This window comes from Lupinus angustifolius, chromosome LG13, assembly GCF_001865875.1.
Source record: "Lupinus angustifolius cultivar Tanjil chromosome LG13, LupAngTanjil_v1.0, whole genome shotgun sequence".
Lineage (NCBI taxonomy): Eukaryota > Viridiplantae > Streptophyta > Magnoliopsida > Fabales > Fabaceae > Lupinus > Lupinus angustifolius.
Window position 1 is genome coordinate 15,629,451 of NC_032021.1, and position 70,071 is coordinate 15,699,521.

At 30.8% G+C, this 70,071-nt stretch overlaps 3 protein-coding genes across 3 annotated transcripts; 1 reads left to right on the top strand and 2 right to left on the bottom strand.

The window, feature by feature from the left end:
- On the bottom strand, positions 6,925 to 9,379 carry LOC109363452 (cytochrome b561 and DOMON domain-containing protein At3g25290-like). The gene is made up of 3 exons (XM_019609715.1): positions 8,668 to 9,379; positions 7,581 to 7,835; positions 6,925 to 7,396 (listed from the first exon to the last, which is right to left on the bottom strand). The coding sequence occupies exons 1-3, from the start codon at positions 9,289 to 9,291 to the stop codon at positions 7,082 to 7,084; spliced, it is 1,194 nt and encodes a 397-aa protein (XP_019465260.1). The 5' UTR covers positions 9,292 to 9,379; the 3' UTR covers positions 6,925 to 7,081.
- On the bottom strand, positions 25,518 to 28,942 carry LOC109325999 (U-box domain-containing protein 9-like). Its single transcript, XM_019558658.1, has 2 exons — positions 28,368 to 28,942; positions 25,518 to 26,884 (listed from the first exon to the last, which is right to left on the bottom strand). The coding sequence occupies exons 1-2, from the start codon at positions 28,680 to 28,682 to the stop codon at positions 25,793 to 25,795; spliced, it is 1,407 nt and encodes a 468-aa protein (XP_019414203.1). The 5' UTR covers positions 28,683 to 28,942; the 3' UTR covers positions 25,518 to 25,792.
- On the top strand, positions 39,839 to 56,617 carry LOC109325645 (probable mitochondrial-processing peptidase subunit beta, mitochondrial). The gene is made up of 10 exons (XM_019558125.1): positions 39,839 to 39,846; positions 51,195 to 51,841; positions 53,158 to 53,322; positions 53,446 to 53,583; positions 53,668 to 53,819; positions 53,913 to 54,021; positions 54,413 to 54,511; positions 55,493 to 55,558; positions 56,069 to 56,176; positions 56,292 to 56,617. Exons 2-10 carry the CDS (start codon positions 51,197 to 51,199, stop codon positions 56,376 to 56,378), a joined length of 1,569 nt encoding a protein of 522 aa, XP_019413670.1. The 5' UTR covers positions 39,839 to 39,846; positions 51,195 to 51,196; the 3' UTR covers positions 56,379 to 56,617.

The window sequence follows — 70,071 nt, forward strand, 5'->3', positions numbered from 1 at the left end:
GTTCAAACACTTTCCAAAACCCCTTCCATTTCCATTTCCAATCATGAACCCGTATTCTCTTATTCCAAATACACAAAGCGTCCAAATGAAAACGGTGATCCTTCGAGTCCAAAACGGACCAAGATTGAAGGATCAGATTCAAAGCCTCCCTTTCACCATTTTTAGAGCTTTGATGATGAACTTATCATATTGAATGGCATGCACGATTTCATTCTGAAATTGGCCCTCGTCCTCATAAGTCTAGTAATGATTTTCATAATTTCATTAAGAAATCGCTGCATGTGGAAGCTTCAAGTACTCAGTTGAAGGAGAAGGTTCGCAAGTTGAAGTTGAAGTTCTTGAAGAATGGTAAGACACCTTCTTTCTCTAATGCTCATGATTCTGAAATATTTGAATTGTCAAAAAAGATTTAGGGCAATACAGAAGGTGGACACTCACATGGAACATTAGAAAAAGCAGAGTCTGATGAAACTATAGAAGGAAAACATGTGAAAATAGTGGATGTGGGGAAAGATGTTGAGATTGAAAATGATGAAAAAGAGAACAAAGAAAGCGTTAAGTATTATACTTTTAAAGGAATGAATAACAAAGCTTTAATATTTTCTAGAAGGATGTGGTAAATATTTTGACACCCGTAAGCTTATTTTACTTACAAAGAGTCCAAAATGGACCAAGATTGAAGGATCAGATTCAAAGCCTGCATTTCACCGTTTTTTGGAGCTTTGATGGTGAACTTATCATATTAAAAGGCATGCACGATTTCATTTCTGAAAATGGCCCTCATCCTCATAAGTCTAGTAATGATTTTCATAATTTCATTAAGAAATCGTTGCATGTGGAAGCTTCAAGTACTCAGTTGAAGGAGAAGGTTCCCAAGTTGAAGTTGAAGTTCTTGAAGAATGGTGAGACACTTTCTTTCTCTAATGCTCATGATTCTGGAATATTTGAATTGTCAAAAAAGATTTGGGGCAATACAGAAGGTGGACACTCACATGAAACATTAGAAAAAGCAGAGTCTGGTGAAACTAAAGAAGGAAAACATGTGAAAATAGTGGATGTGGGGAAAGATGAAGAGATTGAAAATGACGAAAAAGATAGCAAAACAACTCTGTATCTAATGGAAGTGTTTCAGTTGAATGGGTTCGACAAGGATGCTAAAAAGGAAGGGATAGAGCTACTTGGAGAATCGGATAGGGTAGAGTTGAAGGTGCTTTGGAAGGAATTTCAAAATGCTGAGTTAGAGCTTTCTGTGAGACGTGCGGAATTAGTTGCTAAACAGGCTCGGTTGATGCTTGAGGCAAGGAAGTCATCAAAGAATTAGGGCTTGTACCCTTTTTACTATTCTGGTGTATGTTTTGGTGCAATGTGATTAGAGCTACTTTAGCTCTATGTTTTGTGTAATCTTTTGGTAATCTTGGGCATGGTTTTTGTGATCTTTTGCTTTGTAAGTTTGTTCATTTGAAATAGTCTTTTGACTTCAAAATTGGCTAGTTTAAGTAATGATGTTATGATTATATTTAATGACTTCAAAATATTATTAATCATTTTTTAACTTTTTTTTGTGGACTCATTTTATTAACTTATGTACAAATGTTTAGTTAGTAAAAAATATATTTTTTTCCCAAAAGACAACTTTTTCACACACAAAAATATGTGAGACCATAGATTACATAAAGCCCACACAACAAAATAAATATCATTATCCAAATGAATATAAAGTATCATTATCCAAAATATATTCCAAAAAATCTCATTATCAAGATCAGTAGTCATGCATGGAATATAAAATATTTTCAGAATAATATCATTAAAACTAACATACATGTAATATAAAGTATCATTTTCATACTAATATAAAGAGTAAAGTACATAACAAATATGACTAAAATGACATTGAGACATAGCATGTAAGCTAAGTAACATGCCATGAGTAAGGTAACATTTGAAGAAAAAACGTTCACTCATGTTATTCGGTAAAAATAATGATACAAATTTATAAAGATCTAAATTTTTACTTATGTTAAAAAAAGTTATTTTTTCATATAACAGAAGATACAATTTAACTTGGCAAAAAATATACTTATTTTCACAAAAAGACAACTTTTTTCCATACAAAAAAAAACCTTCTTTTTTTCATATAACAAAAGTTACAACTTAACCCTAAACCCAAAAAAATATAGTTTTTGTCACAAAAAAGAAGAAGCTATATGAATGTTTTTTTCACACAGAAATAATAGCTTAACCCTAAACCCATAAAAATACAATTTTTTCACAAAAGGTAACTTTTTTCACACAAAAAATACCTTCTTTTTTCCATATGAATGTTTCTATGGTGAGAATAAATGATAACCATCGTTTCTAAAGAAGAAGATAAAAGTCAATTAAAAATGTCATTTTTGTGAGAAAAAACTCAAACGAAATGTTGGAAATCCATTGATTAAATAAAATGTTCAATGATCACTCAGCTAAGCAAAATGGGGGCAATGGTTTCACATCATTCATAAGTATTAGAAAAATGACATCTTTATGGTGGAAACCATGAGTATAACCAAATAAGAGTTTACATTGTGAAAATAAAATGTTCACCATGAGTTTACAATATGATTACCTTCAATGAAAATGAGTATCAAATATTTGTTTTAGAGTAAAAGAAAATAGAAAGACTATGAGAGAAGACTTGTGAATAGTATATATAGAAATGAGAAAAGATATGTGAATAGTATAGATAGAAATGAGAGAAGAGTGGATAAGAAGACAAACAGAGAACTTTTTTGAAGAGAGAAAGATGGAAAGTAAATTATTAATTAAGAGAGAAAGATGAAAAGTACATTATTAAGAGAGAAAGAGCACACTTCCACGTGCCATACATGCAACTAGAGGACAAAGTTTGTCCTTTCATTTCATCTTCGGTTAAAAGCAATTAGATACATTATTTTATTTTAGCTTCAAACAGTAAAAGTTTGTCTTTTCTATAAAATAACACAATATTTTTATGTTTTTTTTAAAACAAAAAAGTATTAGGATTACATATTTACCCATAAATATGTGTGTCAAGAAAGAGGAAACATATTAAAGGGATTACACAAGCCCCTTTAATTAATAGATATAGATAAAGTATCATATGACATGAAGATTACTTATCTCTTATCATTATTAAAATTATAACATGTGTCTTATTGAATTAGTTTTTATAAAAAAAAATATTTCTAAAATTAACAAAATAATATATATATATATATATATATATATATGATGTTTTTGTAATAATGTTAGGGTGAAATATTTATGCATGTAATGATTTATACCTTTATATTATCTATCATTTATCTAGGTAATTTTTTTGAAAAATTAATTATGATTAGATATTAATGATTAATAATGTAGTAGTAATGTATAAAACTTTTACACTATCAGTGCATATAATTTTTCATATAATTTTTTGCTTAATGCCTTAGATATCAGAAGAGTAATTTGGTGGCACATATCTAATTTATGTTCCTTTGATTTGATTGGTATTATGTATATGCAATTTGGGGACTTGTCTTGAATGCACCCTTTAAGTAGAAAGTGCAACTTGCACTTTTGAGTAATTTGAGGAGAGTGTTATAGGTTGACCCGTTACAGTCTAACAGATAATTTGGTATTGAATATTTGTGTAGGGTTGTCCCTAATGAAGTCTGAATAAAATAGATTGAAAAAATAGTTTAAAGAATAAAGGAAAGTTGTGATAAAGAAGTAATAATAAAGGAATATGATTGATTTTTTTGGTAATGATTAATGTTGAAATTCCTGAGAAGTTTGTGGAGATGGTTATCCATGTGATTATCCCTATTGTCACTTTCCTTAACTAAAACTCCACGTAGCGTATTAGGGCTTGTTTGGGAGTTGGATTTTGGAGAGGAAGGAAGGGAAATAGAAGGCTTGAGAGTCACCTCACAAATGTATTTCATGGCTCCCAAGCCTTCTCTTTCCATTCCTTCCCCTCTAAAATTCAACTTCCAAACAAACCCTTAGAGGATATGTATTCGGGTCGGATTTGACCATTGAAAAGATCTCCACATAGCTCATTAGAGCATAGGCTAACAAGATTAGTCGTGTTCTTTTGATTCAGAAATATGCAATATATTTATAAACAAACGAACTACACAAGAAGACAACCATCATTAATGAAAATGCAAGTTCTAATAAAACAATAAATATATTTTCGCCATGAAGTTCTTTAGGGCAATGAAGAGACAAATATTTGAAAGGTGAAATACATCATAAAAACATAAATTTTAGTGTAAATGAGTCTAGAACCACTTATTTAAAAAAAATTACAATTATTCAAAAAATTGCAAAAATAAAATCTAATAGTTATCCGACCATATAGTGAGAGACTGATGGCCAATGGTCATTGTTTCTTCACAATTTTGTACTATTATATTCTATAGTCAAATATAAATCTTACATATTTATCATTGTTTCTTCACAATTTTACGCTATTATATCCTATAAGTGAGTTATAATCCTTCAATTCTTGGATAATCAAAGCCTTGTTATTGAAATCATAGGTTGCCCATCACTGGCACACATCACCTATACATAATTAAATTTTGGTCATCTCTTGAATAAATTTTAAATATATTAATTTTTTAAAATAAAATATCTAATAAACCCTTCTTTTAACCTCTAAACTTGAAAGCATGAAAACAATAGTCTTTTACGTTGAACTGTAAAAAAATCTACTCCGATTAGTGCTTTTATTATACCAATTGAATCATTACAAAGAATCATTTTTTATTGTGCATATGGAAAATCAATGATGGAGAGAAATTAAATCCATTTTATTATTTTAATGACCTTTACCTCTAGAAAGATATTGCAATATCTGATTATCAACATGGAGGTATCATGCATGCAGCACACGATAAAAGGACCAATTTAGAAGCATTCTTTTACAATTTAAAATTGGTATTTTCTAAATTCAATAACCATTTAATAAGTACCTTGAATTTCAAGTATTAAAATAAAGATCTACTCAAACACCACATGCTGTGGGCAAAAGGTCATAATTAGTAAGAAGGATAAAATATTCCAAAAAAAATTGTCTTCATGTCTCAAACAAATTACATTTCATCACGTAATAAAAACAAATTATTTTCCATTTTTATAATTTTTTTAATTACTTGACACTTTTTAATTAGAATGTGACTCAATGAGATACCAAATTATGGGATAGAGTTCCCCTTTCAATAATCAGCATAATTGAGTATCATTCATTCATTCCTACAAAAAAGAATGTGTTTTCTCTCTTTATCTCAAACTCTTTCACCACTTGGATTTCTTTGCTTCTAAAATTGTCTTCAATGTATGTATCTTGTTCTCTCCTTTGAGTGTTTTATTCATCCCAAGACTAAAAAATGAATTTCCATTTGGACCAACATTGAAGTCTATGAACCTAGCACACCTTCATAGTGTTCAATCACATGGGTGCATTGACCAAACAAAAAGAATCAAATGGATGTCATATCCCTCTGGATTTATTTAACTTCAAAAGTGTTTCACAATTTGTTTTAAGATTAAGATTTTCTAAATTGTAAAGTCAAGTTTAAACATTAAAATTGAAATGTAATGTGCAAGAGAAGAGGATTGTAATTGTAAGAAATTCATAGGTAGTGTACATGAAAAGAGTATCATTGAAAAAATATTTGACTACTAATTTAATTATTGGTTAACTAATAACCATTTTCTAAATTATTTTCGAACACACTTCCATTTTCATGCATCACATCACATAATGGGAATCAATAAAATGAAACCATGATTAAAAGAAAAGCAACAAAAGCACAAATTATGAAGTGATAAAAGTATTAGTTGGCTGGAAAGTTGTTAGGAACGTTATAGGCCATTAGGGTACATTCACTTTTGGGGTACTAGATAAATCAAAACACTATATTGATAGTGTAAATATTTTTTACATTGTTCGTACACATATTTTAAACTCAAATCAAAATGTGTTACAATTAAAATAAGGTTTTGGTACATAAGTTAAGCAAAAGTATGACTTTTTATCATTTTGCTAAATAAGTTTTCTCTTAAAATCAGACTAAATATATCTGATTATTCTTGTAAAAAAACATTTGTTATCTCATTAAAAGGAGGGACTCAAGTTATAACATTTCTTATATAAAAATTGTGAAAACAATAAATCTGGACTTTACAACCAATATGTGGAGGGTTACGATTAAAAGTTAATTATTAGTCACATGGATAGTCATATACATGTATCTTTTAATCTTCACCATTTAAATAAGATCCAATAGTCCATATTAAGTATTCTAATTTCTCAAATAGCACATTGCTCTCCAATGAGTCGCTCCGAATGTGAAAACTCATGTGTGACTATATCTGATTAGTTAAGTCAATGGAATTTTGAAATAACTTATTTTAGATATCTAATAACTAAACAACCTTATATAGCAAATTAAATGTAGTAAAAATCAGATAATATCCCATGAAACCACACCATTCTAAATTCTTTATGGGAAATGATTTTCTTATGAAAAACATTTTATATTCTCACTTAGGTACATGCAACAAGCAATTAGTACAACAGAAACAATATTGTTATATCTCGTAATATTCCCTATACTTAAATAAATATTGTGTGGCCTGATTTGACAGCTTAGCCACATGTATTATGAGATAAAAAAATTTTACATTTCCAAAGGTATTCCCTAAGGAATTAATCTCTTTCGAGTTGCGCAGATGTTCTTCTCAATAAGTATCGTTTCCAGTGATCGAACACACTTTTTAGCCTGTCTGAAGATCTATCAGGAGTTTACATCATTTGACATTGTTATTTGTTGCATAGTAACAAAATGCAGAACCAAGTTGGAATTTACACTAATCTAATGACAAAGGGAATGAAAAATATGTACTCATGTATTATGAGATTCTCTGTGAAACCAAGCATTGTACAAAAAAATGTGTATTAAATAGAAAGAAACAAGTGATTGAAGGAAAGAACATATTCAATCAGAAGAGAATGCTATCACAAAATCAGAGTCTGATAAACAAAAAAGATACCACAATGCTATTACATGTTAAATGGGTGTTCCCTGTTATCTCCATTGTGGTTGTGTTCATCATAAGTGTTGTTTGTCTTTTTAGACTTTCTCTTCAAGACAACAATCCATGTTATAACCTCTAACAATACGGCAATTACGCCGAGCGCCGCAATCACTCCAATGTATGCTGTTTTCCATCTCTTTTCGGGCAGCAAGATGTCGAAGCCCTTGAATATATTGATAAGACTCATGATAACTATTGCGTATCCGAAGCTATGGTGATAGATATTCCAGTAAAATCGAAATTTGTGATCCTTTGCTGGCCTTAGGAACAATGCGAAAATCTATAAAATCAAAACAGAGAGGAAGCTTCATCAAAAAAACATACAAGAATCAAATGTTAAATTTCATCTGTAGTTTCTTTCAACAACAGAGAATATACTCTGCATATGTGGTTATATTCTTCTAGCACAAAACTTTCGAATATCGATCGAACTTGTAATTAAAGATAATCAGACAATATTTTACCTGTATAGTGGCAAGTGTAAAGAGAGCGATTCCAATGTTGCGATGAAGACTATATGTAATCCCAGCCGATTGGCTCCCGAGTTTAAGACCAGTTGCCCAGCCAGCAACCCCAATGGCGTAAGCCGATAACTGGCATCCAACATGAAGATAGAACCAAGCTGGATCGGCAGATGGGAATGTCTTCACATACCTTGCTATGATCACTCCAAGGGGAAACAGAACACCCCAACTCACAGCATTTAGTATACCATGAATCTGGTATTTAACAAAAATCATATATTAACATTTTTGTTACAAGATAAATAACAGATCAAGATCTTCCAAATATACTCATTAATTTACCATTACTCCACTAATAAACTACCATTGATTCCATGATTCTAACACAATAGAGGTAGAAGCTTAGTTTGATTTTAACTATCCAATTGCAGTAAAAAAAAATGAAACCAATCTGATTATGATTCACCAAAATCAACAAAACAATTTCCTCAAAACTCAAAAACCCAGATAAACAATAAACCAGTGAGTTGAAAAAACCACAGGCATGCCTCAATTTTTTATTGAAAATGTAATCAAAACAAAACAAGGAATTGAGAAAACAACAAACACCTATTTTCTAAAATCACCAAAACAACCAAAAAGCTATATGTCCACATCATGAAGAGATCTCAGTCCACCTTATAAATTACAAAAGACCAACAAAAAAATAATAATTCAGATCAACAATCAACCTTACCAACAAGGCATTGGTTAATGTAAGGCTCCGCTAGATCCTCAGAAATACCAAAAGGTCAAGGGTTCCATTCATGTAAACAACACTTGGTGAGAGGGGCAGACACGCACCCCAGAGAAAAAATTAGTTATTTATGTATAAGATGAGGAATACTTATGGTAGTACCAAAAAAAATCTCTACAAATTTAATCTCTATAACATTCAGTATCAAAGATGTCCTTAAACTATCCAGATTTGCAGTTCAAAATCCAGACAAATACTGAAAAAACATTAACTTTCTCAGAAAAAAACTATCAGGTTCATAAAAACCAATAATTTAACAACAAAAAACAAAAACAAAAAACATAAACTTACATTCTTGTTCTTGGTTCTGGAATCTACCCCACCACCAATAAAACCTTGTCCTCCACTCAAATTCAATTTCCCCTTAGCATTCAAATTCTCAGATGCAAACCCATGAACATCCAACTTTCCATTAGTAACAGATGGCCCCACCTGCCACACTTGATTCACCTCATTGCCATTCCCTTTTGGAACCTTAAACGTTGCATATATCCTTATCAACCCACCACTTTGTTCTGCACTCAAATCCCATACCTCGTACGACAACTTCCCAGGAACAAGAACCTTATAAGATTTTATGTCAAGGGTCTTGATTTTCACAACACCATCTATGCTATATGCTGCAATGGCTTGTGTACCTGCCATGCCAGTTTCTGTTGGGTTAAGTCCCCATGAAACCCAACCAGAAGGTGGTGGAACTGAAGCTATGAATGCAACTGAGAGAGATGAGTTTGAAGGGTTGTAAGTGTAGTGAATGAATGATTTGAGGTATGGTAGGTCTATGCAGTGTGAATAGAAGGTGTTGGTTTTTGGGATGGTGGGTTTTTGTGTGGTGCATTTTTGGGTTTGGGAAGAGGTTATAGTAATGAAGAGTGTGAGGAGAAGAAAGAAGAGAAGTGAAGGTGGTGGTGCCATTGATGATGATGGAGAAGAAGAAGAAAGAGAGAGAGAGAGAGAGAGAGAGAAAGTGTGTGTTAGAGAGAGAAGGGTGTAAGTTGGTGAAATAAATGCAATGAACATGTAAGCTTTGAATGTAGAAAGTACATATATAAAGAGTTAGACTGAAGAGACAAATAACTTTTTCCTTTGTATTTTAAGGGTAAAAATGTAATATCATTTTAAATAAAAGGAATATGAATGTCAATGTGTGTTGCTGTTCCAAAATAACAATATTTCTATACGGTAAAATTATATTAAATATTAATATATATTTTTATAATTTTTCCCACTTAAATTACACATTTCTTATCATATTTAGGTTTTTATAATAAAGAATAATATCTCTTATCATATTTCTAACCAATTAATCATATCATTCTCATATTTATGGTTATTTATGGAAGCAACATAAATATAATTCATAGAATCAAATATTCTTTTAATGTGGATTAAGTATAACTTTATGCTAGGTCTAAATGATTTATGTTTTGGTACACTTGATTTGACTAAATGTATTTTTTGTTTACAAATATATAAAATTATATTCCATTTCATATCTTTCTTGTTTTAGAATATTGTTTTTGTTTGAGAATAAAATATCTTCTTATATCAGAAGTTTATTTATCTTCTCATATTAGGAGAATAAAATATCTTGTCATGTATACTAATTTGTTTAGTTTTAAAAATATTTTTATAAAAAATGATTAAATATGATATATTTCATGATTTTAGTGGCCGGAAGAAATAAATTATTTTTTTAAGTCAGGTGATACTTTATTTTATTCTTGTTCTTTATTTATTGTTGTTTTATAATGTTAAGTTTTTGTTATTTTCTTTAATTCTACCATTATGTTTACCATTATTATTTAATTCTACCTTTCCTTCGTTTTAATTAATTCATCTTCTAGTCTTTCTCTTCTTGTTTTTTGATATCTTATCATATGAGTAATGAACTAATCTTTTTTTGATATGCAATTGTCTCTCCCAACAAGTGTGACTCACAAGAATTGGACCATTAACCTTTTGATTATGTTTGAGATCTAGCGGCTCTTTACACTACTAGATCAACCCCTTGTTTTATAATTTTTCTATTCTACCCTCAACATATCCCTTTCATATTTTCTTTCTTTATTAATTCTCTACTAATTTGAAACTAATGAAATTATATCTTTTTTCATTCTAAAATCTCATGCATTTATGAACAATTCTACAAGTTGACCATTTTATGATTTTCTTAATTTTAAATATTTTTCATTAGTCTTCTTAGTTAATTATCTATATCTTTATCTTAGTCGCTTTTATTTCTTTGACTTTGTAGTGAGGAAAATGTATTTACATGATAAAGTTCATATTTTTAAAGAGTTGTTAAAACACAATCATGTCAAAAATTATTGACTTATTATCTATGAAAATAATTATTTTGTAAAAAATTCTACCATGTAATGCAATCTCAAATAATAAGAATATAGGTTGATAGAGATAATACTTTTCAATACCACCATGATAATAAAAAGTATAGGAGAGGGTCTATTTCTTTACATGTCAACAATATTCTTAGGGAAAATTAATGGATTAAATTAAAAAAAGTTACAATGGATTATATTTATTAATTATTAAGTTAAATATTAAATATTTTTATTTATGTATTCTGACCCGATATTTGCAGAGAAAGCTGTCAGGGTCATCATTAAGTTTGAATGGCTTAGACAAACTTCTCTCAAACATGATAACTTTAAGCTTCTTTTTTTTTTTGTTACAGTGGAAGCAACTTTAAGCTTCTTTAATATTAAAAATATTTCCTTTACTCTTAGTTTTTCTTATAAAATAATATAATATACATTTTCATTATCTTAAAATTGAATAACTATTATTTTTTAATTGCGACACGGAGATTTTAAAAATTATAATTAAATTTTGAATACTTAAATAATTATATATTTAAGAGTATTTAAATAGTTTATAAAGTTATTAATATATGCCACACATTGGCCATGTCGTATGCTCTTTTCTATTGTTGATTATTATAATTTAATGATGAGCAATTTTAAATCTAGTAAAAAATCTTCTAATTAAATACAATATAAAGAAAATATTAATTTTATTTATATTTCCAATATAATAAGTATTTAATTTTAGTTTAATATGTTATTTAGATTCCAAAAATTCGTATGATATACTCAGCGAAAAAGAATATATTAATTGGGTCAAGATAGTTAAAACTTAAAAGTGAAAAAGTGAGAACTTTATGTCATTTAGTTTATTAAATTTTATATGCAACAAATGATAAATTTATGACCCCGTCACTTTTTCATTTCAGAGAGAAGCTCATATGTTAATCAAATTTATGCTAGTTCAATTGAAAGGAGTTTGAGCATCTTTAGTGTATGATCTAAGGTTTGATTATTAAATATAGTGTCTAATAAAACATTTTGTGTTATGGCTGGAGCCCCACTCATGGAGACCTGGTGGAATTGGGAGAAGTTATCGGCATTATTGTGGGTCAATCTATTGGAGAACTAGGTACTCAACTAACATTAAGAACTTTTCATAGCAGTTGAGTATTTCCAGCGGGTACTGCAGAACATGTGCGAGCCCCTTCTAACGGAAAAATAAAATTCAATGAGGATTTGGTTCATCCTACACTTACACGTTATGGTCATCCCGCTTTTCTATGTTATATAGACTTGTATGTAACTATTGAAAACGATGGTATTATATATAATATCGTCACTATTTCTTAGGGCTATTCTAGATGTACAACACAATTTCGGTAGTACTATTGCATTTCAGTAGTCAGATGTTGAAGTATTTAAGTCTACTATCTTGCATATATTATATTCATAATAATAATCACATACATGAATATGTGTTTTTGTCATAATAATGATGTTCAAGTCAAGCAAGAATGAAACTAGAGCAAATGACAAAGACACATCTGCAGAATGGGCAAACCTCATGGAGATAGAGAGTCATATATTCTCAAGTCCTTTTGATACCTAATATTAAGCTTAAACATTAATCAACCATCATATTTCATTCTATGTAGATATGCTGAAATCAAAATTGTGAGAGTAAATGACACATCTATAGAATGGGCAAACTTCTTGGGAATAGAGAGTCTCATAGTCTCAAGTCCTTTTGATACCTTATACTGATCTTAGACATTTATCTGCCATCACATTTCATTCTATGTAGATATGTTGAAGTCAAAATTGTGAGAGTAAATGGAATTCCATGATATCTAGCTAAAATCATAGTGAAATATTTATTTTATTTATTTATTGTTTTCACTTGATCATATAATAATACTTTTTTTTAAAGAAAGAGTCTACTTTCTTTGTCGACCAACAATATTCTTAAGTAAAATTAAAGGGTTAAAGAGGAAAATATTTAGAATGTATTATATTTATTAAATTCAATATGTGTGCATCAAATTTAAGACTAATTCTCAAGTCAGAATGGTGGATTAGGGCAAGTTCTCTAAAATGTGACAACTTAAAGCTTTTTTATTATCTAACCGCTTAAATATATTTTTTAATTGGTTAGTAGCCAAATTGCACATGTTTTTTTATCAACTAACTATATATATGTGTGTTCGTACGAGTAGCTATGTATTTATTTTATTGTTGAAGTGTGATCCTTAAGAGAAGAACAAAACCCATATCCATAGTCCAAAGAATCATAATGATCCAGAACCAATTCCAAATGTCACTTAGTTGTTTTATTCTTTTTATTCACCTTTCCTCTTTTAGTAGGTTAGTTAGTTATAAGTTGTTAAATTTGTTTTTCTGTTTTTCTTCTTTTAGTAAGTTTGGTTTTGGTTTCTCTATATAGTTTGCTTTTTACCATCCCTTGTAATCATCTTGAAGTATTAATCAATAAACAAGAACAAAAGAGTTTTCCTTTATCTAGCCACAATTTGTTCTTCTCTTTCAAGGCAAAGTTCTTATATTCATAGTTCTATGGAGAGCTTCAGTTTCAATATGGTATCAGAGCACCTCTAAGGTGACTCTGATACACTTCTGTTTCACTACTCTACTATCATTTTGTTAATCGTCTTCATCTTCCTTACTTTCTTCGAGATCGAATATGGCTGGACAAATAATTACACAAAATACTATTCAAGACCCAGGGAGTCCTTACTTTCTTCATCCAAATGAAAATCCAGGTGCAGTCCTCGTTTCAGCCATCCTGAATGGCAGAAACTATCATTCATGGGCTAGAGCCATGACAATGGCCCTCGACACAAAGAACAAATCAAATTTATAAATGACACTTTACCTAAGCCACCACCTCATGATCCTCTTTCCTCTATGTGGAGCAGATGCAACAATTTGGTGGTTTCATGGCTAAACAAATCTATTGATCCATCCATCCTTCCCAGCATTCTTTGGATCGAATCTGCATTTGAAATCTGGAAAGACCTTCGTGAGAGATACCATCAAGGTGACATATTTAGAATCTCACAACTGCTTCGACAAATTTGCACTATAAAGACAAGGAAACCTTTCAATTGGTCCATATTATACACAAATAAAAGGTTTGTGGTAGCAATTAGACAATTTTCGCCCTATTCCCAATTGTTCATGCGAGGTAAGGTGCTTTAGCCCTCTAATAACCATTGTCAAAACATATAGGGAAAATGATTTTGTAATCTGTTTTTAAAATGGATTAAATGAACAATATTCAATAGTGAGATCTCAAATCATGCTAATGGTTCCACTACCAACCATTAATAAAGTTTTCTCTATGGTGTTACAACAAGAAAGACAAAATGATATGCATATTGATGAACCTACAGTTCTTGCCAATGTATACAATGTGGGACATAGAAGCATAGGCGATAATAGAACAAAGGGTAGGGGAGAACATATCCAGGACAATCCATGAGTAGATTACGAAGGTATGGTAGATCTCAAAACTTTGGAAGAAACTCAGGAGGAAGAGGTTCTAAGATATGTACCTACTGCAATAGGACAAGACATACAATAGATGTATGTTACAAAAAACATGGTTTCCCCTAGCCATCCTACTTAACCAAGAACAACAAGAAGAATCCAACTTGACCATGACACTAGCACAACATAAAGCCTACATGTCTCTCCTAGATAATTCTATGAAGCAACAAACTCACAGTGCAAGTTAGATTGTGATTGCAAACAAGGATCCATATGAAAAGAATCTAGTTGCACAAGGTATTAATTGTATTGAACCTATCATTAGGAGAACTGATTGTTGGATCCTTGATTCAGGAGCCACAAATCATGTGTGTTTCTTATTATCTCAGTTCCAAACATTCACCAGAATAAGGCCTATAGCTATTAAGTTACCAAATGGAAACAACCTAACTACTTTTTACTTAGGGACAATGGTGTTCTCATCCATTCTTTGCCTCATTGATGTGCTATATGTTCCTAGCTTCAAATTTAATCTTATATCTATTTCAAAACTTACTAATTCTTTGCCTTGCAAACTAGCTTTCTCATCTGTTGGTTGTTGCATACAGGACCTTCCATCCTTGAAGATGATTGGTGCAGTTAGATTCAAAGCAGGGTTGTATACAATGATCCCACCAAGCAAGGACAATTTCAAGATTAGAGTAACAATTTTTTTCTAGTTACAATGATAATAACCTTTGGCATAATAGACTAAGTCACCTGTCTCATTCTAAGATGATCCATATGCAATATGTTTTCCCTCCTATACAATGTAATAAAATTTATATTCCTTGTGAAACATGTCATTTGGCAAAACAGAAAAGGTTACCCTATCCCAATAGTTTCTTCAAAATCTAAAAATACTTTTGATTTAGTTCATATGGATATTTAGGGTCCCCTGTCCATACTCTCTACCTTTGGGCACAAATATTTCCTTACAATTGTTGATGACCAGTCTAGATTAAATTTGTGAGACAAACCAACTTATTAGGTCCTTTGTCACTTTCATCAACATTCAATTTGACACAAAAATTAAGTCCATAAGGAGTAATAATGGGAAGGAATTCCTTCTCCATCAATTATATGCTAGTTAGGGGATACACCATCAAATATCTTGTGTTGAAACCCCTCAACAAAATGGCATTATTGAGAGGAAACATCAACACTTACTTACTGTTGGGAGAAGCCTTATCTTTTAATCTAATATCCCCCTCTGTTTCTGGAACTATGCCATATCCTATGTCACTCACTTAATCAATAGACAACCTACCAAATACTTAGCAAAGAAATCACCTTATGAGATTATCCAGCAAACTCTGCCTAACATTTCTCACATCAATGTTTTTGGTAGCCTCTGCTATGCCACTACTCTCACATCTCATAGACACAAATTAGATCATAGGTCTAGAAGGTGTGTGTTCTTAGGAATACACATTGGCCCAAATGAGTATATTCTTCTGGATTGCCATTCCAATGAGGTGTTTATATGAAGAAATGTAGAATTATGTGAACACATATTCCATTTCTCTAAGTCCAACCATATAGATCAACATTAGACTTTTCCCTCACAAATCAATCCCCTTCTTCTTAATCCTTTCACCTACCATACTGATGAAAATCCTATTGTGCCTCCCTCCAACAACACTAATGACCTTCGAGATCAAGATACCTCTAGCAATACTAATCTCATCTATGAGAATCCTACCATTCAACATCCATCTACTCATACAATAGAGACCATAACTCATGATTCACCAACTGATCATCTTGTAAGGCACTCACTAAGGATACGCAAACCACCTAAATATCTCCAAGACTGTCACTACACCCTTGCCTATAGTTTAATACCTCTTAACTCTCTTTCCATTAGATACCCTCTTTCCAATCACTCATTTACAATTTCTTATCTCCTGCACACAAACACTATTCTCTTGCCATTTCCATTTCTTTCACTCATACTTATTATAAAGATGTTATTTTACACCAATGTTGGAGTGGTGCTATTAAAACTGAATTACATTACCCTAAAATAGAATAATACATGTATCATTACTGATCTCCCTCCTAACAAAATGGCAATAAGTTGTAAGTGGGTCTTTGAAACCAAACATAAAGCTAATGGTACAATAGAGAGACACAAGGCAAGACTTGTTGCTAAAGGTTTTAGCCAAATAGAAGGAGTAGACTACCTAGACACCTTTAGCCATGTTGTTAAGATGACCACTATTAGAGTTCTACTTTCCTTGGCAGCCACCTATAATTGGCATATGCATCAATTAGATGTTAACATTGTCTTCCTTCATGGTGATCTCAAAGAGATAGTTTACATAAAAATACCTCATGTATTGCATATTAGCAACCCTTCCTCTGTTTGTAGGCTACAAAAATCCTTGTATGGCCTTAAGCAATCTATTAGGCAGTGGCATGAGAAATTAAGTAAAGTCCTCGTCTCCTCAGGATACTAAAACATCAAACCTCTAGTTTCAGTAGCATTTTTGTTTATGTATATGATCTAGTTCTAATAGGAATGACTTATGTGAAATTCACAACACTAAGAAGCTTCTTCATGACAGATTTAGCATCAAAGGTTTAGGCATCCTGAAATTTTTCTTAGGCATGGAAATAGTTAGATTTGTTCATGGCATATCTTTATATCAAAGAAAATATGTCCTTAATCTATTGAGTGAAACTGGAATACTTTGCTGCAAACCTTGTTCCACCCCTATGGAGTACAACAACAAACTTTGCAGCTCCTATGGTTCTACACTACCAGATGTCACCCATTATAGGAGACTGATTGGTAAATTACTCTATCTTACTAACACCAGGCCTGATTTATGTTATGATGTTGGCCACTTAAGTCAGTTCCTCTTTGTCCCTATTGATCAACACAAACAAGAAGCCTATAGGATTCTTAAATATCTCAAAATTCATCATGGGTTGGGTGTTCTTTTCAGTAGTAGCAAAAATACTAGTCTCAAAGGCTATTCTGATTCAGATTGGGGAGCCTGTTTGGACACTAGAAAGTTTGTGATTGGATGGTGTTTCTTTTTGGGAACATCATTTGTTTCCTAGAAAAGCAAGAAACAAAATATTGTATCTAAGTCCTTAGCCGAAGCAGAATATAGGGCATTAGTCATGGCTTCCTATGAAGCTCAGTGGTTGATTTCCTTCCTTAATGATTTAAGAAATTTCTCATTCTTCACATGTGCCTTTATTTGTGATAACAGATCAGCCTTGTATATTGATGCAAATCCTGTTTTTCATGAACGCATGAAACATCTCTACAACTAGCTAACATCTTTACGAAGCCTCTGCCTCCAGCTTCATTTCACTCCTTTATCATCAAGCTTAGCCTACTTAATTTCCACATGCCAGCTTCTGGGGAGCTGTTGAAGTGTGATTCTCAAGATAAGAACAAAGCCCATATCCATAGTCCAAATAATCAAAATAATTCAGAACCAATTCCAAATGTCACTTAGTTGTTTTATTCTTTTTATTCACCTTTCCTCTTTTAGTAGGTTAGTTAGTTATAAGTTGTTAAATCTGTTTTTCCTGATTTCCTTCTTTTAATAAGTTTGGTTCTGGTTTCTCTATATAGTTTGCTTTTTACCATCCATTGTAATCATCTTGAAGTATTAATCAATAAACAAGAACAATATAGTTTTCCTTTATCTAGCCACAGTTTGTTCTTCTCTTTCGAGGCAAAGTTCTTTTGTTCATAGTTCCGTGGAGATCTTCAGTTTCAACATCTATTAAATAGGATAAAAAAATTATGTTGAATCTCATTATTAATAATATTTATATTATTAATGATAAAATTGATGTGTCATTTTTTCTAAGGATCTTGTGAATGTTGTTGGTGGGAGTTGGAGTTACTACTAATAATACAATGAAGAAAAACTAAAACGGGAAAAAGATACTAACCGGTGTCATAAATTAAGTAGACTTCCTCTATTTGGTCTAGGATTACCAACAATTGCTATTGTTAATATTCTCCTTTTACATGCATGAAAGGACCCAATTACTATTGAATCATCTAAATAATATGTGATTTTGTATCCACCCAAGGAGATTGTCAACATGTTAACTCCATTTGCAATTTCATCATCAAAAGCAGCTAGAGCATTTGCATCATTACAATTCTTGTTCCAATCGAATTTCGAACGAATACCGAGTTGATTCAGTTTATTGTCAGCCCTAGGATGCAGTGTCTGGAAACATAAAATAGTGTGATTAATGATGTAGTAGGAGTTTCTAAATCAAACACATTATAAATAGCAAAGATGAGTTTCCAATTTCATTTTACATCGATGACTTAGGCCTATGCATAAAGATTTAACTCGTGGTTCAGATTTTTTTGCATAACAATAGTTGGTGATTCGGAATACCATATTATTGCTTTGGGAGTTCATGCTTATAAAGTGTATCATATTATTGTCCAGAAAGATAAGAGAAAACCTAATCATGTATCATATAACTTTTTCCCCCAAATCTTGACCTATTTGTTGATATATTCCTCAAAAGAGCATTTAGGCATAATGAACACTGAATATAAGCATGAATGTCAAAGAAATGAAAAACAAGCACAAAAGAAAATGAAATACATGAACATTGAAGAAGACAAAGAACAACATCGTTGTGAGCAATCCTAGCCATCAATTTCCCTTACTAGTAGTTTTTCACTTTTAGACACAAAATCAATAAATAATTGGGGAATGATCCACTTACTCCAATCCTAGCCATCAATTTTAGGAAAATTCAATGATTTGAATTAGTGATTAAATCTAAACTATTAGATGTCCATATAATTGACGGCTAAGATGAAAAGTAAGTTTAAAAAACTTACTCTTGAAATAACCGTAAATCCTCACTTTAAATAGTGGTAGTCTCAAAACCGCTAGTGTTTATTAAATATAGTGACATTTTTTCATGACAGCTAGTAATAAACTACCACCCATTTTTTGTAATGATTATTACATGAAGGAAAAATTACATGTGAGAAATTAAAATCGAGATGATATGAGGAATGTAGAGAAAATGTTAATGTGGCAAAAAGTAAAATGAGTGACTGAAGAAGAAAAATGTTACAAAGTCTTACCCGTGAGTTTGTGAAAAATTAAATATAGAAAAGTTATGAAGAAGGTATACAAAATATTAACTCGTGACAAAAACTAAGATGTGTGACTGAAGGAAGAAACAAATGTTAGAAAAGTGTTACCCATAACTTTGTGAAAATTTTAAATATGAGAAATTAAAAAACTATAACAATACTTGAACTAATAATCCAAGATGGAGAAGAATAAAAATTAGAGTAATAGTGTAAACAATTTAATGATGTATTTCTAAACAATGGACCTAAGAAATCAACTACATCATATGAAAGACTAATCACACTATTAAAAGGTGAATACCTAATATATGTATTTTCATAAGTGTGAATATTTATAATAAATGGAAGAGTAAAAAAAGTTCTCAACAAATATTTTCAGTTAGAAGCAGTATTATTAATATTGTATTGGTCATTAAACCAGTTAGGGTACTGATATAGTAGTATAGTGGTTCAACTGATGGTTTACTAATTAAACCGCATATCGGCGAAATTAGATATACTTATATAATACATTAACATTAATGTCAAAAAATCAATAAAAAACCAATTTTGAAAACTGGTATGACCGGTACGGTTAATTGAAAACTGGTCGGTATGACCAATTTTGGCCCATTTTGGCCGGTATGATTGCATGACCGGTATAATTATTGTACCATACTAGTATTGGAACCAGTTCACCAGTTTAATGGCTCAATCGGCCAACACGAACCGATTTTTACAACACTGTTTAGAAGATATATGTAGAACTAAAGTTCATAACAATAACATAATTTTCATAGATTATTTTCATTATCAAATATTTCAATCTCACAAATGTATAATTGGTCTCTTTACCATAACAAATATTTTTAGCAATATTTTGACATTATTTTCAATGAAGAATACCTAATTGCACCCCTACTCCATACGGAATGATTTATTGCAACATATCAATGTTAAGAATGTAAGAGAAGTAAAATAGAAATAAGTCATATAATATCACAAAACGATCAATAAACTAATATGATAGAGTCTGACAAAATAAATAAGACAAAAATTGTTACATTTGGAAAATGAAATGGAGAGGTAAATTAAGAATTTGAAAAAAAGAAATGGGGAATGTTGAATTTTATGGTTGAAGTATCTTTTGATGTAGTCATTACAAAACTTTGAAAAAACATTTTAAAATATGTATTAATTACGCATTTGAAATTTAAGTGCTAAATGTACATTACCAAATTATTTGAAAAACATTATCAATTATTTTTTTTCTTCCTTTTTTACAATAATCATATAAATTTACATGATATAATATAATTTTTCCCTTAAAACGATATAAATTATTTCTTTCCCTTTTTACTGTAATGTTATTAATTTACGTGATTGAGTGCAATTATTTCCCTTAAAAATGTGATCAGATATTTCTTTCCTTTTTGTATTATGTTTATTTATTGTCAAATTTATTTCTTTCCTTATTATTATATTACGTTTCTTTCCTGTTATTTATTCTTTCTCTTTTTATTTATTTTCTATAAAAACGTTATCAAACTTTTTTCTTTTTTATTGTTATCAATTAATTTATCTACTTACATATTGGCAAATTTTATGTGATGTATGAACACACATTTTTGTGTGGTCTAGAAAAAACCTAAAATAATTTTTTTCTTAAAACCATTGATTTCTCAAAAAATAATAAGCAAATGAATTTTTGAAATAAAAAATGAAAGATGTGCTAAAATTGATTGATAAATAACTAGTGACCCAATAATGACCAAATATTATCACATTTTCATTTTTTCTATTTTAAAAGGATTTTATGTAACTTAATAGTTACTTATTAATTATTATCCTAATTATTGAATGATTCCAATTTCTAAAATAAATCATATCACAAAGTCCTTGTAATTTTCATTTTCTATTTAATTGGAAAATATAATTGCATTCAAAATATATTTTTTGTGATTTTATATAAGTCAAACGATTGATATTTACCTATTTATAGGTAATATGATAATTTTAGGTTTTTATAGAATCATCACACAATTTTCTATGGAATAAAATGTTTCCAACTACAACTATTTTAAAAGATTAAATAATTATGTTGAGCTAACTTTTGGGGCATTACAACATTTTTGACATTATAAAAAATATTGGAATATTCTTAGAGCAAAAATACGTTTTTTAGATATACCGAAACTCAAAATTATTCAATTCAAATATTTGAATTTGATGATTATTTTCAAATTTGAATTTTATTATTAAGGATATGATAATATTTTCGAATATAAATTGATTATGTGAATTATGAGTTGGCTTTTTTATTTTTAAAATATGTATTGAAATCTCTATTTAAATAAAAGAAATCACACATTAAAAAGATAGAAAATCTACACCAACAAAAAAAAACAATCTGATTTATAAATAAGAGAATATTTACCTTTAACTCTCTTCAATAATTTAATTTGGAGACCATATTTTATTTTACATGTGCAAATTCCTTCACTATAACTCTCTCCAATAAAAACCATTCCAGAAAAATACAAAAAATACTCACTCTCCTCTTTGAAAATTGCAACAAAAAAAACTTTGGTGGTTGATCTCTCCTCCAAAAAGAGGAAGCACATATGTTTATGTCCCATAAAAGTGTGTCACTTCATGTGTCATTGTCTGTGATTGGTTAAAAAAATATATTTAACTTAAAAAAGTTTATAATTAAATATTTTTCTGACCAATCACAAGGTACACTTTTTGAGACATAAAATATCCTCCCAAAAAGATAGGAAAAAAATACTTTGATAGTGCTATCCTCACAAACAAAAACAAAACCATAAAAACCCAGGACACCCAGCAAATCCTGGTCCCACAAAAAGATATCATAAAACAACTTTGAACACCCAAAAAGCTAGAAAAATATTGAACACCTATAACAAAAATATATCAAAATCCCTACCACACAAAAATATATCAAAATCTCTACCATTCGAGGAGTCATGATATGAAATATCTCTCTTCCGCTCTATAATACTGCAACCTTGCATAGAAGCATATGGAGAATTCTGGGTTGTACGGTTTAATCTTCTGCATCTCATGCGTCTATGCACTGCATGTTAACAGGTTAGTAATGAATCTCCTATTATAAACAACGATTAATGAAATAAATTGATGAAAATTTTAAGGTATGATGCGGTGATGTATGACACAAGGGTTGCATTCAATTTCTTAAAATTGGTCAGGAATTAATTAGAGTTGTGTAATAACAAGAATATTCTTTTTGCAATAAAATGGTGAAATTTTAATACGTTTTGAGATACGGTATCAGACTCGAAGGGTTATACTTCACTCATTTAAGTTGGAATCACAGGTTAAAAATTGAACATTGTTCAAAATAAAACCCAACCAACAAAATATTTTTTTACAAAGAACTATGTACTCTTGATTCCCCAAAATACATAGGAGTAAGATCTTATCTTGTCAAACACAATTAAAAATAGTATTTCCTATTTATTAATAATTAAATAACCAAATAACTCTAAAGTATAATATGAGTCATATAATTCTGTGAGGGATACTCTTTGAAACGAGAAAATATGTGTTAATACTTTCTTATTTCGCAATAGACTCCCGAACCTAGATATCAAAAATCTAAAACTCAATGTGAATATGGTAGCACTCTATGAACTTAGGAAAGAGTCTATATATAGTGTTTGATAAAATCATTATACTCATAAAAAAAAGACTTGAAACGTTGTCTCTATCTCTACCTAGAAAGATTATCTTCGTCTACCATCAATAGATGAAGAGCGTAGAAAAGAAAGGGAAAGATATAGAAGAGTTTCACCATAGATAGAGGTTAGGAATATATAACTATTCTTATTATATGGAAGTTATAATTTTTTAAGATTCATTTACACATGGTTTCCATAATAAAATGTATAATATATGTTAAAAACAAATTTTTATATAATTTAATATTATTATATAACAAATAATCTTCACAAAAATTGCATGAATAATTGAGTACCTCTTGGGACAAGAGACATAAAGCAAAATGTTGAAGTGTTTAAGATGCAAAGTAGAGCATAGAATATATCAAATCTAGAATGATTCAGATCATGTCCTTTAATCCATTCTCTGCCAAATCCTCAACTAAGTGGATTGCTTATTGTCACTATCACTATTCACTGGACTACACAGGTAACTCATGGAGATTGAGCAAAATGATAAAGAAGTACACAATGTTTAAATGTTTAGTGCCTTAATTTTTATTAGCCGAATTAAACTAATGTATGAGATATAAAGAGTTATATATACTCAATACATTATTCACTATTGATTTCTATTTCTCTTTTGAAGAATTAATATTAATTAAACATAAATTATGGATAATATAACAATAATATATAAAACTCATATATTGTTAATATATATTTTTTCTCATTCAAGTAAAGTTTATCACTAACATGATTATCATGTAGATACCATATGGAATAGTAAAGTTTATTTCTATTTGTATGATAGATAGAAATAAGAAAATTATGAATTATTTTTTTATTTTATAAAATAGTTCAATTCAAAGGAAATTACTCTTTTATATGAATTTAAAGGGTCGTCATCAACTCTCATGAAAGAGAGTAAGAGACTATATATCTTTATAAATAAAGATTATGATCTGCAAGTGAGAATGAGAGATATTCTTTACTATTTGACTCTCTAGTATTGGAATGTGAGAGAATAGATAAATATATAAGTTTTAAATTTAATTATTTTTAAAATAATAAAAAATAGATGAATAAGTAGCAAAGAGGATTCCAACCTTACAAGTCATATGCACTAACCACTAAGCAATGTATTAAGTAATGAGTTTTCTATTCTAACATCATCAATGGAGAGATTTTGAGTCATGAAATGTAATTATGCATAATGACTTGAAAGATCATAGAAACTAATTATTATGGATATGCATTTGAATACAAGATTAAGAACAACCAAGTCTATTCTATTTATGAAATCATGTAATGTTCTTTCTGTGAATTTTTTTTCTTGTGAAGGTTTTGTGCAGTGGAATTGCTTTTGGTATTTGAATATTTGAAGAATCTTGGAGTTGTGTACAGAGATTTGAAACCATAAAATATCACAGAAAGAACACACATTTGGTTCATTGCTAGTTGTGAACTTGTGATATTTCTCCCTTTGTTTTATTTCTCTCTATCCTTTTTTCTAATTGTGAAAACACATTATGATATTGTTATAAATCATAATCTGTATAATATGAATGCATTACTTGAACAGAAAAATTCAATTTATATCCATGTTATGTTATTTTGGCCTTTCAAAAGAGACATTTTCTAATTAATTACAGAAATGAACATTGTGGAAATTAAGTTGTGAAACATCATTAACCATTTGTTTGGAATCAATTCAGTTGATCCTAAATGATGTTACCCACTTTTATGTGCTAGTTTTAATCGAATTAGACTCTTCTCCATTAATGGAGAGAAGTGATATATATAAAAGTAAAAAAAACAACTAATATTGACATTTATATCTTTTTTATTTAAAATGATATTACATATTTACCCTTAAAATACAAAGAAAAAAGTCACTTGTCTCTCCATTATTCGAGAGGACTTTCACTCATTTTAATCATATTTCATAAAGGAGGCCCAACATCTTGTTCATCTTTTTTAAATTGTCTTTATAAATCATGCATTTCTTCTTCTTTCAATATAATTGAAATTTATTTTTTTTGCATTTTGTACCAAAAAAATCTTAATTGTTTCACCTCTTGGTGAATCTGTTTTATTTTGTTGGACCCGACTGCGACCGGGAGCCTCCAACTAAGGAATTCCACTATTACCGAGGCGAAGAATGGAAAGTCACAAGTAACTGAAGTGAGACATCATATCTTGAACCAAAACTTTAAACATTTATTTTTCATCATTATTTGCAATGAATGGGATTGATTAGGCCTTGTACCAGTCAGCAATAGTCAAGGTTGGAATAACATGTGATGCAATTTGTGCCTCTTAAAGTATGAAACAATTAAGGCTTTCACTAAATTAGCTTTATCTTTTGTATCAATTTTCATTTCCATAACAATAAGCATAACTAAATGAATAAATTAATGACAAGTATTCTAACAAAACCTTACATAGATTTTTAAACAATTTGGAAGCAAAAAACACATGGCTTCACTTTATTCAGTCACTAACTGATGAACATGAGAATGACTTTGTTGAGAAAGAAAGAAAGAATGTACAAAATTGGTTATGAGACATAATTGCTGACTGATTTTAACTTCCAACAACTTCAGGACTAGAAACAGATTTAGAATATACAACAATAACAACCGAGTCTTTATCGTGGGGTCGAGATGTAGAATATATATAGTTTGAAGGATATATATTTACCATGTGATGTACCTTGAGAGAGTAATGAAAGGACATTATTATGCAGTGTGTGTGAAATTAACAACCCTGTTAAGTCTCTCAAGAATTCCACTAGCTTTTCTCTTAGCCCTTGATGTTCCATTCTGTGCAAGCTCAGAGATTGTTCTGTGATTGTTCTCTTCTTCTTTTATATCCTTTAACTTGGACCTATCATACAGACAAAGAGTTTGAAGGATTGCGACGCAATTCTCCTTGTTTCGTTCGCAGGAGCTTTCTCTGATAATGCTTAGCAAGCTAGGAACAGCTCCGAGCTCTCCTATGTCTTGAATAGCCCGACGATGACTTGAAAGCAGCGCAAGGATAGCTAGTAATTCATCGATATGAAGTCGGTCCTTGATCTTCCTCACGATCACCCTCACTGCGCCGTCCTTTACTGCTCTCGACTTGTTCTCTTGCATGACACAGAGAGTAAAAATTGCGGAAGCAACATCCTTCATGGCTAAGGGGTGCCCTTCTTCTAAAAGGTCGATCAATGGCTTCAAGGCACCGGATTTCCCTATAAGTTCCTTGTTCGAGTCAAGAGCCGACAAAGTGAAAAGGGCTGCGGCAGCGTTGCTTCTTGTTTCAGTTGTTCCTGATCTCAGTGCTTTCATAAGGATTGGAATTACCATTGGAGTTTCAGCTACTAGCTTCTTGTTGTTGTCATGAATTGAGATATTGAGGAGTATTGTGATTACATCTTCTTGGAGATCAGGGTGAATACTACTAAAAGAATCGCTCCCGTGCCCGCAAATTGGCTTAAGCAGTTGGGGAATTGCGTCTACAGAATCACAAAAAAGTAGTCGAAAGCAAGGATGTTTCTTCGTCAACAACCGGAGTTCTTTCGCAGCTGCCTTCTGATCAGAAAGCCCTGAAGACATTTTTTTAAGCAAACAAAGAAAATGGTCGCGATCGGCTTCTGTTACGCCATCCTCGTTAATATAGCTAAAACTTTTGGACAATTCAATCCCTTGTTTTTTAGACCATTGTTCTATCATTTGCCTTATTAGGTGATTTGGAGTGAGGACAGTGTGTGAGAGAACATGTTGTGTTGAAGGACAAGTCCTATTTCCAGCACTCAACCATTTTTGAATGAAAGGCCTATCATATGTCTGCATAATTGAAACCAACAAATATAGCACATGTTAACATCCAAAAGAGGGTAACAAAAAAGTCATGGTTCATTACTAGACGATGACAACAACAACAACAACAACAACAACAAAGCCTTAAATCTCACTTGGGTCGGATACATGCATCAAACGACTCAAATTTGTTTCAAATCATCATTAATTCAATCAAAACCAATCTGTAGTATTAATGGTAAGGAAAAAGGATTGGGACAGAAAGAAAAATTAAAAACTAGTTGGGGTGGGGGAAGGCGTCATTGTCGAAATTTGGAAAAAAGAAAAAGCCAAGAATTGGCGGCCCAGTGCACGAGGCTCTCACCTATTGGGGTACGGGGAGGAGTAGATGTATGCCGACTTACCACAAGTGGAGAGGCTGTTTCTAGTGAAAAAGCCAAGAACACTAGAATCTAATTATTCCCTTTTGAGAAGAAAAAATCTGTCAAAAATTCTACATCAAGCTAAAATCACCACCACCACTCACTCATTAATCACATTTAAGGACAAGGAACATGATTCTTTTTTTCACTCCCTCACTCTTTCTCTTTCCTTCCACCAAGACCTTATCATAGATATATTCTTATCAAATTGTTCTTCTCTTTAGCATTTTCTCTTTTGTTTTTTCTTATTGTTTCTTGAAATGAAACATACATTTGAAACATAAATAGAAGGGAAGATCTTAGAAGTTCAAACATAAAGTACTTGGAATTGAAATTACATTGACAGAAAATGTAAAACAATCACAAATGAAAAAGTAAAGTAGAACACCGTGCACCCTACATTGAACAAGAAAATTCAGAACAGGAGAAAACTGTTTTGATTGAAAGAAAAAAAGAGATACAAAGAGAAACATGCAATCAAATTTATAAGTCTTGAAAATGTTTTATTTTCTTATAATGTTAAGAAAAAAAACTATTGTGAACTACATCACTAAATTAACTATGCAGAAAATATCTATAATTCTATATCTAAGTTTCTGGTGAAGAAAGCATTGAATATATTCATTTCCTCTCTTTCCCTTAACTTTTTAGTCACCTAACAGAGAATAAAGTACAAAAATTCCAACAGAAAAGAAGAACAAAGGGCCAAAACCAGAATCTATATCTCCACTTTATTTGAACCAATTTCAAAAAGTAAGAAAAAACCCATTTTTGTGTATAATATTTTATCCTTCAGCAACTGTAGGAAAATCAATTAACTCTTTATTCTAGGACACCTAGATATTAAAAAATATAAAATAAAATAAAGAATCACACAACTAAAACAGAACCAACCAGACATTGTTTTAGTATTGTAATAATTCATTACATCTTATCATAACCAAAAGGTCAATTGTTCGATTCTTGTAAGCGACACATGTTGGGATTAGCTCCTTAGCACACAAAAAAAACACAAGGAAAACAGACCCAACATTTTCTGAGAAACCAAACACAGAAATTAATAATTCACTCCAAATTATAACACTAACCTGACCAGAAGCTACAATCACAGGATCTCTCATCAATTCCTTGGAGAGTGGACACTTGAATTCATCTGGGCAAGTAACATTCTTGTGCAGCTTCAAAGAAAGTGATGATGAAGATGAAGAAGATGAAGAACTCTTTCTCATCTTCAAATCCTTTATAACACAAAGTGCTTCCTTAGCTTGATCAATTATTTCAATACTGAAATCATCATCATCAAGAATGGACTTCACCAACCTCTTCAACTCCTTCTTCTTCAACTCTATGCTCTTCTTCACTATCATCACTGGATCAGAATCTAACACCCCAGGTTTAGCCATATAGTAATTAATGATGAGAAGGACTTGAAACTTTGAAAGGTGAAATAAACCAAATCCAAAATTGAACCTTTTGGTTCTTTAGAGAATAACAGTGGAAAAATTCTGATTAATCATATTTTTTTTATGTGGTTTTTTTTCTCTCTACATAGAGTTTTGGCTGGTTTTGTTTATTACTCTGTTGGCTTCTATTCTAAGTAACCCTGAACTTGTTGACAGAAAAAACAGGACATTACTATAAAGACACAAACTCATAACTCAACTTTGTTTTTTCTCACTAACTTTACTTTTATAATGTCTCTCACTTAATTGCATTTTTTCTCATAACACATTTGTATGGTTCACTTTATCCATAAGAAATATTGTTCTCATAAATCGAAATTTTGATCTTTTAACTTATTTGATAATCTAATGAAATTTTAATTTTACATTATTAGACCAAGATATTATTGCTGTCACTAAATTAATTGCTTTGAGCATAATTGAACCCCAAGTAACTCATTCAACTAAAAGATAAAGTTAATGTTCTTCTAATCTTATCCTCCAAGTTTTCACTAGTTTATTTACTAAATCAAGATAACTATGTACATTACATTTTAAATATTTAAAAGTATATATGTGAAATATATCATATGAGATGCTTAGCTTAATTAAGGTGGTTGGTGTAAATGGTAGTTTTAATTGAAGATTGCTATAAGTTGAATGCAAGAGTATTAGAAACAAACTATCTTGTGTTCACTCATTATTATAGAAAGTTTAATTAGTTTGGATTTCATATTCTCTCTAAAGTATAATTTGAAAAGGTACATAAAATCTCTAACAGGTGCTTCAATGAGAAACAGTGTGTTCAATATTTTAGAAAATGTATTGGTCACATTTTTTAAGTGGAGGTCTTTAATTTTGATTAATTGTATTATTATTATGTAATAAAAAGGTTTGAACTAGATGATAGTAAAATTTAAAAAAACTAATTGTAATTTTATGAATACTTTAAAAATGGAAAGTATTGAGACAAATTAATTCTCTCAAATACACAACCAAATGGAGTCATAAAAAAAGTGCAAATATTTTCTAAATAAAAGAATTAAGTGTAAATGTTAATTGTGAGATTTATGTTATCAAGAGTTAAAAAATAATTAATACTTTTCAAGTCATATTATGGATGAACTTTTTTGAATAAATATTTAATACATTCACATAAACTTATTCATGGACCTCTACTAAATGACTTGATCAATTAATGTACATACTTACCAATAAAATCATGACTCTCAAAGTCATAATATATTTAAGTACATTATTTTTCAATATAAACATAGTCTTTTTTTAAACCTTCAGAATGAAGATATTATGGTAGAAAGAGTAAGAGAATGTGTTTACTTGTATTTTTCAAATAAAATAATAAGGAAGATGATGGTAAAGATAACTAAAAAATAATTGATGTTGTTGAGGTTCAATATTTATTAATATATATGAAAAAAATTTATTAATAAAATGAAATCTACATTGATGAAATAACTTAATTAATCTTCCATTTGAAGGCAAAAAATTCCTTAATACACATCAAAAAGTATAACACTAAAAAATTCAAACCTACAATTGTTAAACCAATTAAATCAAGTGCACTGATAAAAATTTAATATATTAGTATGAATAGTTTGAGATTTTTTAACATTGAAAGAAATAAATAAAAAATGGATTTCATTACAAATAATTATAATGAGTAATGAAGGAAATAAGAGGATATATAATTATATTAAATTAAAGTGTAAATTACGAAAGATTAATAATGACATGAGTATGAGACAAAAGAAAAGAAAATAATAGGGAATGAATTTGGTGCAGTAACTTGACAGATAAAGGTATAGTTTATAAAAATAATATATATAGATGAACACGTAAACATTGCATATTAGAAAAAGAAATTGGTTGGTATTATTGAATGTGATTGCTGACATGATGTGAAGTGGGAACTGGCCAGGTTGACAGATACGTGATAGTTCATCATCCCCATATAAAATTTTTATTAAAAATAGTATGAAAATTAATTAATATATTCATTTTGAAACCATGCCATTAAAAATTGCTAATTTCATTTTAAAATAAATATAAGTTGGTAGATATTTTTAAATAAATTTGTATTCTCTAGTTACAAAAACCAGTTCGTGTCGACGGGTCCAACCAATAAACTGGTGAGCCGGTCTCACTACTGGTACGGTACAGTAATTATACCGGTCATGCAATTATATCAGTTAAATTGGTCGTACCGGCCGGTTTTCAATTGAACCGTACAGTCATACCAGTGAATTTTTATTTAAAATTAATTTTTAATGAAAATTGAAAAAAATATTGATTTTTTAACATTAATAATAATATATTATATTTTTATATCTAATTTTACCGGTATACAATTTAATTATTGAACCATCAGTTAAACCGCTATACCACTATACCAATATTCTAACCGATTTAATGACCGGTACCATATTAACTATGCTCCTAACTATACATCATTTTCAAACGATTATTTTCTAATAGATATTTCATGAAAACGGATTAAATTATGTATTGACCAAAAACTATTGTAATGTTAATTGATTGGGATGTTAGGATAAATATTTATACAATATTAAATATCATTCGGTGTTGATACTTATATACATATATTCTCGTAGTGTTAATTACTGATATTATATTTTCTATATCATTCTATATATCATCTTATTATTATTAGTCAAAAAATATAAAATTAATATACATTTTAATTTTTTTGACCAATGAAAATTAAAAGGTAAAATGAAGTTGTACAAACTTTGAAGAGTTTAAAATTTATACATTGTTAGTATAAATTTTTTTACACTGTCTGTACATCATCTATCGTTAATTTGTATTACTTTTATTTGAAAGTTAATAATAATTAATAAATCAATTGTGGATGATTTACTAACAGTTAACAGTGTAATAAATAATTACACTGTCAATATATATATATATTAAATCCAACTTTGATACAGAAGATGTCACTCATAATTACATAGAAGAAAGTATAATAAATTAATGAAAGGGGTAGGTGGGTCCTTCATGGTCCACTATGCACGCAATCACGGAATCCATCACCTTAACAGCTGGCACGACACGTGGCTTACTCATTCTGTACTCGTTTCCGCCGCTGGGTTACGATCCCCTGCATCCTATCCTACGCTATAAATGCTGTGGGGAACGCCAACGTGGCGGAAATGTGCCAGTTTGTAATGAAAGGTTGCAACACTAGCCACGTGTTGTCTTACGTGTCATTCTACAAGTGGGCCCCATCAATAATTTTATATGTGATGAACATTCAACTTTATGTGACCCTTGTCGGCCGGTTTATGTTTTTGTGAACCGGTAGTTAGAACCGACCGGTTGGGTTTATGATGCAAGATATATAAAGTATAGTCTCATACTTGAGAAAAAGACAATATTTATTTTTCGAGTTTGATTTAGTCATATAATTATTTTATTAAACTTGATTAAATTATTTGTTCATATTTATATAGAATATTTAATTTTACATTTTAATTAACATTCTTACTAGCAACCAATTGTCAATTTTTATGACTCAGGAGAAAGGTTTTCGGTTTCTCGAGTATGACTGTTTGGAGGTTATGTAAATCATTATTAAGTGTCTTGCTACCAAATTTTAAAAGCTTTCTGGAATAGTGAAGCAGTTACCTCGGTTATTTACTATATCTTGGATGATTCAAGTTAGTTTTATCCCAAAAAATACTTGATTTTATTGGGATGTGTATTTTATAAACACAATTATAGGTTAGTTGAGTTCCAGTGACTCATCCATATCAATGTATACCTCACAGTCTTGGGAGTATTAAAGATGCACCAACAAATTATTCATCAATAAAATCTACATGCTAGGATATTTGAATTCTCATTCATGTTAGATGTGTCATATTCCTTCCAACTAGATCAAGTTTCATTAAATTAAGGTTTACTTTATTTTTTTATTTTATAAAAGAGAAATTTGCATGAGCTTTTGAAAGAACTTACAATTTTTAAGATTTATACTGTAAATATCATCCTCTCTAAACTAAATTGTTTTTCCAACTCCCAAGTGTTGATTAAATCTCTGCATTTGCTAGCACTTCTACTTTGAAATTGGAGTTGCATACTGCAAAATAAAAGGAGAAAAAGATGTATGTAGTGACCGTGTAAGAATTTTTTATACCGTCATTTATCATTGTTATTCATATTTAATTATTATCAACTCTTCAAAAAAGTAATACAAATGAATGATAAATTATATATTGATTTTATGTATAAAATTTTATACAAACGACATATGAAAATTCATATGGAGAGATTCAGACTAAATGTTTTAATTTAATCCATTACATCACCCATAAGAATCTGACCCGTAGGGGTTATAAAAATATGTACATTTGTTAACTTTCCATAAATATTACTGATCAGACTTCCAAACTTTCCTAAAGCAAACCATAAATTGATTCCACCAATATTATCAAAATTATATTAGTTATTTTTTTTAATAATTTTGACATGTGAGTGTCATCATTTAACCAACTTAATAAATACTAGAACATATAAATAATTGCAATATACTTTTGATAACAAAAAACATAGAGAGAAAAAGACCCAAATGAGTTTATGTGTTTCAGAGAATTTTTTGAGATTAAATTTTATTCTTCAAGTATTCATGTTTTCCAAGTCGAAAATGGATTTGAGTGTACTTTAAATGGGATAATAATGCTGAATGAAGTTCCAGGAATGCTAAACTCAAAGGACCACTGAATTGGAATATTTAATGTCCTAAGAAGAAGAAAAATGATTAGAAGGACCATTGAAGGGTACAACATTGAAAGAGACGATTCTTATTTACTTCCCTAAAAGTTGGACAAAAAGAATTAAATGGAGTCATGAAGGTTTTGTTGAAGAACTTTGTATGGGACTCTTGCCATGCAAAAAGCCCTAGAAATAAAGTCAATCATATTGTTTAAGTGATGTCGGTATTTCACCCACCTAAATTACTTCACCAGTTTGAAAATAAAATAAAAAAAATAAAATGTATGAATTAACATTATAATAAATTTATATATTATTCATTGTTTATATTTATTTTTTATTGACTCCTAAAAAATATAAATGAACAATAGATTATATAATTATTGTATATAATTTTTTATATTCTATAAAAACATTATCTTCTAATATAATATGATCTCAAATATGTGAAAGACATGTTAATTGCGCACTTTATTGGGAAATCTAATAGTGAATATAAAGATAAACAATTTAAGATTATGTTTGTTTAATCAGAAAACATAATTATATAGAAATGTTATTAGTTTAATATATACATTGTTAATATAAAAGTTTATAGATGATTACTACATCATTTACTATATTCATTTGTCTTACTTAAATATGAATAGTAAATAATACATTAATAGTTTAAAAAAATTTACAATTTGAGTGGATTTTTTTTCCCATGTCATTATCTATGTAAAATCAAAATGTATTTTATGTTTGGCTATAAGTTTTGTAACATAATTCTAATTTAATTAAATAGCAATTGACTTTGTTGAAACCAACTCAATTTTGTGATGTTTTCTTTTTCCTTTTTCATAATTTTGCATTTTGTGTCTACTTAGAATGTATACTTGTTGCGATCTGATTTTTGGTTGAAAGACTAGCTCTACGACTTAGGATGTGGCGAACTCGATTTCTACCTCTCCCAATTGATTTGGAGTCGCCACTACGTTTTTTGTGGTTAAAACGTATAAAACTCTTCTAGTATGCCCGAATTGTATAATATGGTCTTTAAACAGAGATTATGAGCTCAGGAGTCAATTACGGATCGAGGAAGGTATTAGCACCCCACCCACCCGTATTAAAACAGTACCCTCGCTAATCACATGAGCTCTTATACCCTTAAACAAATTTATTTATTAAAATTCAATTTCTAAACAAAATATTTTTATTTTTTATATTTGTGTCTGACAAGGGGTTATCTTGCTCCTACGTATCCCTAGGTACAATAGGGAAATCAAGAATACGTAGTTCTGGTTCGAAATTCGGTTGATTAGTTTGTTTGATTTTGGAAAACATCAATAAATTTGGTATAGTTTTTCTTGATGTGAGAATATTTGTAATATATAATTGTTGGAACTAATAGTTTAGAAATGGTGTTGGTCATAAACATTTTTCTCATTTTCGGAGAAGTTAGAGACGATTCGAACCATAACTTTACTATAAAAATTTCATGATTATTTAGTTTGAAGTACTACTAATAAGATGGTAGTTTTTCAATTGTATTCTTCATCTTCTCCCATTCTTGAAGACCCTCCATCACTTAGCTTAATGTCTCCACGTCATGTGTTGGAACAAGGCAATGAGTTTCAATTATTATTTTTATTTTCTCAACAACTTCTGTCTCAGCTTCTTCCTTCTCAGTTTCCTCTTCTATCTCCTCAACTAATGGCTCTTATGTGATTATCATATACTAAACCTTGGTTTCTATTTCTACCACATCTTAAGTCTCAACGTCCTCCGAGAGTTTACCTTTTGGAGCAGCAAGTTAGAGAATGTGATGGGAGAGGAAAAGAGATGAAAGGAAAGAACAAATGGGTGTGGTGGGAGAGTAAAAGAGGAGACAAATGTGTGTTTAACTTGAATGGTGAGATATGATGATTTCTTAGATCCATACACTCAAACGAAACACATATATAGATGATAACATAGGGTCATAACTCACATGAAAAGATATAAAATGAATAGTGAATGATTAACTTTTGGAAATTGGGTGGTTGTACTCATAGATAATATTATCATGTTTATATATTATGATCATGTAGACCCCCACAAATGTAACATGGAGTTGTACGAAATCAAGAGCAATACATGTTATAATGAGTGATGTGAGTTTTGAGCTAATATACTGTAAATTGCATATTTGTGAGTACATTTCATTGACTTACATTGTTGGTTTTTGCTTGTGCTTCTAATTGTCATGATAGTAGAATACATGGAAAAGATCAAGACACTTGTTTCTTGAAAGAATAATGATCATCTCCTAATTCTAGTAGGATAAGAGAGTTTGTTATGTATTGTGGTTGTCCAAGTTGGGGAGAAAGAATAATGTACGACGAAAAGTGGGAAGAAAAAGTGTTGTATACAAAATGTATTATAAAACATCAATGCATCTTGGGCATAAAAAATCAAAACCTCATCAAAAGAGGAAAACAAAATATGAATGATGGTGTGCTACTAAAGTACAAGGGTAAAAATTCAGGTTATAGTACAAAAGAGTTGATTGTAATGCACTTGGGTAAAATGAAAAAGTAGTGAGTGTATTGAATTGCTCTCTTAGTCTACTATGATCTTTGTTATCCAGAAAATCCATGTTCTATGTAGCTTAAACACAGTACAATCATAATAAAGACTTTAGTGATCTATGTTGCATATTATTCTTGATGATTTATGAGACAATACCAAAATTAACTTTGTTGTTTGTGCAATGTATACTAATGAGAGACATACACTACTTGAGAGAATGAGATAAACAGTTTGAGAAAAATGCATTTCTTGATTGAATGACATATGAATTGTTTGTTGTTGAGGTTCTATTGTGGTTATACAACTAAATATGATATGTTACTTGTGGAGATCATCTATTACCTTAGGCTCTTGATTTCATTAATCTAACTTATCAAATTGTGTTGAGGAACCATCTAGTTGAGTTGCATGCTACGATCAATTTAGTATAGCTTATAATGTTGAAAACTCAAGCATTTTTTTGAAAACTCTAGCTTGGACTTTTGTTTGAAGACAAATAAAGTTCTAACTTGGGGAGAGTTGTTAAGTGACAACATATCATATTTGAACTATTATGACACTTTAACTCATAGATTAGTTCAATTATCAAAAAAATGATCTTAACTTTAACATATTATGTGAATTTTCGGATTTTAACCTTTGGAGCATTTGTGAAAGCCAAATCCGGAAGAATCATTGCAAAAAGTAAAGTTTCCAAACAAAAATAGCCCAGAAGCCACGCCCAACACATCTGACAGGACCCATGAAGCCACACCCAACACAATCCTTGCACTGGGCGAAAAATAACATACATCAAAAGTTGTGGTCAGTGCAATCTCTACATTGAGCGAAATTTGGGAAGAAATTTTGGCGAAGCTATTGTTTTGGATTCACCTAGTGAATCACCTGTGTTGAGTGGAATTGAATAATTTCGTCCATCGCAGAAGTTGCACCCAATACAACTTGGATAGTTGAAAGGTCGAGACTTACCCAGACGAAGTACTTCGTCGAACAAATTTCCCGTTGGGAAAAATCAACAATGTTCAGACTCTTTAAAAAGGTATCAAGTTGGGCATTTTAGAGATACATTCGGGAATATTTTCACTTACTCGAAATTTCTTAGTTCCTTAGGCTAGTTTAGCTCGAATTAAGGTGTAGGAGCAAGAAGGAAATGTTAGATGAGCTAATTCATGCTCATTGAGGGGGTAATTTCTTCTTCCATGAATGCATTTTCTTTCTTTATATCTTTTTTTTAGTTACCATGACAATGTGTAACTAAACCTTCTTCTTGTGAGGATTGGATGTAATATGAACTTGATGTATATTATGATTCAAATTTATGTTTATTTGTCATGTTTTGATTCTTTTGAGTTATTTATATGCTTGTTTACTTTAAGGTTGACATTGTTGTTGTATGATGTTATAATTGTGAATGAAGGGAGAAATACTCATTCTAATTCTGAATAAAATAAGGTCATCATATTGATATAATTACTAGACATAAATTTATATAAATTGGTCACATTTTCCATGTAGTTGTTATAACTACTAAGACATAGACATAGAATAAAATAAGCTAATTCTGAATAATATATATGCAATGTAGTTATTATTGCATTATCCATTATCCATATTTAATCATCATTTACTCTTAAAATAAAAGTAATTCAAATAAATGATAGATTATATAGTGACTATAAATATTTAAGCATTGCATATATATTATACTCTTACTTAAAATTCTACAAGCCCAAAATTTATTCTTTTGTAAATGACATGACATGCTTCGTGAAAAATAAATAATCATTATTATATTGAATTATTTTATAATATTATAGATATGCAACTCGAGGAACTTCATAATCGAATATCCAAGACAAATACTCAGTTGCTTCTTTGTATGTCTAGTTTGAGTCTAGCTGACTTCTTCTCTAGTTTTGATATGACAAAACTGGTTGGATTTGTAAAGTTTTATCCACATGATTTTTTGTTCAACTGATTTTATGATGTTTGGTAATCAACTTGAGACGTATATCATTGATATGCATAATACTATGGAATTTGCTTCTTTGAAATGAATAAATAATCTTAAGATAAGTTGATTGGAGGTGGAAGACACATTGTTTCTCATTAATTTATCATCTTTTGAAGTTAAGAATACAATTTTAAAAAGTGTTTTTCCAACTATGAAAATTGTAAAAGATAGATTGTGTAATCGAATGGAAGATGCATGAATGAATAACTATCTAGTGACTTATAATTGATTAGAAGTGTTCAACAACATTGACAACGAAGTAAATATATTTCAACAATTTCAAAATGTGAAATCACATAGAGATTAGTTATGAAATATATATTTTATTTGATTAAATATATTTAAATTTTGTAATTTTGACATCAATATTTTCATTTTTTATAATTGATGATATTTATTATTTTAATTTTAACCTATGTTGCATACTCTACCTTCTAGATCCTAGATCGTCACTGTTAACACACCCAAAGTTAATATTTACATAAGACATTCTAGTTCTCTCTAATTGAGGTGGTTCTCTCTTATTCTAATTAATGTTTAGTTAGTTAGGCCTTTACGGTTCTGGTTAGAAAAAGGAAACCAACACATAGGTACCTAAAGTGATATAAACCAAAACATAGTTTTCAAAGTGGTATAAATCATCCCATGTTTACTGTTGTAATATAAACCCTAATATGCCCAAAGACCAAAGTGGTATTATAGACTTATAGTATTATAGTATGATATATAGCTAAAGTTGTAAACCATGTTTTGAGTTTATTAAGTGGGATAAGTATTTGTGGTTTGATATTTATATTTCCAATTTAGATGCTGGAAGTGTTAAAGTTGTTTGTCTATGAGAATCTTAAGTTGAATATAAATATGAATTGTAAATTTATAAGCATGATTATCCGGTTGAATCGGCATGTAGTTTAATTATTGAACCACCGATTGAAACACTATACTATTATACCAATACCATGATCGGTCTGATGATCGACACAATATTAATAACACTTATTACATTAACTTACATTAATAATTTTTTATTGAAAGACTAATATTAAACAAGCCTGTGTAGATTCAACAAACTTTTATACTTGTTTATCACAATCTAATTTGATAATTTATTTGGCCAATTTATTGGTTAGCTTAAAATTATGTTGATGTTTTGTCTTATCATACTTTATAGGACTAGTATCTATAGGACACAGATTTAATATCCTATAAAGAAGAACTAGTCAAATATACTAGTGAAGTCATTTATGATAAAGGGTAAATTGACCAAGATTAGAACTAATTTAATCTAGTTCTTGGTGGTGGACTTCCCCCTGCATATAATGTCGGACTTGGAAGGTTAACTCTGAATGCATTATTAGTAATTGTGTTAGCAACACACTTAGCCAAATGGACCTGAAGTAATCATGATCAAGTGAAGTCAATTACTAACAAAAAAGGTCTATTATGAAAGTCTCCAAATTGCTAAGAGGAGAAAGTAAGTCACTAAACCATCTACAATTAGCAACATTAGAAAATATTGTTTAAATCATGGATACGATTTTCTTCCTGAATTTTTTGGCAATAAGTTTGTTTAAATCATGTGTGTTATGTATGTACCTTTTAACTCTTAAAGTTAATTGAGTATGTTCTGGACCCACCTTGGCTAAGTTGAGACCATTGACAAACATGTTTGGCTTACAAGTATAAGACTTTAAAATAAAATATATATCATACAAACTACCAAAGTCAAAATCACACTATCAATTCCTCAAAATCCTAAAATAGTGGAGAAATCATCCATCTAAGTTCCTCCAAACCTTAAGGGTTTCTTTGGGAGTTGAATTTTAGAGGAAAATGAAAAAATGGAAGACTTAGGAACCATGAAATACACTTATGAGTTGACTCTCAAGTCTTTACTATCCTTTCCTTCCAAAATCCAACATCTGAACAAACCCTAAGAAAAACGAGGAATCATCTTATCTAAATCACTTGAAACCATATCCTACGAACAAAGATTCTCTCTATTAATGGAGAGGCAATTGGTTGTTTTTACTCATAATTTCATGTCAAAAATGTGATTTAATGGAGATGTTCCTTATTTGTAATGCTCCAAAAATTTCTCCAACAATATTGCCCAAAAATGGATACAAAAATTTTGTAATGTAAAACTCCTCCGTTTAAATTTGATTCATTTTCAGGACATCACGATAAGTAACATAAATTGTAGAAAAGACAACAATAGTTACCTAATGGTAACCAAAAGCCACTTAATATATCGTGGAATAATTCTTTATTGAAAATAACGGAAAACGTTTGTACGAAAAACAAATCGGAATCAAATCTTGTCTAAACTGAAAATATATAAAGTAAACCAATTTATTCAACATATTAAAAAGTACCATACACAAATACCCTATTCAAAAGCAAAATAGAAATGGAAATGACTGTTAGTGACTAGCTCCAGTGTTAGCGGGTGCGCTAGGATACTCGCTAGGGTCATCCTCTGTCTCAGAATCAGATGAGAGGTTTACCACCTCAATTGAGTCTTCTATACAGACTAACTCCACATAGTCCTCCTCTCTGGCTTCCAGCTCCTCCTCTTCAGCCTCCATCTCCTCTTTCGGTTCATTGGACGCACCCTACGACATACCTCCCGCTCCCACATCTGCTTGAAGATCGGGCAGCGTCCGTTGAGCAACTCTCCTTCCAAGTGGGGATTTGAGCACGTCGTCCCAACTTCGTCTCCTAGTAGATGGTCCTGCAATAGTGGGTCCGTGAGGAATCACAGACTGGATGGATGATGCAATAGGTGCTAATCTCCGAGTAGATAAGGTGAAAGAAGCCTCCAAGTCTGCATCATGTGAGGGGAAGCGCATCATAGATCCATCACAAACCATCTCCAGCTCTAAGGCATAAGGGCCTGTATAGGTCTATCGGTGCCCGTCACTACTCCATGTCCCCTCCTGGGACATCGAGCATCGGTAGCTCTGAATCCTCACGGTACGGTCCATCTGAACGAGGACACGAACCAAAGACAAGCAGGAAGAAAAGGGAGTAAGACATCTAATGAATATTATTCATTGACGGCGTGATTATACACAATATTTTTGCATACATAAATGCAAATGATGAATGATATTACATCTCAAACTATGAGAATTAATATCCATGAAATCAATGTATGAATGTTATGTTTATTTGACCTATTCTTACACCAATATCTTCTCAATAAACTTCGGAAATAACCAAGAGTACAGGTCCCACAACAAGCCGATTTGAGTGGACCAAAAATTATTCCTCGCAAGGATATATGATTAATCTCTTATAAAGAATTGTCCATTTCAGGACGGTGTCATATCAAACACTTTCTGGGAATGCCTCTCATTGATCCTGATTGCAAAGAGGGGGTTGTCAGAGATCGTCTAGTTTGCGCTGTGAGAACTGTCCAATCTAACATAATACCTCATCTAGGAATACAAGGGACTCGTCTCACCTAGACTCACCCTCAAGACTTTGCTGACGAATCACCGCCATCGTCGTTCCTCTCAACATCGTGAGGCTCGTTCGTCTCCATAAATTTCTTCTCCACTACTTCATTATTCAAAATGAGTATGCACACTAACCGAAGTTAGCCGATTAAATCTTTTAATCATTCTTTTATATCGATCGACCCATTCTAGGACATCTCCCAAAGGAAGGCTTCTTGTAGGACCCGATCTTACGTCATCATGTATGTCGCGACCCGATTTTCGAGACCGGCTCTACGACTTGGGAGGAGGCGAACTCGATTTCTACCTCTCTCATTGATTTGGAGTCGCCACTACGTTTTTTGCGGTTAAAACGTAGAAAACTCTATGGTAAGCCCAATTAGGATCATATGGTCTTTAAGCAGAGATTCTGAGCTCGGGAGTCGATTACGGATCGGGGAAGGTATTAGCACCCCGTCCGCCCGTATTAAAACGGTACCCTCGCTAATAACATGAACTTTTATACCCTTAACAATTATTTATTTAGAATTATTTATTTTTTATTATTGAGCCTGACAATATTGACTTTGGTCCTACGTACCCCTATTAAGGGGATCAAAGCTTACGTATTTCTAGTTCAAAAATGGTTTCGCTATTTTGGTTGATTGTTAATGATTTGGAAAATACCGATAGGTTTTAGAAGTATTAGTTTATTGAATTGGTTAATTTGAATTTTGTTCAAAATATGTAATTGTTTCGATTCAATGAAGCTAATAGTTTTAGAGACGGTATTGGTCGTAGACCTTCTTCCCATTTTCAGAGGAGTTAGAGACGACTCGAACCGTGACCTCACTATAGAAATCTCATGAGATTTACTTGGTAAAATAGTTTCTAATTATTTATATATATAGAGTTCGACGATAAAATAGTTTATTATATATGTATATATGGAATTAATAGTTTAGAGATAGTGTTGGTCGTAGACCTTCTCCTCATTTCTATGGGAGTTAGAGACGACTCGAACCATAACCTTACTATAGGAATTCCTTATTAATATTTTTATAATTATTTACATATATAGAATTTTGAATGATAAAATGGCTTATTATTATTTACATATATAGAATTTTAAATGATAAAATGGCTTATTAATTATATAGAGAATTGCACGATAAGAATTATTTGGATTTAATTATATATGAATTGATAAGATTGTTTGGATTTGATTATATATTAATTGATAAGATTGCTTGGATTTAATTATATATAGAATTAAGCATAACAAAAGATTATAAAAAACGATTAATATGATAAAACACAAATAAAATCAAAAGCAAAATAAAACAAAAAGTGCAGGGGTGTGGCATACGGGTCTTTTGGAACCTAAAATCCCAAAATCCATAATGCCTTTACTTCTTCAATCTGCTTCTCCCTTGGCTTGTCTTCTATCTTTCTTTTGCCCTCTTGATGATAATGAACAAGGTTCACGTTCAAGGATATTAGGAGGGGGGTCGTGGTTGTCATCACACACATCAAGAGGTGAAAACCCTCATCCTCATCTTCTCTCACGCGGTGGGCCAGGGGGTGAAATCCGTATTCTTCCTTCTTCCCAATCGGCGGCACTGGAAGTGTACTCACGGTGGTGACGATACGGGGCTGATTGTAGCTACATGATGCATCTCCTTCTTCTTCGCGAGTTCTTCTTCTCCATTTCCCTCGCAGTAAAGGGGGAATCGAAATCTCTAACTCCATTTTTATCATCTTCGATGTCGGTTTTGAATTGATGGGGGAAGACAATAATGTCAATCCCCTAAGGCTTCTTGACTACGCTGTGGTCTCGATGCCCCTACCCCGAATTCGAATCGGGTGGTTCACGACGGCTCAGCCCCCCTCCGATGGGTTACGGCGGTTCCGAATCGGGTAATCATTGCTTTATTTTTTTGTCAATTTCCTACTTTCTATTGACTCTCTGTTCCTATTTTTTATGAACTCCTGCACTTTCTATTGGCCTTTACAGAATGATGATCCGGAGTCATTAATGGTTGAGCCAGAACCGATTAAGGCATACCGAAGACCTATACCATGTCGACTAAGTCGAGGCGCCTCCCCTCAACGATCATTCGCAACAGATCAGAGGAGAGGTAATCATTCTCCTTTATTTACAATGAATCCTTACCCGTTGTATGAACTTCATTAAGGTTCCGATTAGTAATAACAAGGGAATAATCCCTTTTCTACTGAGATTTTGCCTAATCCTATTGATCGTACTAATTGATGGAAACATATAGGCTAAAACAAAGTTCAATTATGCTTTTTACATTCCAGTATATGTATATGTATTTCTATGTTATGACTGATTAGCAATGGTTACGAATTAATCCTATAAGTCTAATGCATAAGCCACATAAAGCAAGGAACGTTCATAAATTTTTTATGGTTTAAGTGCTTACCTGAGTTATGCTTCTTCCTTTTTACTCCTCCCGAGTGTGGTTTCTGCTATGATATATGATGTCTCATGCTTTGTTGCAATCTCGTTTCTGGTTTTTGTTTCTGGATGCTTTACTGCACTATCTCTTGGCTGATTTCTCTTGTGGTTATGTATTCTGATTACTTGTGATTGGTATCCTCTCCGGTTGTTATATAATGCTTTTCTTTGTTGTGTAGTCTATGTTTTTCTTCTATTGTTTGTATGTGATTTTCATTGTTTTTTTCTCTCTGGTTGTATTGCCTTCTCTTTATATTGATTGAGGGTTCACTGAAAACCTCTTGGGCTGTTACTAGCTGTCTGCTGGAATACGTAACTGAAAATATTAATATGTGATTGTAACTGAAATGACTGATTCATGCCTCCCTAATGACTCTTGATTGCCTTTGGTGGCTAATTACTTCTTACACTTATCTTGATCATTAGTGCATTTGCAACATATTCTATACCATTCTGATTCTTGGTGTGCCTTCGTAACAGCCGTGGTTAATGTGTTGGTCTTCTTAATTCATCTGATATTGGTAACTTTCTTATCATCATCATTTTGCTGTTGAGTTTGATATTTGTTCCAGTCTTTGAGTTTGGTGATATCGAGGCTAACCATGTTGGAATTGACATCAATAGCTTACAGTCCAATGCATTTGTTACTGCAGCATGCAGTTGTTACTATTTCTCCAACTTCTTCCAAGCCCAAAAATCCAATCTTGTCCTTTGTTATGGATCTTTCAACAATATTTCATGCTACTCTATATGCTGGGTTCATTGCATCAACTGGTTTGCTTGCTGGCTCTCATTTCATCACGGGTTGGAGCTATGAGATGAATGGACTACCACTAACACTTGATCTTTCTTATTTGCCACAACTTCAAGGACCAAAGAAGAAGCAAACTTTTATGATAATATGGGTTTCTGTCTCAGTTTCCGTCATTGCATTAGGCTTGTATAACATTACAAATCATTCATACAATTTATAAAGTTATTATTGAACTCATGCAATTCCTGGACAAAAGAATCATGGTTTGGATCAACGTGCACTTTAGAAGTATCCCTTTTTTTTTATATTTGAACTAGCCTTCTTGGATTATAAATGTATTGGCAGGAAATTACAATGGATTGGGTCTCAAATGATTATTAGTAACACCTATGAATGTTTTTGTTTGCATTATTTTCAATCACTTTTGGTTTATAAGCTAAATTTGTTTGGGTTTTAAGTTTGGTTTATGGAGATTAAAAAGCTTAAAGATCAAATAACATAATTAAACAACAGATACTTTGAAGTTGATTATAAAGACGGAAAACAATGAGTGTCCAAAAAATATCATTCAAAAAAAAAAGTTGGTGAATGCAAAACACCGGGACAAAATAGGACAAAATTTTATTTTTAGCACGGTAGTTGGTTTGTGTATTAAAACTAATTCAATGACTACCATTTGTTTATAAAAATTTAAAAAATGAGTTGTTTGCATCTCAATGAGTATTTGCAATATATTTTATGTTGCAACCTAACTTGTGATAATTTAATTTTATACATCATCATAATTTGTTCCAGTGACACAAGAATTGGTTTTAAAAAAACATTTACTTATAGGTCGGACGAAATTGAGTGTTCACAATGTAATAGAGGAATAACATCACTACCACTACGAACCATCGCTGAATTATCCTAGACGACCACATGGCCAAGCCTCTTATGGTCAGACGGTCTCGCTATGTGGTATCATGTAATCTTTTTTAGGCATCACCTTGCTCACGACGTCATCGTCGGAATCCTTGCCTGAATAAGGCGCAAGAACAAAGGTAACTAACTGTATAAGTTTGTTGATTTGGGCATCGGGCTCCTCGTTCAAACCACGATCTCTCCCAATTATTAAAGATACTGCTCACCCAAGTTAGGGTTATTATCTAAGCAATCAACCAATCAAAAGCAATAAAAAACATTGTACGTCTCTCGCCCAAGCGAGAGATTGTCGCTCAAGCGACGATTGCATCAAAACAGACTCAATTATGTGCCAAATTCTCGCTTTGGGCCAGAGCATGTCGCTCAAGCAAAAAATCCACCAAAACCTGGTCCAAAATCACCCCATGGGTCTTGCCCAGGCGACCAGAATTGCCCAAAATAGAAGAAACACACTGCATGACCCTCACCCAGGCGAGAACCACTCGCTCAAGCGAGAGTGGCTCGCCCAGGCGAGGGGTGCCCAGTAGCCTAGACTACTTCATCACCCTTTTGGGCCACCGGATCAAAAATCTCTATTGTTTTCGATCCCTACGCATTTTAGTTTTTCAAGTGATATTCCTTCATCGATAACTACCACAATACTTGATATTTTAATCTATCTTAGGACATATAGCTTAAGAAATCATCCGTACTTCATCCACGCACGAAATCATTTGGTTAAGTACAGGTTTCTAACAAAACATTATAACTCCCAACTTTTGAGGTAGTTGGGAGATCCGGGTGTCATATTTGGACACCACTATGTCACGATGTATTCTCCCTCACCTTAGGTTGTAGCACAGCTGATCTCATTCACGTGAATGGGTAGGTTGTCCGACTTTGAACGCCTCGAAACTAAACACAAAAACCAATCAGTGATTTGCGACTTAAATCGTTTTCTTGCTACTTTAAGATAAAGACATCATGTTAATCTATTCTAAGAACATCCGATACTTTCATTCATCTGATCCAAGATTCATATTTTTGAACTATCCTGTACACTCGGAAGTCTCGTTCATGATTCCTATCGTGTTCATGGTCATTTTAACACTTTCTTTACAAGGGTTGATCTCATACTCAACACGACATTCTAAATCAAGATAACCTTGATTTCATCATCATCTCCTTTCATCAAAATCAACAACATGCATATTTTCAAACACTAAAACAGCCCCATGAGCAAGATTTCATGGTTTCAAAATAATAATTTTCAAAATTCACGAAAACCCATTTTTCGAGTTCTTGAGTATAACAAGAGTTAGGAAGTTTATTAGAAATTTTTATGGTTGAAAACATCATACTAAAATCTCATAAACAACTAATGGTTAGATTTCTAAGAGATGAAGAATGAAGAAATAAGAACTTACTTTGGAGTTCTTGAGAAAATCTGAATGAAGAAAAGGAAGAATGAAATGTCAAGGGTTCTCCAAGTGAGAGGGGCTCTTTTAAGGCAATGAATCAAATTTGAGAAGGGCAAACCAAAGATTTTCAAAGAGTAATGGTATAATGGGTGGATGAATGGTTTAAGGGGTTTTGTGTAAGATATGAGTATTTTTGCTTGCTTGCCAAGCAAGTTTCACTCGTGAAAGTGAAAGTGATCTCTTTGGCGAAACATTCACGATTAAATCATGTCCGATTATTGTAGCCTAATACTGGACTTTATATAAAATTCTTCCGATTTCGGTTTACGGTTAGAATTTCGAAATACCGAATTTAGAGTGAAAAATATTTATAAATGCGTCATGGACAAACTTGATGTCTATCTTGACTCGAAATAATATTTCGAAGCCAACGGTGCAATCAAAATTTGATTCCGAGCTACAGAACTCAAAAACACGTTATTGGGCCGAATTCAGACGAATTTGGGTCCGACAGCAGTTTAAAAACTTTCCGTCACAGAAAATTACGAAAATTTACTAAAAAATAGGAATTCACAAAATAAGACTAACACTCAACTACGATTTAGTCTAAATCATTACCCATTAATTTCTAAAATTAATTCTTATTTACATACATACTTAATAAAATATATATTGAAATTTCACGGTGGTACATTGCACATATCCTACACACCATTGTACTATAGCTCCATTCACCATTTTATATGGCCATGTGAATTTAAGACGGAAAATCCGAAATAGCTCATAAAGAAACTAAATATGAATGAAATTAGTGTTTTAAAGATGTTTATGATTAATTTTGAAGACACTATAACTTTAAAGAAAAAATATATGTATTAATGTTATATGAATTTTATATGTTAGTACTGTATTTTTTACCATTTATGTTTTATCATTTTTAACTCTTTAAAAATAATAATAATAAATGATGATAATATACTATGCATAATAATCTTTGAATGCTAGTGTATGAAGAAAGAAACAACTTTTGATTGAGAGGACATTTCCAAGGTGTCCAACAACTCCGAACTACTTCACATAAAAGTACAACATCATCATTTTCATCGAACCCACTTCCAAAGCTTCTTCTACTGTTTCCATTCTATCTACCCTCAATCTAATATATACCAACAACCAAAACCCATTTTTGCGTTTTGTATTTCTATTTACAACTCTCTCTTTTTTCTCCACATTTGGTTTTTTTTGTTGGCAAAAGGTAACATTTCATTTCCTCTGCATGTTTCTGTTTCTTTAAGATAAAGATATGTATATAATGATAGTGTAACAGTTTTTTACATTGTCATTGTATTATCCCATTCATTCTTAATCATTGATTTTTAAATAAAAATAATACAAATGAAGAATGATTGTGTATAAATATTTACACCGTAATTGCACACATGCACACTCTTTGTTAATGTTCGTAGATTGCAGTGTTAATGTAATTATGTAAATGTGGGATCTTTTTGAAAAACAAAACTTTAATCATTCTGCATGAATACATAATGTTGTTTTATTTGTCTTGATCAGGGAAATGTGTGTTTGTTTTTTACACTTCTTTATGAACTAAACATTGGTTTTCAATTTGTAATTGACTTAAGGGTTGACTTTATGGTTAATAAGATCTTAATAATCACTCAGGATGACTTAATGGTTCTAGAAGTGACATTTGTTGGGAGAGACAGTCATGTACCCCGAAATGGATTAGTTACTTACCCAGAAGATTTAGAAGTTTTTTTATATATATGACAATATCTAATAGGTCCGAGACAGAGAATAAGACATCATTAAGATATGTGATCTATCACCAATGTAAACATGTAGTAAATGGATTTGGTGTTGTAGAGTTATGATTGAACCAATTTAGCATAGAAAGTTTTTCCCACAAGCCAAGCTAAAGTTATTATTTAGTAAACACCATTTTGAGAGTAGATAAAAGTTGAAGATAAAGTTTTCCTGCATTTATATCTTTTGCATAAAATGTGCATAGCTTTAAGGCTCTCAACAAAGTTCAGCATATTTCCAAAATGAAAATTGAAATGAAAGAAACTAGTAAAAATCAGCAACATTAAATTTTGCAGATTAATATCTTTTAAAATGCACTCTACTTGATTACCCATACATGTACACACCTATTTTAGAATCTCTTAATTGAAAAAAGTTCAAACCAAATATATGAACAATTTGAAGTAATATCCATGGGCCAATGAATCAATTGAAGTTTTGAGCATTTTCTTTTTCCCTCTCTCTTACATACATTGATTCAGAGAGGATCATTCCGGGGTGTGTTGGTTATGCCTCAAAGACTTTTATACTGTGTTATGCAGATATGGTGGTGGTATGAGTTCACAAAAAGCTGCTTTGGAAAGTGATCCTTGGAAGTAATATTGTCTGAGTCGGGAATATCCATAAGTACATGGGGCTAACTTTCCCAGCAAGTATTTTTTCTATTCTCAAGACTGAAACCCAAGACCTTGCTTAAGAAGAATCAAGCATATACCACTTAAATCAATGTCCGTTGGTCCCTAGCATAGTTTACTTTAATATATCAATTATGTGTTTTAAAAATATTTTTTTTCCGCTTTGACATCCTAAATTTTCTTCAACATATCTTGAACATTTGTCTATTTTAAAATAAAAGAATTGTACAAAAACTTTGGAAATGTGAAAAAAAATGGAATAAATAGAAAACTGAAATGTAAGATAATATAAGATGAATTTGGATTACTTTATTTTAAAGTTGCTAATTTGATGAAGGTAAGTTGGATGTTATCTTTTTCAACAATATTAAAAATGAAAGATTCATATCTTGTTGTATGATTTTTTGTGTGAAAAGACCAAATAATTACATTATAAAATTATATCTCATAATATTTTTTGAGACCATTCTCATATAAAAATATATAAATATTGATTCTCAATTTAAATCTATTTAATTCTAATTCAATATATATAACGTCATGTTTTTGAATGATATATATTGATATTCAAATGTCTATTAGTATGTAGCATTATATATAAACCACATGTACTCTTAATCCACTAAAGGTCTATTCTACTCTACTTGAGTAAGATCCTATGGGTGGCCAAAACTACTATTAATCATTTTTAAGGCACTTAGGTATGAAGTTTATGTTTGATCCCTGAATTTATGAGTACATGAACAACATTATTGGGTGAGAGGATCTTATGCGATTTAAAAAAAAATTATACATGACACATATTTTTTTTATAAGTATGGAAGATTTTCATAATTTATATACATTCATTACATCAATAAATTAAGTTATTCTTACTCCAAGATGTCTATCCACATTTACAACTAAGGGATCCAAATTTTATTTTTAATTTATTTTTGCTTTAAAAGAAAATGTCAATAAGCATTTTCAAAGGGGAATGTAGTTTACTTGGGAGAGGAAAACATTTCAGATCATCAGATCCAATATCACAAAATTTTAGTAAATGTGAGACTACTTTTTGCTAAAATTAGGATTTTGACCGAGTAAATAATTATTGAACAGTAAGTTCATTGTTTCTCATATAATACTACATTTTTAGCATCTTAGATTCAATGACATAACAAAATGTAATTATTTTATGATTTTTTTAAATATTAATTTATAGTACACATCTTAATCCTTATTATAACAAACATTTTGGAAAATTTGATTTTGATCTAGAGAGGAAATTCACTTACATCAAGATCAAGAATAAATTTAAAAAACTTACTCCAAATCTTAGTTATAAATTCTAAAAAAATCAAATAATTCATATTTATTCATTAATTCAAACTATTTAATTTTAGTAGAATTTAATCGTTAATATATGAAGTAAAAATCCTCTTTTTTTATAACATTTTTTATGTTTACTATCTATCTCTATTTTTTATTACCATTGGGACTATCAATTAACGATAAATATTAAATGAAAGAAAAGTAAGAAAACTTTTTTTACCAGAGGCTAATTCTTCTAGCAGAATCAATCGTGTACACTTGAACCAAAACTCGTTTATGGATTAAATTCATTATATAAAGACTAACTATTTCTTACCTCACATTTTGTTTTTTCCACACACAACCCTAAGGCCTCCCTCACGCGCGGAGCCATGTCCCTCAACCACCTCTTCACCGCGGCTCGCCGCTCCCACCGGCGAGTCTCCGCCGCATACCGATCACTCTCCACCTCTCCCTCCCTTTCCCCACCACCTCCCTCTCCTCCTTCCCCCACCGTCATGCTCTACGATCGCCTCGCCGAATCAGTCAAACAAAAACTCCAACAACTCGAAAACCCAGACCCTCGATTTCTCAAACACGGTTCTCCTCACCCAACCCTCTCCGATCATACCCAAATCCTCTCCGCCCCCGAAACCCGCATCACTACTCTCCCCAACGGTCTCCGAGTCGCGACCGAGTCATCGCTCGCCGCCAGGACTGCCACCGTTGGCGTTTGGATCGATGCGGGGTCGCGATTCGAGACCGAGGAGAGTAATGGGACTGCGCATTTTTTGGAACATATGATCTTTAAAGGGACTGAAAGACGCAATGCCCGCGAACTCGAAGAGGAGATTGAGAATATGGGAGGGCATCTTAATGCTTATACATCCAGGGAACAAACAACTTATTATGCAAAAGTTGCTCATGATGATGTTCATAAGGCGCTTGATATTTTGGCTGATATTTTGCAGAATTCTAAGTTTGATCAGAATCGGATTAGTCGTGAACGTGATGTGATCCTTAGGGAAATGGAAGAGGTATTGTGATGATTGATTAGTGGAATTTTAGATTTTTTTTCTTTGGATTTATATGTTTTAATTTGAAAGGTGTTAATTTTGTGCATAAGGGTTCATTGTGTGCTTGGATTTGCTTAATTTGTTGGGATAAATCACATTTTTCTTAGCTTCTATTTGAAAAGATTTGATTTTGATTATAGGATATTTTGAACATAAAATTAGGTGTTTGTTTTTATGGATGTTAATGTTGTGCAAAAGGGTTCAATGGGTGTTTGGATTTGCTTAATTTGTAGGAAGAATACACATTTTTTGTTTGTTTCATAAAATAGAATTTATAATATAAACTATTTTGAACCGAAAGTAAGCTGATTTTAAAAATACACACTCGGTGGATTGAAAAATGGTATTCTATATGTTGTTGGGTGTTTGAATTGGAAGTGAATTTTTTAGTTTGCAACTCATTGTGTTTTTATGTGAAGTTGTGCAAGTGGGTGTCTCCTGGGTTGGAATTTTGAACTGATTTTAACATGTTTGTATTAGCAGCACTGTTGAGTTTTTATTTCAAAGATGATATTTTTTGTGCCAGTATTGGGTGTTTTGAATTTGCTTACTTTGTAGTAAGAAAACACATTTTTTATGTTTCTTAAAAAGATATATTTTATGTCTGGGGTTTTGTTGCTTCTATTTAGGCACTGATTTGAGAAAGTGGGATCCAATAAATTGAATAATTTTTTGTGTTGTGTTTTGTGGTATAAAGCTCTTATTTTTTTACTGTTGAGAACTAAGAATGATTGCAAGTGTGTTTTATGTTTATTGTCAATAGCACTTAATGTCTTTATCCCTTATTATTTAGCCTTGCTGTGTGGTTGTCTTGACATGTGGAACTACGTGCTTTTGTTTGAGTTCATTTATTTACATTTACATTTTTTATGATAAAGCTGTTTTCTTGTAGTGCTGTTGTTTTTCTTAAAATTCTGATGATAGTTGACAATTGATGAAATAGGGTTTAGTTCCATGTGTTTGGCATAATAGTAGCCGAGTAGTGATTTCTAGGTTGTAATTCAAACTATGAAGTCCTCCCTTGACTGCTGTGAGCCTGTGATGAATTGTAAGTCTTGGTAAAAGCATAAGTCTGACATCTATTTAAGTTGTGTTATATTTTTAAGGTGAAATATTTGCTCTCTCATTGGTGAGAGTAGTATTGAGTACATTAGTATATAGCATCACTCTTCTTTTCTTCTATTAGCTTTTTAGCTGCCGTATATTTTCTTCCAAATTGACTTCTATGAGGTTCTTATTCTTTTTCTAAAGGGTTTATTGTATGAAACTGCTTGCAGGTTGAGGGTCAAACAGAAGAAGTAATTTTCGATCACTTGCATGCAACTGCTTTCCAGTACACTCCTCTTGGTAGAACCATTCTCGGACCTGCTCAGAACATTAAGACAATCACCAAAGATCATCTTCAGAACTACATTCAGACACACTACACTGCTCCTAGGATGGTAGGTTGAAAATTGACAAGGTTTTGTCTGTTTGTATCTTGCTAGTAAATACTAATGGATGCGTAGTATTCTTAAGAGATAGTTGGTCTGATGGTTGTTTCCTATGTTGGTCTGCTTTCGAAGGTGATAGCTGCGTCTGGAGCTGTTAAGCATGAAGATATTGTTGAGCAAGTTAAGAAGTTGTTTACTAAGTTGTCATCAGATCCCACTACAGCTTCTCAATTAGTTGAAAAAGAGCCTGCAATCTTTACTGGTTCTGAGGTAGGTATATATATTTGAGCACATCTAAACCTGTCGTCATAACAAATTTAATAACCATTTCCATCTACTTTTCATGAAAAATAGGTTAGAATACTTGATGTTGATGTTCCCCTTGCGCAATTTGCGGTAGCTTTCGAAGGGGCATCTTGGAAGGATCCAGATTCAATTGCTCTTATGGTCATGCAAGCTTTGTTGGGTTCCTGGAATAAGACAGCTGGAGCTGGAAAACATATGGGGTATGCGACTTGAGTAATCTCCCCTGTCAAAAGAAAATCAACTAAGAAATACTCCTAATACTAACTAAATTCATGAATTTTAACTATAAACAGTTCTGAGTTAGCACAGCGTGTTGGCATTAATGAAGTTGCAGAAAGCATGATGGCTTTCAACACCAATTATAAGGACACAGGTCTTTTTGGTGTTTATGCTGTTGCTAAGGTAATTCTCGTTGTAGTTTTTATGGGAACTTCTTGTTGAAACAAAGTAGCACATATAATGCTTTTGTTATATGTTAAGCCTCGTGAGAACATTTACACCTCTTCAAGTTTCTCTGAATTAAATATTTTCTTTACTGGCTTTCTTTCATCCTTTTCTTCTAATGGATTTCCAGTTTCATTTTATTATCATTTATTGTCTAAAATATAATGATTATAAGCATCTTTCTCTGTAATGTGGTGGATAGATTAATAGGTTTGATTTTGAAATAATAGAATGCTTAGATTATTTATTAGATGCAATGTCTTGTGTATTCTTTGGCTCTCAAAGTTTCTTGATTTATCTTCAATTGTTTCTCAGATTCTTTTTCCATTTTAATTTCTTGATCTTTCAGCCTGATTGCTTGGATGATTTGTCCTATGCAATAATGTATGAGACAACCAAGTTGGCTTATCGGGTTTCAGAAGATGATGTTACACGTGCTCGTAATCAGGTGGGCGCCTCATTTACAAATAGCTATATTTAGTTTACTATGTTGCATCTGCATGATTGACATATTAAACCCTCAGGGACTGTGGATTGTGCATTGCATCATTACTTCGTTTGAGTTTGATTCTTGACATAGTTTCTGTTTATAGTGTTATATATGGAATAAACAAAATTAAAATTACATGTATGGGATAGAACATTCATGTGGAGCCATTGCATACTGCTGCAATGATGCCCAGTGCATCATGTGAGTATGAGTAATCAACCATTTATAATGTCATGGAAAACTCTCTCCCTATAATATAAATTTGAAGTTAGGCCCAATTATCCTAAAATGCTATCAAATGTTATTAAGATATTGGGTCACAGTAGATGCCCAGTTTGCAATTTTGATGCACTAGATGTCCGGTCCCAAGCATGAGGGGGATTTATTAAGTGTTAAAGTTCCACATTGGTTAGTATGAGACTATGAGCAGTGAACCATTTATATTTGCTTGGGCAACCTCCATCCACAATGACCTTGATTTGGGGGTAGAGTGTGACCCAATTATTATTGCAAACACATTTTTATTCAATTTAAATTTTTGAACCATTTTTATCCAATTTTTTGGTTTCTTGGAAATTGTTTTCTAATGTATGGAAATATACTTACCATCTGCATCTACCTGTGCTCATGTCGATTAGCATGATCAATGTACTAGTTTTATACTGCATATAAGCAAAATATGTGGCGGTTAACTTCTATTAAGTAAAACATGTGCATAATTCTTGCGAACACAACACATTATCACCTTTGGTATGGCCAGAAGTTCATTTTGGGGTGTTCTATCTACACTTATATATGCTACTTAAATTTTTGGACTGTTTAAAATTATTACTAACATTCATTCTTTTTATCATAAATTATGTTAAATGTTGCTTATCTTTCAATTGATTTCTGTTTCCTATTCTTAGTGCTATAGTCACCTCTGAATTTTTTTTATAGTTGAAATCTTCACTGCTGCTTCACATCGATGGAACAAGCCCAGTGGCAGAAGATATTGGGCGCCAGGTACAGTAGATCTTATACCTCACGACTTCATAGAGAGAAGACAGGAGAATCTTTATTGAACTTCATTGTGTACTGTTTTCAAATTTCAATGACTTTTAAGCTGAATTGTGATAGATGACAATGAAAACTGGTTTTCTAGAAAATGTAGATTGTGTAGTCTTATTTAATTAAAGTTGGTAAATTGTCTTAATAATTATGTACTCTATTTAATTTTGATTGCAATGCCAGATTTTTAGTCTGTAGAAAATAAGTATTAACATATTTATTCACAGGCTGAGAATGAGGAGTTTGGACCAGATTGTGTAACAAGCCCTTTTTTATTCATGTCCATTGTAAATAGCTTTGTCATGAGGCAATGTTTAAACTTTTAACATTTGCACTAAATTTTAATTGAAACAAATTGTCCTCACAGTTTTTTAGACTTTGTAGTTTGTACTAACTGTTATGCCTCCTTTTTGGTAGACATACATATGTACTATTTTGATGTTTCATTTTTTGTCAATGTTTCAGCTACTCACATATGGCCGAAGAATCCCATTTGCTGAATTGTTCGCTAGAATTGATGCTGTTGACGCAAGCACAATTAAACGTGTTGCAAACCGATTTATTTATGACAAGGTAATACTTGAAATATAACTTGTTCAGTATTAGAGACACCAATGATATTTCTTGGAACTTTCTTTTTTGTTTCATGTTTCGAAATTTATGGTCATAACATGCTTTGCCCCTGCAGGATATTGCTATTGCTGCCATAGGACCTATTCAGCGTTTGCCTGATTACAACTGGTTCAGGCGTAGAACCTACTGGAACCGCTATTAGTTCGTCTTAGTTTTCTGCTTCAGTTCAACTTTCTGAGAGGTCTGTCATAATATTTTTGTTCCAGTTTTACTCCACATATGCCTCTGGATGGCTGTTTCGGCTGTCAATTTTTTTATTTATTGTTATTTGTTACCGACCTCTTTCTTGTAACGTTCATGCAAAAATAAGTATGCTATTGTCATGATGTAAATGGCATCTCACTATACTCTGTGTATTGAAAAGGAATTTGCCGAAAAGTTGGCTTTATTTCTCATGAACTTCGAAGTCTTAAGTCACTGATTAAGTATAGTGTAGTTGGATGAATTTCTGTGCCCAGCATTGAAACAGATAGAGTTTGAATAATCTGACCCTGATTGATTTGCTATATTTTTAAATTGTTTAGTACTTGAGTTTGACTTTTGAGGATGTTTTTCAAGGTAATTGACGGAAGTAGTTTGCTTTTCATGCTTGTGTCGCATAAGATATCTAATATTAAAGCAATGTATGGGAAAAGATAGAAAGCAAGTTAAGGGATATGGCTAGGCGTGTATCGGGGTATCGGATGAGCATTTGCGCTGAAGCTACTGTGACTAGCTTTCGAGTAAATACTCTTAAATTAAACAACCAGTGGCTTGGCCAATAGATTTGGAGTGAAAAATTGGCTATCAGATTGTTAGTTCGAGCCTTAGGAATGGCTATAGTGGGTATTCAAATGGCGGCGCTATAGGCTCGATGATTAGTATGGTTTCGGTTAGGATACCTCCTTATTCGACACAGGAAATAGTCTCTTTCATATACTCTAAAAATGTTGTGGCTGCTCTTCTCTTCTGTATAGCCTCTGCCGCCCATCTCTCTTCCCCTCGGAATAGCCTCCACCGCCCTGCTGTCTTCATGGTTGATTCATCGCTGCCGCCTTTCCTCAAGGTCAACCCAAATTGAGCATGAACTCATTGTTCTCTCAATCTCTGATTATTGGGCAGGTCTCTATTACTCCACTTCTAACTTCACCCTTCATCTAACTCCGACTCAAATTGACCCTAACAATCATAATAGTCAAATTGGACATTTGTTGTTGAAGTGGTGCTTCTTTAACATTAAGTTCCCTTCTCAAAACCAAATTGAAGTTGTGTATTTATTGCCTGAAAAAGACGTATACACTAACAGTATAAATTTTTTACATTGTCAATGTATTATCCACTATTCATATTTTATCATCATTGACTATTAAATAAAAGTAATACAAATAAATAGTAAATGAAATATTGACTGTATAAATCTTTACACTTGGTTGGGTGATGGTTAAGGTCTTAATGAGTCGAGATTCCAAAATTAGGGATTTTATTGAAATTATTTAATATTTATGTGTTTATAATGAAACTGACTCTCACCTAATGAAATTAATTAAGGTTTGGTCCTTGTTTAAGGAATCATCTAATCAGACCTAATTCATAGATATGGATAAATTATTTAGCTTTGCTTGGATTTTTACGTTAAGGTTTGAACATGGTTTCGGCCTTTTGGGCCTTGTGTTTGATTGAATCTATTAATGAGATCTAGAGGTAATTTTAGAAGCAATTAAAGAAAGAACCTTAGGATTCATGGTTTTTATGTGCTACTAAAATTATTCTCTCACTTTTTGGTAAGGAACTAATCCCTTTTGGGGTGTGACTACTTCCTCCTAATAAATGTCGCTCCTAGAAGCTAAACCTTTGACCTTTTGATTGTTCCGAAGATCTAGCGAGATCTTGCACTACTAGATTAACACATTGTTAGTATGATTCATGGTTTTTAAACACAAGAATCATGATCCAAGTACTCCAACTCATGATGGTAAATAAAGATTTGATGGGTTTTTTGTGGATTTACATATTGTTATAGTTGTTAGTGAAGGGACCATTTTGGAGATGATGCAATATTTACAAAAATATCATGTTACTGGCAAAGCCCGTGATCCTCAAACATGGTTATAACCGGATCCGTAAAACTATTAACTATGAATTTCCGTTGATTAATAATCATGTCTCAAAATATAAATTTATCATTGGTAGATGTATGTGCAAATAGTTTCAATTTTTATTTATTTTATTACACGCCGTTTCATTTTCATCTCCTAACAATACTGCTTATCTATTGTCTATAATTTCAAATTTATCATACACTTCTTCAAACCACTAATTTAGTACAGTGTTGATATAAGGTCTTACTAGATTTTTGAAATGTCAAATGTTCGATTTTTTTGTGCGATATTTATTAAGAGAAATAATCACATACCCTGAAAAAGATTAATTTCTTATTCATTAGGTGATAAAATATTTTTGGTAGTAACAAAAACTAATAATTCAATACACAGGGAGGGTATCAAGTTTGACATGAATTACTCTAAGATCCGATGTTGGTTTGAGGTGACTTTTTCTTGCATCACTTCAATTTGCAACAATAATCAATTTTTTCCCGTCATTATAATAAGTAAAAGTAGTCTTGCATCAATTCAATTTCACCTTTGGCTAAGAAATTGATCAATTTCGAGTTCGTGGTTGTCCTTCCTAATGAATATAACTCATAGGAATTAAATACTTGACTTTTTAGTCATTTTAGATATCTTATAAAGTTTTACACTACTAAACTATCAACTTGTTGCTAAAACAGTCTTAGCTTTGCAACTAATCGTTTTGCATCCTAAATTTTTTAATAATCAAGTTATTGTTTTTTATTATTTCAATCATAAAATGAAAAATATTTTTGTGTTAAAGTTGAACATAAATAAAATATGAACTTATGTAGATTTTTAAAAAATTTCAGTACTTGTAAATGTTTCAATTGTTTGAACTTACTTTTAAGTGAATGAATATTGAAATTTTTTGTTGTTGAAAACTTGAAATAGATAAACCAAACGAAAACAAACGAGGTGGTTCTTTAAAAACATGCTACTTCTTAACTAATCACTACTGTGGTTCCTAAAAATTCATATGCTACTTAGTTAATTGAGTAAAAATCTTCTCGAGTAATAAATAGAAAATAATTGGAAAAAAAACATTTTGATATGATATATATACTTTTTTATTTGATAGTTTTGCCACTGAAAAAAAAAAGGAACTTTCTAATAATAAAGAAGATCCTGATTCTAGTTAATCACTATTGGGTTGTTTTAAAAAAAGTAAGAGATAAAATACTAATAGTAAAAGCAAATAGATATAAAAGGTGAATATAAATTGTTGAGATTGATGCATAGATCACTCTTAACATATCAGAAATATAATAATAATTAAAGTGTTGAGTTAGCTAAAAGATAATAGTAAAAGATTAAAGACGAGACAAGCAAAAAGTTGTTCTTAGCATATATATGTGAGATTTTTCTTCTACGTATCATAATTATTTATCATTTTCAGGGAATAACTGGGTAACTATATAATTTGATAAGCTTATAAATTTCAGTTAAGATCTTGGGTCAAAATCTATTTTGAGACTTATTAGTTGTGTGTTTCTTCTTTACTTTGTCTAGCTTCTTTTTATCATATTTTTATGTACTTATTTAAAAAATACATAAGAGAAGGAAAAAACATTAATTGATGTTCCTATTTTAATATACATTCAACATTTTCCTAATGCTAATAATATGATGCTAACACCGCATATACATATGAATTATGATAATCTTCTAATTAATTAAAGAACAATTTTGTCAAAAGTCCCACGCATGTGAACAAAGATAGATGATGGTTCCAAATAAATAACTAAAATTATTTGTTTTCTATGCTAGCTGTAAGTAACTTAAGTATCTTTACTTTATATTCTGCTTACGCAAACTTTACTTTTTACTTAAGAAAAAATATTTATTTTCCTTTCAATCACAAATAAAAAACTAAATTGCTGATGCAAGAGCTTTACATTTTTCTTTGCTTCATTGTGAAGTACAACTTAAATTGACTTTATTGTTCTTTAATTTTCCTCTTAAAAGCTTTCAATTTATTTGTTATGTACATTCATTCATAAACTAATGTATTTTACTACTAAAGTGTTAGTCTCTAATAATGTAAATCTATTTGAATCTCTACATAAACTAAAATGTTAAATGTTTGATTCTTGGAAGCGACACTAGTTAGGATATATACTAATATACTCCAAAAAAATATTTCTTTATCCATGTAATAAAATGATACCTTAGTTATACCAAAAATAAATAAATAAACTAATGTATTTTGCATACATAATGTGACTTCAATCCAAATCCAATGGCTCCGACAAAGAAGAAGCAGAAGTTTTTCCACATATATGTCATCATTGCTTATAGTTTAAACCTTACAATTTAATTAATGTTTAGTGTCTCTTATATATTAAATAATAATTTTTATTTTCTAGGTATTAATAATGTCACAATTATTATATTTATTTATTTTTAAGTATGTCTATTTTTATGTATAGATGATAGCTGTCATGTAGACATAATGTGCCCTTCACATAGGACACATAATTTCTTTGCCTATTTGGTTGGTAAGAATATATTTGAAAATACTTATAAGAAACCAACATAATTGGATAGAATAAAAATACAACCCGGTTAAGGAAGGATAAGTTATTTTAGAAAAATATATAATAATAGCATGCCTTTAGTTTTTCACTAAAAACCTATTCACAAAACCATTTTTTACTATTAAATTTAAAACTTGAAGAGAATGAGGTTTCAGCTATTTTTTGTGATGTAACAAGAAAAATAAAAACTTTTTAGTTTGTACACCTGTAATGTTGGTTGTATATGTGATTTAGAAGTAAGGCAGTGTCTCGCATGAAACACATCTGATGTGTCACAAAGTGTGCCACTCCATGTGTCACTGTTTGTGATTGGTTGAAAAAATATATTTAAATTAAAATTTTAATAATGAATTATTTTTCTGACCAATCATAAGCAATGACATATAGAGTGACATACTGTTTTGGGACAACAGATATCTACTCTTTCTTGCATATATATACATCCTGATGTATGATATTAGAAGCATGTGTAGTTAATTTGTTGGACAGAAGCAACATAATTAAGGTGATGTAAGTATGGACGTAAATATATTTGAATGATGTTTTATTCTTTGTCTCGAACTAATTAGAATATTATTTTTTATTCATATCACAAGATAAGAAATGAGATACTGTTGGAGACAGGTGATCCGTATAATATAAGTATGGCACTAAACAAGTAAAAAAATGGAACAATTGGGAATGAATTTTTATACTTTCCCATTGGATAGTAGCAGCATAAAGTTTGGGGGTAACATCAATTGTATTTTATTTTTTTAGTGTTAAAACATAAACAAATGAACCAAAGTTTTTGACCTTTATTCTCCACCCCACCCTAACACATCATCACAATCTCTCTCCAGTCCTAAAGCTTCGATGACAAATTGAGTAAAACCTAAAATTGTTAGTACCTCATTGCATGAACCAAAATAATTGAGCTTCAAGTAGAAAGATAATTATATTATTTCACTATATTCATGATTTACTTCACAAAGCAAACATGCATGATGTTGAACCTGTCTTCACGATAATATCCTCCAAAATAAATTTAGGTACCATTGGTAATGCTTCAACTCACAATGAGTGTGAGTGTTGCCAATTTTAGGGTTCTTTACAATGCTTATGTCTCACTCATCGTGATATGTCCTTTACTATAAATAAACTCCCGTTTGTTTTCTCAAAGAAACATCGAGATTATAGTTTGTTAGGGTTATTCAAGTGTGAAGTCCCACATTGGATATGCGGGGAGGAGTGAAGAGTTTATAAGAAAGAAAGACCCATGAAACTAATGCCTTAAGGTTTTGGTTCAAGACATGGTGTTTCACTTGTGACTCTTCATTCTTCTCATGCTCATGTGTGAAGTGTCTCACATTGGATATGCGTATCAATTCTCTGCACAATCGTTTCTAGTGCAATCAATTCACTCTTCTTTACTAAAATGACATAATTGTGCTTCAGTGATATGGTTTGCATCTTTGTTGTTCTAGTGATATATTTGAGTTAGGCTAGTGATTCCCTATGACATGAAATCCATATTCTTTTCATAATTTATTGTGATCCTAATGCAATCTCTTGGTTCTAAAAGAACTAAAGTAATAATACTATGCAAAATCATCCACAAAGGCAAGAATAGAACTATTAGTTCAACTCTAGATGAATTCCATTGATTTAGGAAGATATTCCAAGAGCTTTGTCTCCCCTTTCAACTACAACCAATCATTTACCCTAACAATATATGGGCCACTTATCTATGTGCAAAACAAAATTTTCACTCAAGAATGAACCACTTGGTATCCAATAAGGTGCTTCAAGTTCTTCACATCCTCTCAAGCCATTAGGTTTTTTATTTACTTATGGAGTCATTGCCTTTAGCTAAACACAATTCTCCCATGTTTATGATTGATGTTATTTCATCCACCTTCATTTCATTGGGCACGTTGGAGTATTGACTCAACTCTTATCTTAATCCCATTGTTTGAATTTCTAGTTTATTATGTTGTAGTATCTTGTTATTCCTTCATTCTTTAATTTGTTATGATATTTAAAATTCAAATTCTTAATGATGTATTATATATATATATATATATATATATATTAAAACCGTGTAAAACAAATTAGCATTATGATTAATATCTTATTTGATTTATTTTGATATATTTTATTTAGATCGGTCTATATTTTATTTATTAGACTCATTATTACTTGATTCCTATTTGTTCTACAAATAAGGCTATAATCTTATACTTTACAATAAACATATGCTATATTTCAATTTACCTTTCACTCACATTTTTGTGGCATTGACTCATTTTGACTGACCCTTGTTAAGATTTTATTGAAGTCGTTGGATGAAGAAATCCAAAGAGTTATGTTTGGCTCGTTAGATAAAAAATCCTAATGAGTTTTGTTGCCTTTATTACAATGTTGTTTATGATACTTTTAGTTTTCAAACTTATTGTTTCACCCACAATGATCCTGTTAGAATTATGATTAATATTTTATTCAATTTACCTTTATTATAATTTGATTATATTTAGATTGTTCTAATTGATCATGGTCATTAACTAATATTTTGTTTTATGATTAAACGTATAATTAGTTAATTTATTATATGTCCTATAAATTGGACTCTTATCTTATACATCACAATAACATATAATAATATATTTTAGTTTACTTTCACTCAAAATATCAATCATTTCGGCCGTTGTTACTTATTTCTAACATAACATTTCAATCAATGAAATATGACCTTTGTTGTCATTATAATTTAGAGTAGCAAGAGAAGTGTTTCAGAAAATATTTTCAAATTATTGCATTCTTTATAATGATATTCTTAGGACCATGGGTACCCTGAAATATAACTCTTGCTTTGGTCCAACAATATCATTAATGGCTAATACTTTCTTTCTCACATAAAAATACACCATTTTATTATCGATCTTAGACTTCTCAAAAAACTATTTTATTACTTTAATCTAGTGTTGTAAAGACCGGTTCGTGCTGGCTAGTTCAACCAATAAACCGATCACAATATTACTATGATATAATAATTATACTAATCATACAATCATACTGGTCAAAATTGGTTATACCGACCGTTTTCAACTAAACCGTACCATCATACTGGTCGATTTTTATTTAAAATTAATTTTTTAATGAAAATAAAAATTTTATTGGTTTTTCAAATTAATGTTAGTATATTGTATATGTATATCTAATTTCACTGATATGCGGTAACCACTATATCATTATATCAGTACCCTGACTAGTTTAATAACATGTACAATATTAATAATATTGATTTAATCTTATAATATGAATCTGACTCCTCTTCGTTACTGAATAAATTAGTACATATCATAACATATAATAAAAATAAATTTTCAATAATCAAACTTTTTTATTTTTAAATTAAAAAATTCACGCCTCATATTTTTAGGAGAATCTATCCTGTACTGGAGGGGAATATTCTTCCTACACTATTCAATAAATCTATGAAACACGGATTCGCCAAATACCTCGGCGTGTCGGTGTCCGACACCTATCCGACACGGATACGATCAGATTCGCGAAGGATATGTGTCTATAGAGTATCCAAAAATAAAAAAAATAAAAAAATAAAAATAAATATCAAGACACGTATCAGATTCGTTTTCAATAAAATATAGGATATATAGATTCGTTTTTATGATAAGATAGATTTGTTTTCAATAAACACTCACTTATTTAGAGGTCACATCATACCAACTTACTATCACACCACATTGACCCTCAAATAGCTGGTACTTTCTGATCCATAACATCGCCGACCAGTGCTTAGTATTACCGCCTCTACCGCCATAGGTATGTTGTGAAGAGCAAACAGAAAAAAGGCTTACCTTTCTTACTTCTTAGTTTCTTTTCGCTTAGTATGTTTATAAAGAGAAGATGATGTGTGAATATTAATAGAGAAAATAAATAAAGAGCTTACCTTTATTTCTTAACAGTGAAGAGAAGAAAGAAGGTAAGAGAGAAGAAGAAGATTTACACTTATAATTTTATCATATTTTATGTATTTTTTATTAATTTATACGCGTATCCCTGAACGTATCATATCGTACATTTTAGAAAAAATGCGTGTCGACGTATCGGATACGTATCATATCCGATACACGTATCCATATCTGTGCTTCATAGGAATAAATTACTAATATTACTTATTTAATGCCTAAATATACATTTACTCATCTCTATTCCCTATGAAGATATACACACTATTATATTCTTATTCTTGAACTTAATGAAAACAAGTTGTGCCTAATAAATAGAATGCTCTATCACTTGAACCACCACATAGTTGTAGATTGTTCTTGAAGATTGAAGGGCGAATCTTAGATATTTTGTGAAAGCATTTTAGCATTTTCTATGCCGCAAATGGTGGAAAAAATTAACATCAATGATAATATACTTGAGTGGCCTCACATTTTAATCATGAAGGAACGTTAGAAAAGGGTAATTTCTTTATGTGTTGTTTTTATCGAACTATTTCTTATGTGTAGTTGTTCATAAATTTCTTCTTTCCCTCTTCTACTATAAAATGAAGTTCAAATGAATATAGGTTTTTCAACCGAAAAAAATGAATATATGTTTTTCTGGTTATATTTTATTGAGTCGTATAGTATAAGTGTTTAATTATATTATTAGTGACTTATTTATCATTCATGTGTTAATAATTATTAACTCTTAAATAAAAAATAATATATTTGAATGATGATATTTTTGGTACTATTATTGCTATCATCACCTTTTTGAGCAAGTAACTAATCCATATTAAGGGTATACTCTCATATATTTTTGGGTAAGGAACTAATCAATTTTAGGTTTCATGACTGTCCCTCTCATCAAGTGTCACTTTTTGGAATCAAACTCTCGTGAGTGGGGCCTTATACCACTAGATTATCGTCTTGTTGTATTTGAATGATGATATAGTGACAATTTAATATATATTTTTACGTTACCACACAAATATTAAACTCTATTTTATATGATTTAAACACATTTTCACATTATATGTGGAGTGTGATGAAATATGTGTTTATAATAACGTTATTAGTTATTGTATTAATTAGTAGGTATTATATTTTTTTGGGTAGTATTAGTAGGTACTATATGATCAATAATGATTCAAATTATCTTGAGAATAAATTTTTCTAGTTATGTTAATTAATACTCTCCACATTCGTAAATAAGTTTGTTTTTTAGGGAGAAAATTTGTTGTTATTTATTTGTATTTTTAGAAATTAAAACAACACTAATAAATTCATTTACAATTTTAACATTACCTAATTAATAAGAGTCAACGAGTAGAAATGAATTTTTTTAATATATTACATAAATTTAATATAAACATACATTACTTTAATTTTTATGTCACAAACTTAAAAACACTTATATAATAATATTGTGAGTAAATTATACTGATCCCTGAGTTTTAGTAAAATTATATAAATTATTCATCATTTTTTAAATCTACACAAGTGACCATTAATTATATACATGCATTGTAGTGACTATCCTTACATAAGTGATAAGTGTAATTTCTTAAACAAAATGGTTGGTGACGAATATAATTAAGTTAAATAAAATATGATATATCATGAAGATATGTCCAAATATTATAAGATTCATTGTCTGTTCATTATTTTGATTAGTTATAATATAGTATAAGAGTGATTTAAACACATTCTTATAATTATTTATACAGTTTGTAACAAACCAAAAATAATGAATTGACATTGATTCTTATATTATTTGGATTTGTCACCATAATATACCATATTTTGTTTTGACTTAACTACATTTATCACTATTTTTGTTTAAAAAGTTATAGTTATCTCTCTAATAGATGTAATCAGTGTGATATAAGTATATAATTAGGGTTAATTTATGTAAATTAAAAAAAGTTGCTGATTTATATAATTTTACTAAAATTTATAAGGTATGAATGTAATTTACTCATTTTTTTTTTAATTAACCTGAAATATTTTCTCAAGATTCTTTTACTTGGTCATAGAGTGATGCGGGTGGAGTGGTTCTTTATCTTGAGGTTTACTTATTTTAGTGATTTTTTAATAACTATAATAACATATTTCTCTTTCCTTTGCTTTTGTAGTCTTCTCATTTGTCATCAAGTTAATTATTTATTTGCTTAAATATATGAACGAATGAATAGGTCGGTGTCTTTTCTATCACCAGAAATTTGCAAAACCACTGGCATGTGATATTCCAAAACCGGAGGATATTTATTATTATTGTTATGGTGACTTTTTCCTTAATTCACAGCTTCTCAGATCTCACCTTGTTTTAAATTATGTAAACTATTTTATTATAGTTAGTTTCATTTTAATATAATTTGTAAATGGATACTCTAGACACTTAGTAACTAATCATTATTTAGTTCCCTTTTAATCATTTCTGAATCTGTGGTTTAATACTTGTTGGGCTACCAATTGGTTTGGTTTTGAGAAAAAACATTAACATAGTATCAGAACCTAACATACTTATAAGAAGTTGGTCCAGTAGTATAAGGTCTCGTTAGATTCTCACAAATATTAAAAGGTCAATAATTTGATTTTTTTGAAACGACACTTGTTGTAAATATCAATCATACACCTTAAAAGAGATTAGTTTCAGAACCCAACTTATTTACTTTTGTTATTGGCCAAAAGATACACTTTTATCATGAACCAAAGATAATCTTTCATCTAGTTCAGGAGCTTCTATGGAAAGAGAATGTTGGAAGTTAACTGTACTTCACATATCTCATTATCTTAAGCATGATTTAAATATCTATTGAGATACCAATTGGTTTTTATATGAAACTTTAACATCTATTATGAGACAACAAAACAGCTTAACAATTTTATAAAATGCACACCGTGAAAAACACAAAACAAACAATTATGAGAAAGATGCAAGAATAAGTGATTTGTGTTAAACATTTTCCTTTATGACATGAGCCTCTTTCTCAGTTTACATAACTAATAATTCAAAAGTCAAAGAATAGATATATGGATGGTTGGTTTAACTGGCCATGGTTGTAATTTTACAACTCAAACCCACCCATGTGCACTAATAATTGGAAGCATATTTGACCTTTATATTTGTTAATCAATGAATCTGAATGGGTTAGTTCTATATTGTGTACCTTCTAATCCATAATTATATATATATATATATATCATAAAATGAATAAGCTATATATGTCCAAGGAAATATTTTATCATGTTAATGGTAGAGGGTGAAGAAAGTTGTCAGAAAACAAAACTTCGTAGAAAATTTTATATGTGCAACTTGCATGTATATAATATTTTGTTATCTTACAATTAAATCATGAAAATTTGAAATTGTAATCTTTTGAAAATTAATATGTTTCTTATCATGGGCTCATTTTTAATGACTTGGCTCCAATGTATTGGTATAACCTTTTTCCCCCTTTCACTTGTCTACAAGTTTAGAATTGTAAAGATTGATCAAACTTTAATATGAATCAGCTCAAGTAATTTATTATATAGGTAAAAAAATGTTACAAACGATATGATGATAATGATTCAAATAATAACTAATAATATAAACATAAACTATAGATAAATTCAAATAAAATGAAATTAACTAAATCCTAAATAAGATCATACTTTATCAGTCCAAATATATCTAATTCATCCCCTCAAGTTAAAGTTTAGTAAGCTTGTTACAAATAATTCCTTTCAAAATAAAAACTATCAAACACTTATATGGGGTCCATAAAAATTGTTGAAATATATGAAATCCAATATTTTCATATATAATCAAAACCAAAATGATCGTCGATATGAAAAGCGGTCCCAACTAATATAATTCATCATTGTGACAAAAATGACACTATCAGAATGATCGTCGACGGGAAAGAAGTCATTATTGACATAATTATACAATTGGAGGGGGAAATGCATCACCGAAATGAACGTTGGTGAAAATAAAACACAATGGTATAATCACAATCATAATGATTATCGATGGAAAAAGTCACCACTAACATAATTTGTCGTCGGAAAAGAACTTAGTGGTATAATTACTATCAAAACGACCATCGAAGATAAATGAAATTAGTGCTCGTATAATTCATCACATAGAGATAAGATATCATCGAAATGATAATCTATGGGAGAACTCAATATATATAAAATGAAGAAAATGTATTTTTATATTGGTGCATGTTGGTGTTTGTTTATTTGGATTACTTTTGCATCAAATTTAGAATTATTAGGTTGAAGGAAAAAATGAATGAAAACTGACACAAGGTAACAAAACAGAAATGACTAATTGGATTTATGAATTTTTGGTATCTCGGCAGTGGAATGGTGACCGAATAGGTCATCAGGATGAAACCCTTTCATACCGTGTAAAATTTTAAGATGGTAAAAGATTAGTCAATCTCTAAAATGAGTGAGCTCAGATAATTTATTATATAGGCAAAAGTTATTGTAAATGATCGAATGATAATGATCCAAATAATAACTAACAAGATAAACATAAACTATAGATAAATTCAAATAAAATGAAACTAATTAAACCCTAAATAAAATCATGCTATATTAATCCAAATATATCTAAGCATATAATAATTAATCATCATAAGTGTTAACTAGATTGGGAGATACAAAAATAATAAGCTTATGCCTAATCATATTTTATCTATACTTCTATACTATTAATAAAGGGAAAACACAAAATAACCACCCATTATGGTGTAATTTGTGTTTTCCTATTTTACCTTTTTATTTCTACCAAAAAAACCATATAATATTATTTTCTTATTTTATCCTTATTATCTTCTTATTTTAAAAGTGTATTTAAAAAATTGAATATTAGACCAATTGAATAAATTCAACCGTAAATTTAGCGCAAAAAATTATATTTGAATTTATAAAATACAAACTATACATTACAAACGATAGGAAAGCGGGTTGACATGCACGAGAGTGCATGTCAACATGCTAGTAATTTATAAAGCATATAGGGAACTATAAATATTATTAAGACTAGCGTGTTGACAGGCACTGCCGTGCCTGCCAACCCGCTTTCCTATTGTTCGCAATGTGTATTTTATATGTTATAAATGTCAAATATAGTATTTTGTACAAAATATTGTAATTTGTAGTTGAGTTTATTCGATTTGTGTAATTAT

Coding starts and splice junctions, on each gene's coding strand:
- LOC109325999 (XM_019558658.1), bottom strand. CDS start 28,682: ATGGCTAAACCTGGGGTGTTAGATTCTGATCCAGTGATGATAGTGAAG. Junction 26,885..28,367: donor TGATTGTAGCTTCTGGTCAG/GTTAGTGTTATA, acceptor TCAATTATGCAG/ACATATGATAGGCCTTTCAT.
- LOC109363452 (XM_019609715.1), bottom strand. CDS start 9,291: ATGGCACCACCACCTTCACTTCTCTTCTTTCTTCTCCTCACACTCTTC. Junction 7,836..8,667: donor CCAGAACCAAGAACAAGAAT/GTAAGTTTATGT, acceptor GTTAAATACCAG/ATTCATGGTATACTAAATGC. Junction 7,397..7,580: donor TTACACTTGCCACTATACAG/GTAAAATATTGT, acceptor TTGATTTTATAG/ATTTTCGCATTGTTCCTAAG.
- LOC109325645 (XM_019558125.1), top strand. CDS start 51,197: ATGTCCCTCAACCACCTCTTCACCGCGGCTCGCCGCTCCCACCGGCGA. Junction 53,820..53,912: donor GGAGCTGGAAAACATATGGG/GTATGCGACTTG, acceptor AACTATAAACAG/TTCTGAGTTAGCACAGCGTG. Junction 56,177..56,291: donor ACCGATTTATTTATGACAAG/GTAATACTTGAA, acceptor TTGCCCCTGCAG/GATATTGCTATTGCTGCCAT.